The sequence below is a fragment of the Dreissena polymorpha genome, chromosome 9, assembly GCF_020536995.1.
Source record: "Dreissena polymorpha isolate Duluth1 chromosome 9, UMN_Dpol_1.0, whole genome shotgun sequence".
In the NCBI taxonomy this organism is placed as follows: Eukaryota; Metazoa; Mollusca; class Bivalvia; order Myida; family Dreissenidae; genus Dreissena; species Dreissena polymorpha.
In genome coordinates, this window is record NC_068363.1 from 54,663,335 (window position 1) to 54,735,423 (window position 72,089).

Consider the following 72,089-nt stretch of genomic DNA (forward strand, 5'->3'; position numbering starts at 1 on the left):
CAGTGTGTCATTGTGTGTCTAGTGTAAAGACTGTTTGTCCAGTATGTCATTGTATGTCTAGTGTGATGACTGTACGTTCAGTACGTCAGTGTATGTCTAGTGCGATGACCGTACGTCCAGTGTGTCATTGTATTTCTAGTGTGATGACTGTACGTCCAGTGTGTCATTTAATATACGCCGTGATTACTGTACGTCAAGTATGTAATTGTACAATTGCGTACAATTATTTTATTAGGAAAGATGGGGTACCTGTTAGTATACCGGGGTACCCAAAAGTATCATTTGAAAATCGGTGTACGGTGAAGTGCAGTGGAACCCCACTAAACCGGACACCCCCGGGACCGAGAGGAAATTCCGTTTTAGAGAGGATTCCACTATTTTATATGACACTAAATAAGCAATTGTAATAAACAATTCAAAATTAATTACCATTAAGCTTATTAAAATTTAGCACGGCTTCCTACATCAAAAACAAAACACACTAAAGAACCCTATGTTTGTTATCAGTACTTATAATCAGTATTATCTCTTCTATTGATCGATATGTACATCTCTCATCATATGTAAGTATCTTAAAATTGTTTTGCGATTTTTACAGTCTGCTAATTTTTTTACCACCTTTATTAATTTCACGCGTCTTTAATCCGCTTTTCACAAGTTTTCGACTCTAGGTCTGAGGTGCAATAAACTAGTTGTGACCGGTTTAAAGACGTACAACTACGTACGGAATGACGCAATTTTGATCCAGAGAATGGCCAGTATTCGGAATTCAGGGGTTTCCGGTCTTGAGGAGATATTTTACGCATGGTTTTATAGGGTACAAAATGGGACCCGACAATTTGTCCGGTTTAGAGAGGATTCCGGTATAGAGAGAATGCGGTTTAGAGGGTTTCCACTGTATATTTCAAAGTTCCTGGGGTACGGGGAAGTAGTACCTGTGGGGAACTTGACCCATTCAGCGTTAGTAAGTTGGTTTTGGTGATATGCTGGCGAGTTATAACTCTAGTACAAGTTAGAAATATATTGCAATATATTGCAATACGGGTTTTTGAACTGACAATATATTGCAATACGGTTTTTGGCGTATTGTTGCAGCACTAGTCATTATATGTTTAGTTTGATGACTGTACCTCCAGAGTGGCATTGTATGTCCTGTGTGATGACTTTATGTCCAGTGTCTAATTGTATGTCTTGTGTGATGATTGTACATCAAATGTATCAGTGTATGTCTAGTTTGATGACTGTACCTCCAAAGTGTCATTGTAAGCCTTGTGTGATGACTGTACGTCCATTGTGTCAGTGTATGTCAATTGTGGTGACTGTACGAACAGTGTGTCATATTATGTCTAGTGTGGTGACTTTACGTCCAGTATGTCATTGTATGTCTAGTGTGATGACTGCGCGTCATGCATGCAATTGTATATCCAGTATGTCATTGTATGTCCAGTGTGATGACTGTATGTCCAGTGTGTAATTATATGTCTTGTGTGATGACTGCACGTCAAGTGTGTCATTGTTTGTCTAGTGTGATGACTGTACGTCCAGTATGTCAGTGTATGTCTATTGTGATGACTGTACGTCCAGTGTGTCATTGTATGTCCAGTGTGATGACTGTACGTCCAGTATGTCATTGTATGTCTATTGTGATGACTCTACGTCCAGTGTGTCATTGTATGTCTTTTGTGATTACTGTACGTCCAGAGCGTCATAGCCTGTCTAGTGTGATGACTGTATGTCCAGTACGTCATTGTTCGTCCAGTGTGATGACTGTATGTCCAGTGTGTCATTGTATGTCCAGTGTGATGACTGTACGTACAGTATGTCATTGTATATCAATTGTGATGACTGTACATCCAGAGCGTCATAGCCTGTCTAGTATGATGACTGTACGTCCAGAGCGTCATAGCCTGTCTAGTGTGATGACTGTACGTCCAGTATGTCATTGTTTGTCTTATGTGATGACTGTATGTCCAGTGTGTCATTGTATGTCTTGTGTGATGACTGTTAGTCCAGTGTGTCATTATATGTCTAGTTTGATGACTCTACGTCAAGTGTGTAATTGTATGTCTAGTGTTACGAATATAATCCAGTGTGCCATTGTATCTCTTTTGTGATGACTGTACTTCCAGAGTGTAATTGTATTTCTTGTGTGATGAAAGTACGTGACATTGCATGTCAAGTGTAATGACTCGTCCAGTATGTCATTGTATATCCAGTGTAATGACTGTATGTTCATTCTGTAATTATATGTCTCTTGTGATGACTGCTCGTCAAGTGTGTCAGTGTTTGTCTAGTGTGATGAATGTACGTCCAGATTGTCATTGTAAGTCTAGTGTGATGACTGAACGTCCATAATGTCATTGTATGTATAGTGTGACGACTGTATGCCCAGTATATCATTGTATGTCCAGTATGATGACTGTATGTCCAGTATGTCATTTAATGTCTAGTGTGATGACTGTATATCCAGTGTGTCATTGTATGTCTTGTGTGATGACTGTATGTCCAGTATGTCATTTTATGTCTAGTGTGATGACTGTATATCCAGTGTGTCATTGTATTTCTAGTGTGATGACTGTAAGACCAGTATGACATAGTATGTCTAGTGTGATGACTGTATGTCCAGTATGTCATTGTTTTTCTAGTGTGATGACTGTACTTCCGGTGTATCATTGTATGTCTTGTGTGATGACTGTATGTCCAGTCTGTTATTGTATGAATAGTGTGATGAAAATGTGTCCAGTATGTAATTGCATGTTTAGTGTGATGGCTGTATGCCCAGTATGGCATTGTATTTCTAGTGCGATGACTGTATGTCCAGTGTGTCAGTGTATGTCTTGTGTGATGACTCTATGTCCAGTGTGTAACTGTATGACTTGTGGTTTGACTGTATGTCTTTTGTGTAATTGTATATCTTGTGTTATGACTGTATGTCCAGTATGTCATTAAATGCCCATTGTGAGGTCAGTATGTCCAGTTTTTCATTGTACGTCTTGTGTGATGACTGTATGTTCAGTATGTTATTGCGTGTCTAGTGTGATGTCAGTATGTCCAGTATGTCATTGTATGCCTTGTGTGATAACTGTATGACTATTGTGTTCTTACATATGTCTATTGTGTTGTCTGTATGTCTTGTATGCCATTGTATGTCCAGTGTGATGACTGTATGTCCAGTATGTCATTGTATGTCCAGTGTGATGACTGTATGTCCAATATGTCATGGAATGTCGTGTGTGATGACTTTAGGTCCAGTATATCATTGAATGTCCAGTGTGATGTCAGTATGTCCAGTGTGCCATTGAATGTCCAGTGAGATGTCAATATGCCCAGTATATCATTGAATTTCTAAGGTGATGAATGTATGTCCAGTGCTTCATTGAATGTCCTGTGTGATGTTAGTTCACTGTCAGCAATACACATTTGATGAGATTTAAATCAATAGCCATATCGGATAATTGCACCTACAATGTCATGAACACTTTATGAAATAATTGTGAACAAAGGGTTGAATGTATTTGTTGTATATCAAGTATAAATATTAAGTGAAAACTGCGGTTCACGCTCCACTATCAAAATCAATGATTTTTTAGTGTTCCAGTTTATGTGTACACAATTGTCAATGGACCTGAGCCTTTACTCTTAGAGGCTGTGCTCTCCTATTAAACAACAGTTTCTTGTTTTATTTGATGCACTTACATGTTTGATATTATATTGTTGTACTTACTAGATTTACTACTTCTACATTATTTTTTGTTGAGCATTGGTCTCAACTGTCATGTCTTATGACAATTATGTATTCTGTATACTTTATATCTCATATGTAGATACATTTAAACAGTTCAAAGTATTGTATTTTACGTTCAGTTCAACCTGACCTAGCTGTTACTTGAATTAAGCGGTCACCTGACAATAGTGGTCAATTTATATAACCCAATTGAAAATAAATATTTATTACACCTAATGATCCAGGTCTTTTCTGCTATTTATAAAAAGTCCGTAAAACGGACCCTATCCCAAAAGCAAAGAGAGTCAAATGATTATTATATCTCAATTTTATTTCATTAACATCTAACAAAAACAAATTATTTGCAAGTTGAATCTCTTTCACAAACATTCGTTCTATGAAATTCGATAAATACATTTCATGTATCCCAAACGTATTCTCCGTGACACACGCTTTCCATTAATACATCCTTATAAATGATTTCAGGCATTCATTCGATAGTTTTTTTTGTAATTTTCGCTGAACAGCGTTATTTCTTGTTTATTGTCTGCCATCTAAAAATCATGTTTGCCTGCAGAATGAGCGTTGGTGCTGAAATTTACTCTTTTAAAGTCATTGCCATTTTTTACAACGCGTACAAAATTTAAAGCAATAAATTAACATCGACAACAAATTCGTTCTAGACAGGCTGGATCTTTTGAACACTTTTACTTAAAATCATTTAAATTGGTATGCTGTTTATTTTGGAGAGAAGGAAGATACCTGTTGATTTCAGGGTCAGTATGTCGACTATTTAAAAAAACACCAATAAATTGAGACCAGGGGCAGAGCACAATAACCATAACTCTTCATGTACTGTTATTAGGGTTATTGCCCTTTGCTTGTTCTTTTGCTGAGCATAACTACAAACTGTAAAAAAAGTTCACTAAACAAATGTATGTTTACTTCCTGATGCTTCAGATAGCATTGTGCAAAAGGTGTCATGTTGGTCCAGGGATAGGCAGTTGTTGTTGTTTGCTAGTCCGTATTGAAATATTCAGATTGCATGTCTAGATCTCTATCATTTGAAGCATTGTAAAACACGCATAAAAACTTCCTGTTTTGGTGTTTGCTAAATCACAATAACAAAACACAACGTCCTTGTATTTGATGTATTATTTTTGAATAATAAATGAAAAATATGACTGGGCGTTTTCGAGATTGCTATCAGAGTAGCACATCACATAAACCATTGTGTGAGAAACTTAAGAATACAGAGCTGATTTCCTTGTCATTGTTTACAATGTCTGATATGAACGAAAGATAAAAATGATTACAGTATAACTTGTCCTTGTTTCGAAAAGGTAAAAGCGAGATTATATAATTTGGTCAACAATTTATTTATCAATTTATATGATATGTGTAAAAAACTTATTACACATATATTTCAATAAAAATTAAAGTAAAAGTTAAGAAGAACATTTTCCGAAAAATGAGAAGTAAGCAATATATTTAATTATGAAATCGAAAATGTCTGTACAGTCGAATTCGCCAGCATGTATATCATGCATGTATGATGTGAAGCTTAATTTAGTTTGAGTGCAGTTTCGTTCATACGACACAAAGAGGCACGTTTGTTTTACGGATCATTTTAATTTCCTGCAACGATATCTATGCATACGACACACGAACACTAAAACAAAGACGAATGCTTCTGTTATTGTAGGAAAATATGTACGAAATATCTTCGTCACAATCGGCTCGGGGCGCTAATTTGTCTTTGCTGCATTTTATGAAATACGTCTTCAATGTATATTTGTTCTTGCCTAATTTGTGTTTATGTATTACATTGTTATCAATATCACAATTTAACACATATAAATTCGTATAATCTCGCTTTAACAGTACACTTTTATAATAACAAACTATTGGTTCAAAGCCGGGACACAGTACGTGCAGACTTGTAGAATCATATCTAATAAATCTATTTTTAGAATAACTGGAAAGGAACAATTCGTTGTTGTTCTTCTTGTTTTTTCATGTTTTTTTATATTTTATTTCAACTTACTTTTACAAACGAAATGCAAAAAATAGGTTTCTATCATTGTTCGTTTTCGAGCTGTCGACCTTAACGTAATACCACTGTTTAGTGCAAAATGACTCATATTTTGCAATTATGCTTACAAAAAATTAAAATAAGACAAACACAAGTAGATGATCAATATATAACACTATTTTCCTAGTTTATTCCATAAGTGCATTTTATACTTAATTCGACATATACAAACATTGTATGTTAGTCCGCTGATACCATTTTTAAATATGGTTTCCATGTTAACAAAATTTGAAATTTGATTTTTGTTCAATACAATTATTTTTCTGTCGTTCTTTAATTTACCATAAAAAATGCATATGTCATTTGTAAACATTTTTTAATATTTATATTTCGGATGTACTTTCTGAAACTATGAGTAAATAATTGATACTAATACGACAGCATTTTTTGCGTTGACAGTAAATGCACAAACATACCATGCTCACTTAAGGTGTTAGACTTAACTTCAACAGATGCTTAATATGTTAACTATTATCATTGCAAATTGAGTTAAGCATGTCCCACATTTGTATACACACACAATAAACATTTAAGATAATTTCATCTGAATATCAAAACATGTATTGTAGGTTGCCATGGAAACTAATAAATTAAAAAAGAACATAAAACACACGTTTGGTGTTTGGCTGTTCAAGAATTATGTGATTGTCATTTATTTTACATATACAATACCTACATAAAAATGTTTATAATTATATTATGCATTTTCATGAAAATGCAATTCAGATCTTATTAATGTACAGTCTTTGTAGTTAAATTGACCAGTAAACATTGTAAAATAATTACAAAACAAACAATTTTCCAGAAATAAAAATATGTCATACTATCGTCCAAAATATTGTAGGAAATTAATTAATTGTATGCACATTCATGCATATTTGCACGACTAAACCTCTGTCAAAAATCTTAATTCATTCTAAGATCAAACAAAAGTCTGAGAGTAGATGTAATGATTATTCATCATAAATATTAAACATTGTTTGAACAATCATTTTTACAAATACATAACTGAGCCACAGTATAGTAACATAAGTGATCTGAAAGTTTTCAATTTACATAATATTACCAATGAAGAAAAAGCAAAATAAATCAAATTATAAGCTTGTGCTATTACCCCAACCTGAATATTTTGCTCTTTTATTCGCTTTACGAGGCCTTTCAACATCAGGCGATAGGCATGTACAATTTGTCAACACATGTAACCTGCAAACTTCCAGTATGTTTTCACATTCTGGTAAGTTCAACTGGGTAATCACGTGACAAACAAGATGGCGACGTCCAATCCGAGGCAGGTATTTTTCGTCGTTTTATACCCTGTATTACTTGTATTGTTATTTTTTATTCCACTCACTTTCCAGCCATATTAGGAAAAAAGTTACTGGCTTTTATTTCATAGTAATATTTGCTCTATATCTCGACTTTCCTCGGTGCGAAATTTCTTAGCGGGATGACCTAATTAGGGCTCCACTAAGAAAATTTGCGGGGAGTAAATCGTCATTTAAAAAATAAATAAGAGTAATAAAGGGTATAAAACGGCGAAAAATTACAGTCTCGGTATGGAAGTCGCCATCTTGACCATCACATGATTACCCCCTCTGAATATCCCGCTCCTGAAACTGTGACCGTCAGTGGTAACTAAGCTACCTCATTGATGCTGACTCCTTTTATCAATAAGTTAAACTTGGTTCCTCAAAATTGTCAAGTTCAATACAGGTAACAAATCCAGGATCTGCCGAATAGAACGCAACCTTATGGTGCTGAAAAAGTCCCTTCTATGGAACAAACAACCGCAAGTCAGAGAAATCAAACGTCTCATCACTATAGGTGGGCAGTTGTGACCGCTCATACGTATCTTTCCATGCAGCTTTCCAACTCCTGTAATAATTGCATAAAATATAAAAAAAATAATCATTTCCATGTGTATAACAACCCAGTATACAAATACCCTAAAGAACTGCAACAATCATTTGACCTCTTACAGTGAAAAATAGAACCAAACAGCCTTGCAATACATCAGGTATAGATATTTTCAACTGTGCCATTAAAGTATTGATATGCTTTGCTTTCAGTGAACAAGGATTTTAAAGATATTAATATAATAATGCATTTTATTTGTAACTTACAAATGTGTTTCTTTTAAATACGTGTTCATACTAAAATACGAGCCGATTGTACCCAATAATTGAGTAATAACTACCTGAAGAATTTCTACATCCATGATAGTAAACGTGTTCTTCCAAACGCCAAAGTGCTGATCTGGAGCAAATTGGGTGTGTCCAGCTATCATCATCCTGTCCTCAATGTTCATATGCAAGCCTGAAAAAAATATGAACATTGCAAAATATAATGGATTTTTCTGCATAATATCAATTGATTATATTACAAGTATTGTAGATTATATGTTTACTCATGGTAACTTTTACTTAACCGGTATATTATCAATTAATAATCATTCTTAGGCATATAACACAAATGTATAACTTTGTTTGATATAAGGGCAGCAATAAAACTTTCAATTGTCTGACTCTTACAAGTGGCATCCGGCAATATAAGGGTGCATTCCGGCAGGCTTATTGTTTAATTACATTTACCACATATTCCTTTTCATTAAATGGTATATTCAAAATTGTTATGTGGTAGTGTGCGTTTTTTTTAATGAAGAGTACATGTACAAGTCCTGCTTACAAGATGCAATACATTTTGGACAAGTCCTTAAAAAAAGAATATACTTGATAAGGTTGTAAACAATAACTAACAGTTAATCAAAACAGCACATATTTTAATTAATAGATTAAACGGTCCTCGTTCTGGGATAACCGGGCTTAATGCATGTGTGTCGTCCCAGATTAGCCTATGCAGCTCGCACTGACTAATCAGGGACGACACTTTCCGCTTTGTAATGTTACGTATAAGGAGGTCTTTTCAAAACGAAATCCCGTGTAGGCGAACAGTTATGTCCCTGCTTAGCCTGTGCTGACTAAACAGGTTAATTTCGGCCTATACTTTACGCACTTGCATAAAGCCCAGTTTTCCCAGAACGCGGCTCAAAAGATTGTCACGTTATTAATTTGGGTCATTTTTTAGTATCTCAGAGGGCCTGAAACAATGTTGTGTATGCCTTATCATGAAACGTATTTACACATTGGAAGCAGCAAACTCGATTCTGGTAAAAAATATTGTAGAGACTAACATAATCTATTACATGAATCCAATCATAAGGAACAATATGTATTCAGGCATAACACGCCGAACAGTTTTGTTGCGGAAAACAATAGTCATATTAAGAACAAAAAAAATTTTTTTTTAGCGACGATCTATTAAAAAATAAAAGCATGTCAAATGCATAGAATATTAAAGCGGCGTTTTATAAAATGTTAATGCAATATTCATTCGAACATAGCTGCATTACTACATATTCGCTTTTAGAGTGAAATTAAAGATGGGCTAGAATCGTTCACATAATGTCAATAAACAATCGGTTCTAACAGACAAACTTACTATAAAGATTTGGTTTGTGTTAAATTTATCAAACCATGAATGGTGTTTGCTAATGATCACATTCTGATATGTATTATATGAGCCTCGTACGGGGAAAGTATTAAGCCCAGTTTTCCCAGAACGAGGCTCTTATAAAAGTACTATGTGATCTTCATCTTCCCTTTCAGGTATGGCTTTGGCAGATGGCTTTGCAATTTTCATCAACTAGAATTTATTGTCAACCCGAGAGTGTTTCCTTGCTTGTCTCATATATATATATTTTATCTGTTCAAGCGTATTGAACAAAGTACCACTTAGATGTCAGCAATTATTGCATATTTCAGTGAAATTACCATTTCTCGTATTGATATTATTGATTTGTCTTGATAGCAGCATTGTAGCATTTTAAATTGCACGACGATGAACTGAATGTTAAACTCCATGATGCTATATCTCTCAAGCTTTTTTATCAAAGACGAGCTGTAATTGATATTCGTTTTGGTTTCAATTCATCGTCCCTAAGAAAGTTACCACAGGCACTCGACCTTAGTTACTAACCCCGCCCCCTCTGCTATTACTTTTTGTTTTGATATTTTGTATAACAAATGGACAATTTTTAGGGGGGGGGGGGGTAGCAGCTGGGGGGAGAGGGTAAGCAGAGGGAGAAGGGATATGCCGGATGCCTGTGAAAGTTACACTTCTGGTACTCAGGTAGTGGTAGTGTGCGTTTTTTTTAATGAAGAGTACATGTGGTAGTGTGCGTTTTTTTTAATGAAGAGTACATGTACAAGTCCTGCTTACAAGATGCAATACATTTTGGACAAGTCCTTAAAAAAAGAATATACTTGATAAGGTTGTAAACAATAACTAACAGTTAATCAAAACAGCACATATTTTAATTAATAGATTAAACGGTCCTCGTTCTGGGATAACCGGGCTTAATGCATGTGTGTCGTCCCAGATTAGCCTATGCAGCTCGCACTGACTAATCAGGGACGACACTTTCCGCTTTGTAATGTTACGTATAAGGAGGTCTTTTCAAAACGAAATCCCGTGTAGGCGAACAGTTATGTCCCTGCTTAGCCTGTGCTGACTAAACAGGTTAATTTCGGCCTATACTTTACGCACTTGCATAAAGCCCAGTTTTCCCAGAACGCGGCTCAAAAGATTGTCACGTTATTAATTTGGGTCATTTTTTAGTATCTCAGAGGGCCTGAAACAATGTTGTGTATGCCTTATCATGAAACGTATTTACACATTGGAAGCAGCAAACTCGATTCTGGTAAAAAATATTGTAGAGACTAACATAATCTATTACATGAATCCAATCATAAGGAACAATATGTATTCAGGCATAACACGCCGAACAGTTTTGTTGCGGAAAACAATAGCCATATTAAGAACAAAAAAAATTTTTTTTTAGCGACGATCTATTAAAAAATAAAAGCATGTCAAATGCATAGAATATTAAAGCGGCGTTTTATAAAATGTTAATGCAATATTCATTCGAACATAGCTGCATTACTACATATTCGCTTTTAGAGTGAAATTAAAGATGGGCTAGAATCGTTCACATAATGTCAATAAACAATCGGTTCTAACAGACAAACTTACTATAAAGATTTGGTTTGTGTTGAATTTATCAAACCATGAATGGTGTTTGCTAATGATCACATTCTGATATGTATTATATGAGCCTCGTACGGGGAAAGTATTAAGCCCAGTTTTCCCAGAACGAGGCTCTTATAAAAGTACTATGTGATCTTCATCTTCCCTTTCAGGTATGGCTTTGGCAGATGGCTTTGCAATTTTCATCAACTAGAATTTATTGTCAACCCGAGAGTGTTTCCTTGCTTGTCTCATATATATATATTTTATCTGTTCAAGCGTATTGAACAAAGTACCACTTAGATGTCAGCAATTATTGCATATTTCAGTGAAATTACCATTTCTCGTATTGATATTATTGATTTGTCTTGATAGCAGCATTGTAGCATTTTAAATTGCACGACGATGAACTGAATGTTAAACTCCATGATGCTATATCTCTCAAGCTTTTTTATCAAAGACGAGCTGTAATTGATATTCGTTTTGGTTTCAATTCATCGTCCCTAAGAAAGTTACCACAGGCACTCGACCTTAGTTACTAACCCCGCCCCCTCTGCTATTACTTTTTGTTTTGATATTTTGTATAACAAATGGACAATTTTTAGGGGGGGGGAGAGCAGCTGGGGGGAGAGGGTAAGCAGAGGGAGAAGGGATATGCCGGATGCCTGTGAAAGTTACACTTCTGGTACTCAGGTTTGTATTCAACTATTGAGTAGTGAATTGTAATAAAATTGAAATGTATTCTCTGTTATTGCTTTTTAATTTGAATTGTGGTGCTATGATAATCCTTTTTATCTACACTTCAATATTATGTGAATAAATCTTAATTAATTGAGTCTTTGTTTTCCTTCAAGCCGGTTCAAACTCCCCAGTGCTCGAGCATTGACCGTTCCTAGGCGATGGCCCGAGTTTTAATCATATTTGTGTGCTTGAAAAGTCTTGTCTAATACGATTGTGTTGTGCCTCACTGTTTGGCATTTGGTTCTTTGCAATCAATAAAGGAGCGCATTGTATAATACGGTTTCGTAAACAATTTTATATATCTGGTTTAACAACAAATTAAATTGAATCATCGTTTTAATCCCCATGGCAATACTGTGCGATCATACTCCATACACTATGTCTAGTCCCTGATAGTCGAGTCGCCGTTATAGTAATGAATACAAATTCTACGTTCGTTATGATTGTAGCAATATGTGTTCTATGCCAAATGCTGTTTAATTAAGGACTACCCGCAAATTGTACAATGACTAATTCAAGCGTCAGCTGCACCAGCCCAGAGATCAGAGACTTTCTTACAACCAAGTTTACTTACATTTTAGATATAGATTGCAAAGGGCGTGTGTCGTTGTAACTTAAAAATTGCGCACCATTGTTCTGGTAGGGGAAACATTATACATCACTTTGAAGATGAAAATGTTTGATTGATTTTGTTATTCTCTAAATACTTCCTTTGTAAATGCGCAAAATTGGCGTCATGAGCAGCGACGACATATTAAAGCCTTTGTCTAAATAAAACCAAAAGCACGGATAGCTTTCTCAGACCTGTGAATCGCCCCAGTCGGTCATGCATTCTGTAAATAATGTATACAACCCATGATAAAGTAATACAACATACGGTAAACAAACAAACAGTTATACAAATTACATCGTCACCGTAATTACGTTTTAGAACTTGTGTTTGTGTGTGATGGGTGCCTGCGTGTCTGCGTGCGTGCGTTTGTATTACCAATGTTACGAGGACTCACCTATTGACACACACCAACACTCAGAGGACTGTTTTCGTAGGGAGGACTTACCCTCGAGTCCTCGAAATGTTTTTTTCAGGAATATCATCTAGATGAGGACTTCGTTTGAAATTTGCAATTTCGTAATGGTCCCCATAAAGTCGACATGTTACGAGTTTGTGCATCTGGCCACACACCTTTTACAGTCCCTTCATAAGGTGTGCGTAGAGGTAACCAATCAAATGTCTACTAGTGAGCTGAAAGTGACCAATCAGATTTGTTTCTAAACCGGTCCTAGTATAAAAAAATCCAGTCCTCAAAATATCGGAGAACCTTAAGTTGAGTGCCAATGTCCTCATAATATCAGGAAATGAAGACACGGCGTATGTGCGTATGTTATTGACAGTAACAGACTTGAACAATATGTCGTTTGGTCTTTTTTGGCACAGTTGAAAATTTTAATTATCATTTATCTATAAATATATGGTGATATCTTTAGAAATACCATAATAAACTGTCTTGTGTCGTTGTTATAACGGTAATGAACACAACAGTGTGGCAACTGAGCTCAGACTTTAGTTTTTACGCAAACGTCGACAAAGTCAATCACATACAAAAACAAAATGACATTAAAATGATGACAGAAATTATCTGATCTCAAAAAAGTTAAACATTGTCTTTTTGAAAGGTGAACAGAAAACACAATAAGAACAGAACAGAATTCTTTATTTGAAAATAAAGGCCTCCGGTCCAAAATACATGTTTTAATACAGTTGTAACAGTTTGAGTTGTGTCAAATTTCAATGTTCATAAGGTATCAATAACATCAAGTGGTACACATAAAGAGAGACTTTCCTAACAATATCAGCATCTTGAGATGACATCAGTACATAGAAATCTTGAGGATCATGACATTAAAATGATGACAGAAATTATTTGATCTAAAAAAAGTTTTCAAAGGTGAACAGAAAACACAATAGAAACTCCGTCCTGCTAAAATATACAGAAATTGAACAATACCCAGAAAAGCCAGTTGAAATCGAAGCCCTGATTGCCTTTAAATACTATTGATTACAAACATATATTGTTTATGAAACTGATCTAATGTAAATGGAATTATATGCATACTATTTTACAAGTCAATCTGCAACAAGTTATGCAGAAAGCGCGTGGTTGTATGAAGCAATGAGTGTTACTTATTTGTACCCAACCTCATCAACTGCAGGTATTACGTAAATCTGAAAATGAAAAAAAATGAACTTTTTGGTAAATATATTCACAACCAGACTCGGTAACTAGAAATAACACTTTCACCGTGAGACATAAAAAGCAGATTAAGAGCCTTAAAATTATTGATATTAATTAAAAAAGAAAAGTTTAATTAGTAAGATACATGTTATTTCAATACTCTGTTTGGAAACTATAGAAAAGTGAGAAGAGTTATATTTTCGTGAACATACTTGAAAGCAGAAATCGTCGATCGAGTGGTCACGATCGCCCCTCTATATGTTAAGACCCAATACTATTTTGTTTAACGTATACACTGTAACGAAATACGCAATTAACAAGTCAACATAACATATATCTTACTGATGTAAATGGACATGACACGACTGCGTTTGTTTTACCAATGCTACGAGGACTAAACTATGAACACACACCAACACTGCGAGGACTGTTTTCGTTGAGAGAACTTACACTCGAGTAAGACAAATACAAAGGAGCGTTTTTTGATAAACAGGGCTAAATGCAACATAGTGTCGTTGACTAATAGAAAATCAGTGACGACGTTTTAAGCCAACACTGGATTTTCGTTTAAAACAAACCCCCCACAAACGACAAATTCTATGAAACCGGAAAATGTCGTCCATGATTAGCCTGTGCGGACAGCAATGACAATTTTCACATATGCAATTAGTCCTGTTTTCTCAAAACGTGGCTCATACGCGAGTTACGGTAAGATGAATATTATCATAGATAATATAACCTTATGGGAGTTAGCCATGGACACGAACGCGCCGAGCGTGAACATCCCCGTCAATGGTCCGCCAAACACGGCAGCAAGAGTTCCAGAGATCTGAAATATAGTGAATATGAGACACACTCTGCAAAAACGGAGCTTAATGCATATGCTTACGATGTCATCCGCACAGGCTAAACAGGGACGACACTCTCCGCCAAGATTTTTGCTTAAAAGATACTTCCTTTAAACGAAAAATACAAAAAATAAAATACAAACGGAAAGTGATGTCGCTAATAATACTGTGCGACATGAAGACGCTAATCTGGGTCGACACTTAACGCACATGCATTTAGTCCACTTTTCCCAGAGCGGCTAAAATAGGCTAAGGGTGCAGTAACTGCAACACGGCTTGATTTCAATCTTTAAGTAAGTTCATGCTAGTTGTCAAAGTTGTGTGTAATGTAACACGATTTATTGCACATGCACCAACATTTGAAAAGCAAGGAGATACAAATTAATTTAGTTGTCAAGCAATTTATCATGGCATTAAACACGTTTAACAAAGTAATATAAAACGTGTTTTTTACTTCTCATTTCAGTCGGATTAAATTAACAATACTTACCGTAACATTTATTATTTGCATGCATTATTCAAATAATTATTCACTCTGTACAGTAGCTGTGTGTACTACGTTCGGCTCAAACCCATTTATTTCAGCTCGATTGCATAGAATGCCTACCGCTTATTCGCAAAGCTCTCGAGTCCGTTTCCTGGGACTACAACCTAATACTTGCTGTCTCTGGTGGGTGGGGAGATCTAAAGAACGCTCCCACAGTGAGTATTGAACCCATCATCTACCGGTCGCTAGGCGGACACCATATCCACTACGCCACGGCGACCTACGTTTGTATTGACTACACTGGGAATCTCTCCTAAAAGGACATCAACCACAGTCGGCATGTAGGAATCTTGCACAATGATGTAGCCAACCGTTAGAGATGAAATGGATACTTTAGAGCACGGGTTTTTGGGAGGATACGGTTTCAAGGAACTTAATCACAGATGTTCGTATTTTTAACAAACATCATGAACACTGTTTACGTACTAATATATTATTTGTTTAATAGTTTTAACTTATTATAATAGAAATAACAAACATTTGGTTAAAACATATTGAAATACCGGTTTTCGAACATTTGTTGAAGCATAAGATAATGTGTTAATTCTCCACGCAGGATTTATTATTGAAAAGCGAAACAGTAACATACACACTAGCTGTGCAGGTCCTCAAAGTATTTTCGAAAGTATCGATGATTTCTCATTAATGAAGCAATATTTTAAAGATTAGTAAAAGTCCGGAGTGCTATTTCGCTTGTTTCAACATAATATACACATTCTTTCTTAAATAATTGACACTTTTCACGAAACTGTGGACAAGACCCTTCAATTTTGCATGCGCATATACAGGCTCAGTTCAGCGGTCAATTAGCACAGGCTAATCAGGAACGACACTTTCAGTCTAAACTGGATTTTAGCTAAGAAGAGACTTTCTTTAAACGCAAAATATCATAAAAGCGAAAAGAGTCGTCTGCATAGGCTAATCTGGGACGACACTTTACGCACATACATTAAACCTCGTTTTCACAGAGCACGGCCCATATGTTTGTGCGTACCTGTATAAGCGTTCCACCAAACATCGCAATCATGAAGACGACGAAAATTGCCACACCTCCGAGCACGACAACTGTAATGAGAAGGCATAACCTAACATCAACATTATAATGTTAGCATGTGCGTAAAGTGTCGTCCCAGCGTTTATGTATTGTGTAGTTCAAAGGAAGTCTCTTCTAAACGAAAATCCAGTTTTGGCGGAAAGTGTCGTCACAAATAAGACTGTGCGATACGACACTGCACGCAAATGCATTAAACACCGTTTTACTATAGCGAGATTCAAATAGATGTTTAGAGTTATTTTATTTGTAATTCGTTATAAATAAATCTAGGTCAGATATGAGATTGGTAGGCGCCGATACTCAGCCCCTAACATGTGTGCTTGTTGATCATTTACAGGCGTCGACACACCATACTAATAGATTTTTTCACGTTGTATGTGTCTTTTTGGATAGTGTTTGTTTTCTATGGTGTCATTTTAACAATTGATTTAGGAATTGAACAAAACTGACAGGGCTAAATGGGGGGGGGGGGCACGATGCCCATAAAATATTTTGAAACAACATGGTTGTTTCAAACAAAGACTTGCAATATGTGTTTTTGTTGGTAGTGCGCCATTTGTCATAGTTACGGTTACAGATTTACAGAGTCTGGTTCCGAATATATTTACCTAAAAGTTCATTTTCTTCATTTTAAGATTTTCTTCATTTAAAGATTTACGTAATACCTGCAGTTGATGAGGTTGGGTTTCGATTTCAAATGGCTTTTCTGGGTATTGTTCAAGTTTTGTATATTTAAGCAGGACGGAGTTTCTTTTGTGTTTTCTGTTCACCTTTCAAAAAAGACAATGTATCGGGTGTTGAACGTTTTTGAGATCAAATAATTTCTGTCATCATTTTAATGTCATTTTGTTTTTGTATGTGATTGACTTTGTCGACTTTTGCGTAAAAACTAAAGTCTAAGCATAGTTGCCATCAACCAGTTGAAAGAAAACGGTTAATTAAATGGCAATGATTATTCTCATTTTTAGAAAAAATACTAGCTTCTGAAGAATTATAATGTCAGTACAACATTAAATAAGCGATGGTCTTATCGAGCTTTGGTTGAGAATCGTGCTTGCAAATATATTTGGTTTAATCGCTGTTCAAACTCGTCAATGTTAGTCTAGTGTAACCTCTAAACTAGTGTAGTGTAAACTGGCGCAAATGTTCAAGAAACCGAAAAGAAATTTTCGTCAATGAGTCGCGACAATTGATTCTGACGCGGAAAAGAATCAGATTAGATTCTACCGGAGCCGAAAAGGCAAAAGAAACACAAAATACCCAAATCTTCCTTCGTGCTGACTGCTGAGTTTCGTCCACGAAGAAGGTAATACGTTTTCGCGACTTACATAACCGGTTTAGATATACATGTAGGTAGGTAAACAAATTAAGCGCTTGCTGGCGGGTGTGTAGAAATACCGAAATCCCCGTAATTACCGAAATCCCCAGAAATCCCCCGAAATCCCCAATAATATTTATTATTTACAGGGGTGGCGAAATCTAAAAAAACTATACTTGTCCACGGACAACAATTTAGGAACGTTAACTTGTCCGTTGCTGAACTACACTTGTCCGTTAAACTTAATGTTTATATAAATTATTAACGCATTTATTGTTATACCTACAAATGTACCATTCTAATCAGATAAAATAGTGGCCAGTTTCTAAGAAAACTGATGATGGCAACGGTGTAATCCTCGTGGAAATTGTGCATTTCATGCGTTATATTGCGGTGTGTAGAAATACCGAAATCCCCAGAAATCCCCCGAAATCCCCAATAATATTTATTATTTATCAAAATACTGCGGATATTAAGATAGAACATTGCAAAATACAATCATTTCACTGATGAAAAATTGTTATTATCCATGTTTGGAAGTGAAAAACTAAAATATATACATAATTATTGAGATTCCGAGCCAGAAATCCACAGAAATCCCCAGAAATCCCCAATAATCCCCAATACTATTTATTAATTATCAAAATACTGCGGATATTAAGATAGAATATTGCAAAATACAATCAATTCACTGATGAAAAATTGTTTTTATCCATGTTTGGTAGTGAAAAACTAAAATATATACATAATTATTGGGATTCCGAGCCCGAAATCCCCAGAAATCCCCAATAATATTTATTATTTATCAAAATACTGCGGATATTAAGATAGAATATTGCAAAATACAATCAATTCACTGATGAAAAATTGTTTTTATCCATTTTTGGTAGTGAAAAACTAAAATATATACATAATTATTGGGATTCCGAGTATGAATCCATAGTGCATGTTTTCACAAGCACGATCAGGAACAGAAATCCCCGCTGTAAAGCTCTTCAGGTGTCAAAAAATCATCTGGGTGGCTTTTTGATATTAGAAAGAAGAGGTACAGACAAAAACTTAACAACAATATCTCACTTCTTTTAAAAAATATGGACTTGTAGCGGGGATTTCGGTAATTCTACAATCGCCCACAGAGTACCGAAATCCCCCATATTTACATCTGAAAGTGTCAAAAATATCATTTGTATTCTTGGTTTTTGGCTTTGCTTGAATGTTTACGTGCAAAAAATAATATTAATGTTAATTATTAAGCACACTTGACAGCATAAGTGTCCGCTTAGGGGGGATTTCGGTAATTCTACATTTGCCCGCCGAGTACCGAAATCCCCCATATTCACGCCTTACAGGATCACTTTGTCATCGGTATGATTGTTTCTTGCCATCGCATAACTGTTGATGTACAAATAATGATATTAATATGAATTTTTAAGCACTCTTGACACCGTACGCTGCCTCTTAGCGGGGATTTCGGTAATTCTACACAAGAGCATAGACACGCGCCGGTACCGAAATCCCCGCTGTACAAACCTGCAAGAGTCAAACAAATCATTGTATTGCTTACTTAGTGTAGAAATCAGTCAGAAAGATAAAAAACTATCAACAATATCTCCTTTGGTGACCTAGGTTGAAAAATTATCACTTAGGCCAGGGATTTCGGTAATTCTACATTCGCCCGCCGAGTACCGAAATCCCTAATATTCACGCCTTATATGGTCAATATGTCATTGATATGATTGTTTCTTGGCATCGCATAACTGTTGATGTACAAATAATGATATTAATATTAATTTTTAAGCACTCTTGACACCATACGCTGCCTCGTAGCGGGGATTTCGGTAATTTTACATTTGCCCGCCGAGTACCGAAATCCCCCATATTCACGCCTTACAGGGTCAATATGTCATTGATATGATTGTTTCTTGGCATCGCATAACTGTTGATGTACAAATAATGATATTAATATGAATTTTTAAGCACTCTTGACACCGTACGCTGCCTCTTAGCGGGGATTTCGGTAATTCTACACAAGAGCATAGACACGTGCCGGTACCGAAATCCCCGCTGTACAAACCTGCAAGAGTCAAAAGAATCATTATATTGCTTACTTATTGTATTAATCAGTCAGAAAGACAAGAACACTATCAACAATATCCCCTTTGGTGACCTAGGTTGAAAAAGTTATCACTTAGGCCAGGGATTTCGGTAATTCTACATTCGCCCGCCGAGTACCGAAATCCCCCATATTCACGCCTTATATGGTCAATATGTCATTGGTATGATTGTTTCTTGGCATCGCATAACTGTACAAATAATGATATTTATATTAATTTTTGAGCACTCCATACGCTGCCTCTTAGCGGAGTAACGGTGATTTCGATTTACGAGCGAGCACATTTTTAACAGGTTGAATTATCGAAATCCGCGTTCTGACACGTCGTTGCTTGGATCGGGTATTGCACACGGTACACGTGTGTATTAGCACCCTACTGTAGTCCCGGCGGGGTGCTCGTTATCGACTGCATCAATACACCGGTAAGCAACAAGTTTAATGATATTAGTATTAATTACTAAGCATAAAGAAAGCATTATAGTACTTTCTTATAGTAGTGATAATAATGATATTAATGTTAATTATTAAGCAAGCATATTTTGCCTCTTAGCGGGGATTTCGGTAAATCCACACAAGAACTTAAACCGCTGTACAAACCGTCAGGTGTCAAGAAAATGATTTTATTTTGTAGAAATCAGTCATACAGCCTATCACCCCTGCACAGCACTAAATCACTGCAAAGCACTCAAGTTCTCTCTATATATAAACGAGATTGTTTGCCAACATAATGAATATGCTGCCCAGCTCTTGCCACGTGGAGGCCACCTATTGAAAGAGCCAAATTTTGAATTTCGTAACAAATAGGCCGAAATAGTCCCAAATATTTAAACGAGAAAATAAAAATAAACATAGGCCGAACTATATAAATAAGACGTTAAAATTTGCAGATGTTGTTTTGAAATAAAACTGCACAGCTTTAGACAAGCTTGTCTGTCAATGAATGTGTTATCCTCAATTCCAAATCAGAATATAGTAGAATGTAATAATATTTTTAAAAAAAATCCAGGACATACACAGGCATTTTGGCCGGAATGTGTATATACAAATATAATACATAATAAGTGGTACATATCACAAAACCATACAGTACAAATATTTAAAAAATATATATACAACTATGTTACATATACATATGCAAAAAAGGTAGTATAGTTAGAAAAAAAGATAGAAAGATAGAATAAAAAAAGAAGAAAAATATATATATACAACTATGTTACATATACATGTGCAAAGGAGGTAGTGTAGTTAGAATAAAAGATAGAAAGAATAAAAAAATAAAGAAATAAATATATACACAACTATGTTACATATGCAATGAAGGTAGTAAAATTAGAATAAAAGATAGAATACAGAATTTAAAACGAAAGAAAAATATATACAACTATGTTACATATACATGTGCAAAGAAGGTTGTAAAGTTAGAATAAGAAAAGAACAATGTAATGAAAAAATAGAAAAAATGTATATACAACAGTAACATATACATATGCTAAGAAGCTGTTACATAATTCAAGATCATGCTTGTAATAACAAAGGTGAACAATGATAAAAAAACCAGGTATGATTACCATTAAAATTTATAAAGAAATATAAAAGATGGGGCATTTAACTTGTGTTTCATTTAATTCATGATAGAAATATCAACGGAATACATAGGTAAACTATAAGCGGGGTTTTAATTAAATCACAACTTATTGAAGCTGTTAATCCTGCTATCTAATTAGCGGGGTGTTATTAAATTGCCTCCGATTGAAGGTGATAATCTGAATACCGCAGCGGGGAATCTGATTACCCGCTGCGCACATGCGTCAATATGATATAAATGCTTTTGCTACATGTAGCATACCTGGTTTTGTCAAGTGGATAAACATTGAAAACATTAAAAAAATAATACTTACACAAAATTATGAATAAATTAATCGCACATACATACAAATATATGAATGTGTTATCAATGAATCAATGTAACTTTTCTTATTTCTAAGTACAACTGCAAATGTTTAATTTAATATTTTTTTATTGTTTTCTTTTTGTACTTTTTTTGTAATTTCGAGATGAAAATATATTCAAATATTGAGCAAATATACAATTATATAAAAGCATTGTGTTTGTATGTTTATACTTGACGAGACTGGCACACAATAATCATGTTATTTATCCCCGAGTCCGACCTCTTAAAAGTACAATATACGATCTGATGAAACTCATTGCGTGCGTGCGTGCGTGCGTGCGTGAGTGCGTGCGTGCGTGCGTGCGTGCGTGACTGACTGACTGACTGACTGACTGACTGACTGACTGACTGACTGACTGACTGACTGACTGACTGACTGACTGACTGACTGACTGACTGACTGACTGACTGACTGACTGACTGACTGACTGACTGACTGACTGACTGACTGACTGACTGACTGACTGACTGACTGACTGACTGACTGACTGACTGACTGACTGACTGACTGACTGACTGACTGACTGACTGTTATATTGTCAAAACATTTTTTCATCACGTTAAGCGTTTTAACAAAGACTCGTTGAATTAATTACACACAACTGTACACGTTTTGTTTTATTCTCAAATGAGCATAAGTAAATGTGTAATCCGACAAACACTTCTGAATTTTAATGACAGTCATTTCCATATGCAACGTAACTATCCGGAAATGCTCGAATTTGTATGAAATAACATGAGAAAAAAATGATGCTAGAATTTAGCCAACATTTGGTATGGGAAGGTATAAAACCCGGAAATGTCCGGAAAACCCGGAATTCTTTTAGGTAAAACCCGGAAAAGGTAAAAATGGTTATAAATGCATTATTATTCGTCCGATATGAATTATAATGGTACCGTTGAAAAAAAAGAGCCTCCAAAGCTTCTAACGATGTAAACATATTGTATGGCAGGGTCGGGGTCGGTCTGTAAATCACGGTCAAAGTCGGTCTACTTTTAGGTTTTTTTTCGCACACAAAAAATGCTTAATGGAAAACTCGGAAAAGGTAAAAGTGGTTTAGAGAAAACAGTTTTATTAATTCGATATTAATTATAATGGTACCTTTGTAAAAAGGATCCTGATAAGTGCCTACGAATGATTTTGATTTATATATTATATTGAGGGTGAATAGTATATATGATGGCTTTTGTTGTCGTGTTAGCAATAAGGAAAAAACAGCGGGTGGTTTGACTATTTTCCCTCATGATCTTATTTCTGGAGTTAACTTATTATTTTATTAAAAACATGCGACATTGTTTTTTTTCCATTTCATTGTGCCTAAGAAAGTTACAGTTATGCTGCTCTGGTGAACATACAACCATTGAGTAGTTGAATAGTTTAATCAAATTAAGCGTATTCTCTTTTATTGTAGTTTGATTTAAATTGTCATGCAATTAGGTTAATTAGTGTTTTGCTTTTGAAGGTTTTTTTTTTCTTTTGGCAAAGTGTAATTTTCGGCGCCCTTAAACCGGGTCTTAACCTCAGGCTATGCGTTGCTTTGCATTGGCCATGTTAATGCGGTGACCACAGTGTGTGTCGTGTTTTTTGTCTTGTGTCTAATTTAATTGCAATTGGCCACATGCCTAAAATGACCGTTCTTGTTTTGACGATACAATAATTTCCTGCAGATGCAACTTGATATTAACGTTATTTATAATTGATATTGTACTCGAATCTGTTAGTGCACCCATAATACACAATTATTAAACAGCGTACATTCATCAGTATAATTCGCTAAACGTAATATGAAGCGATGTATCTTATTAGAATTTTCAAAACCCTATTGTGTGTGTTTCCAAAATAATCGTACATTATGATAGTATGACGATATTTTGTACAATCCTGACAGACGCGTTAACTAATTATATTTGCGTAAATTACTTGTTTTGCCCTCTTTTCGTTATTATTGATGAAAACATGGAGCTACATATCACGTTCCGTAATCTCTAGCGCCACCTCTGTTTGGAGTTGTATTATTTATTGAGTCAACTATACTTCCAAGATGGTACTTGTAACCGATAATAAAAATGAAGATAAGTAAGTTTATATGTCTTCGACGATATCACAAGTCCCTTAAATGTAACATGTGGAAAACAGCAATAAAGATTAAAGAAACCTCAGCTGATGTAATTTACGTCATGCACAACACGTGTAAAACATTGCCCAATTACCGGGGTCTTTGTGCCGATGTTGTTTGAACCGATAACGAACACAACAACCTGTAATGATAGTTTAATGTACAATGAACAGGATTTGATGTGAATAAAAGATAATATATCCCTTTTCCGTATATACAAGAGAAATTGAGAAAAATAAGTTTCAGTCTTGTGAAAATGTGCCATTTTATGTCGTGGGGACAAAGCAGGATCAAGATCCTTATCGCGCATGCATACCACCGCTTTAGTTTTACATGAAATTGGTGGGGTTATCACAGGGGAGGCGCGGTGGCGGGCACAAATCTTGACCAAAGCGTGACCAAACGATCGTTATTTGGGCATTCATAACGTTGAATATAAGTGACACGAGTGTGGTGCTTTATGAAAATTTCGGTTTGGGGGACTCAAAAAATGTATTTGAAAATCTTAACAAGTATTATCAAAGTACGGAATCCGGATAGTGCCATTAATAATCTCGTCCTCCTTTAATTACGGGCGATAGAACAAGTAATATCAAGAAACATGATGGTTATAATGACGTTTCTATGGTGTTTATTTTTTTTCAATAACAAATATGTGTCACTATGAATTGTGTATTGGCTGCAGCGAATCTACCGTGTATCTCATTTCTGGAGAAGATCCTATCAGCAGCTAGGCCAGTGTTGACCAATTCACAATGAATTAACTAATAAGGATCTTGTGTATTCATTTTTGATACAGTGTATTCATGGCTTAAATCTCATTATTGCTGGTATGACACACCGTACTTTGTACGACTATACAATGCAAATGAAAATAAATCCAGAAACAGAAACTTAAGTGAAATGGCGAGTTGATACGGATTAAACTGTATATAGTTCTATATAAGTATTTACAAATATACACAATCGATCTTGAACAAAAATAACATGTTTTTTTTTTTAATTCCGTAGTATTGTTCTGATATTCTAGATGTGTTTAGAAAATCATCATATTTGCCAAACATAAACAGGGATATTTTTATGATATAATAGAATAACATTATCACTTACAAGCGGGTTTTTAAATCGCCTCGATCAAAATTACATTCTCAACCTTATTCAACATATAAATTATTGTGTTCTTTATTAATTAGGAAACATACATGCATTCCTAAATGAAAACTTTATTTTTAATATACATTCTGTTTTTGACGGGAATAGCCGTTTTACTGAGACAGTGAATTGTTAGCATGAATTAGCTTTACACATAAGTATATAGCCTCTGTATGGGGGAATTAGGTACAGTCCGACAGATTCCTGTACAATTGAGGTTAATAGAGGCAAATATTACAATGGCCAGAACTTCCTAAATAATAGGCAATATATAACTTCCGGCATTAACGTACAACTGCATGTCGCCCTGAAGAATGTCCATGAGTATAAATGAAAATCCATTGAAATTATAAGAGGAGATGCGTTCACAAGAAATTATTCTTATACTAAGTATATTGAAAAAATAATCCAAGGGTCATTATTTCAGTTTAACGGTAAGCGATATTTAAATTTCCGAATAAAAGACGGGAGAGCTTATGTCCGCCCCTATGAAATTGACGGGAGGGTTTTTATCCGGATGCCTTATATCCCTATTATATGCATGTAAAGTGATAATGTCGAAAGAAAAGCGTGTTGCACGAAAATCGACTTTAAATACTCCAAACTAAATTTTAGGGTCGGCAAGATAAAAAACGTAGGGTCGGGTTACCGGAAACAATTTTACGCTTTAAAACTGTACATTTAAAACAGAAAATGTCATAATTTGGCAGGGAAATCAAACAACTTTTACCAACCTACAACGCACATCTGATATTGAAAAAATACTTTTGCACATTTTAGGAACGTCATAAATTTTCCTTCACAACGATATCATTTTAATTCAAGTCGGTAGAAAATATTGCTTTTATAATTACTTTTATCTTTTCCGAATTTTACGCAAAACATAATTAGGCATTCGAAATCATAAAACTTTACCAACTTTGGACGCTAACAAGAATGCTAATTTGATATTGTAAAACATTATTGTTGCATGTTTTACAAACCTTAGAGGGCCTCTCTACTAGGATACCATTATAATTAATATGGAAAAAATAATATAGCTTTTATAATCACTTAAACATAGGTTATCCTTAAATGTCGGTATCTCTGTTTTTTTTGTATTATATATTGTGAAATGCGCATTTTTCAGCTGATTCGTTTGAAATAATTATCATGACGCTATGTTAAAAAATTAAAATTTTATTAAGAAAACATGTACATCACATGCGCAATTTTCTGGATGGACGGACTTTTGTACGTTACGTCATAGCATATTTTGATAATAACATGAATATAATATTGACACATCATTTAAATGTTATTAACCTATACAATTACAACTATTAATGTAACACTTGATCAATATCAAATTTCGTATTTTGCATGGATTGTTTTTGAATACACGTTTTAAAACAACAAATAAAATAAGTTGTAAATAAAATAAGTTTAACACAAGACAAACACATACCATATCTCCAGGTTAATTTCAAAACTGTGTTGACTGCCATTACTACGAAAGTACAAGTTTTTAAATTAAATAACGAAATAAATCCTGAACTTCTTCCATTTAGCTTTTGTTTTGACATTGTTTTATCTTATATTTATTCAAACCAAGTTATACATGAACAGCACATTCGTCTTTAAATACTACTTGTATGTATACGCTGCCCTGTATCTTTTTGAGCAACATAATTTAAAAGTATTTTATTAAAATAATAGACTTGCAAAACCAGCATAGTTGTTTATAACCTGTCATCAGGCTAACGGAGTTCACATTTTGCAAATGCATTTTGTGTTTTGACCTTTTTGGTCAGTCATCCTGGTTATTCACAAAATCATGAGGCGTTTATGACACAAAGGTTGCATTACATCAAACCATTCAGAACAGTAGTATTATGTTATAACGTATTGGGTTGTTGGTTACATGGTTAACACGTACTACAGTATTTTTAAAATGGTATCAACGCCATTGATAAGAAATGAAGCATTAGGAAGACTAGCAAGCACTGATTAACAAAGTATAAAATGAAGTGTCTTGAAACATTACACGTGTTTATATTTGCGTACACAACCGGATTTAAAAGCGGGATAGTGTGAGTAAAACGCCGAAATATATTGCTGACATAATTATTTTGTTTACCAAATATCTCCGCTCAATATTTACGCCATTGCTTTCGGATTGACCAAACGCGTCCAATTGTGTCGTATCATATGATCAATTGTTCAAGTTATCTTCTTTGTGAGGGAAAACTATTTTTTTCCTGTTTCCGTGTTATTAGGTGTTTTATCTCAACATAATCTTCCGGTCTTTACATCCATGTCAGTTGGATTTGAATGAATTTTTTTCCTGTCCAATTATGTCGTATCATATGATCAATTGTTCAAGTTTTCTTCTTTGTCAGGGAAAACTATTTTTTCCTGTTTACGTGTTATTTGGTGTTTTATCTCAACATAATATTCCGGTCTTTACATCCATGTCAGTTGAATTTGAATGAATTTTCTTCCTGTCTTTTTTAGTTTCGGGTTTGAATTATAAAATTGGAAAACCAATCAAGCACACGCGAGTAAGCTGTACTTCAGGAAGTAGTTTGATTTTGCTTTAAATGTATAATATTGCTTCATAAGCTCACCTGAAAATACGTCATGATGTTATAAGTCAGTCGTAATTGTATGTAGTGAGTTCTACCATTCAACTCGGTTAAAACCACAGCGGTGTTTTAAAACAGTATTCCAATATATAATTTTCATTTTTGCAGATGAAATAAGCCAGGAAATGTAATGTTCAAATTATATATTATATATATGTTTTTTATACATAATGACTATTTTACCGTCTTTGTTCAACTTAAATATAAATTGTAGTTGATTCAAACGGAACACTTCACCCAATCAACGGAACTGTACGTAATCCAACTCGGCTTTCGGCTTTTCACGTCCCAACGTCCCGACGTTTGTGAGTCTAGGAATTTAGTTAGGTAGGAGCGATGTGACACACTCTGGGTTTTCCGGACATTTCCGGGTTTTATACCTCCCCTTTGGTATTAATAATGCATTTTAAAATTTAAGACTAACGTTCAACATTTAGGTACGGAATGAACGAGCAAACCTGTCTGTACACTGCCTATTAAACAGACGGGCCGAATGTTGAAAATGCGGCATGCTAGCCTCCTGTTCTCTTATCATGCTTATAGAATAAGCGAGACCACTGTGCAGGAAAGTGCCCATATTTTAGCTTGATTGCTCCGCAAATAGCACTGACAATGTTATCGGGTGTCAACATCCGGTTTTGTAAAACTTAATAACGGCTTTAATACAATCTATTTTTTTGTATTTCTCAACCCGACTGGTTGTCCACGGACAACGTAATTGAAAAAAATCAGTTGCCCGGACAAGCAAATGTACGACTCGGGCAACTCGGACATTTGATTTCGCCACCCCTGATTTATCAAAATAATGCGGATATTAAAGTAGAATATTGCAAAATACAATCAATTCACTGATGAAAAATTGTTATTATCCATGTTTGGTACTGAAAATCTAAAATATATATATAATTATTGGGATTCCGAGCCCGAAATCCCCAGAAATCCCCAATACTATTTATTAATTATCAAAATACTGCGGATATTAAGATAGAATATTGCAAAATACAATCAATTCACTGATGAAAAATTGTTTTTATCCATTTTTGGTAGTGAAAGACTAAAATATATACATAATTATTGGGATTCCGAGCCCGAAATCCCCCGAAATCCCCAGAAATCCCCAATAATATTTATTATTTTTCAAAATACTGCGGATATTAAGATAGAATATTGCAAAAAACAATCAATTCACTGATGAAAAATTGTTATTATTCATTTTTGGTAGTAAAAAACTAAAATATATACATAATTATTGGGATTCCGAGTATGAATCCATAGTGCATGTTTTCACAAGCACGATCAGGAACAGAAATCCCCGCTGTAAAGCTCTTCAAGTGTCAAAAAATCATCTGGGTGGCTTTTTGATATTAGAAAGAAGAGGTACAGACAAAAACTTAACAACAATATCTCACTTCTTTTGAAAAATATGGACTTGTAGCGGGGATTTCTGTAATTCTACAATCGCCCACAGAGTACCGATATCCCCCATATTTACATCTGAAAGTGTCAAAAATATCATTGTGCAGACTGATTTACCCCACCCGCTAATGTTGAACTTGTAGTTGTTCTACTTCTAAATGTTATGATTGAACAATACTTTACCTCGAAATTGTTGATTATAACATCGTGATCATGAAAATGAATATGACATCATGATATTGTTTGTGTTTGCTATTTTTAAACAAGTTTATTGTATTGGTGAGTTAAGTAGATGCTGAGTAATGGTACCTTATGTATTTAATAATTGTAGAAAAATCACCTTAATTGTTTCTATATTGTTCTCATTTGATTACAATGTTGTTCGATTGGTCATTGCCAGCTCGGATACTACTTACCTGTACCCCGGGTACTCTTTAAATATACTTACATGTAGAGCTAACCCTGTTACAGTTAATATACTTTAACATATCCGAAAATTTAATGCTAACTGGGTTGTTGTAGGCTTAATTTTTTTTAATTATGTTCACATTAATGTCATTTTTTTCTCTCAAATAGTCTTTTATCATCGAAATTTATACTCAAAAAGCATATTGATGCAGTTTTTTCAAAAGGTAAGTTTAATTTAGATAAACAATATGGCTTTACATTTATCTGTAGTGCACTGTACCACATCGAATTTTTGGCAGGAATACAACTCGGGTACAGCCTAATAAGGACCGGGTACGTTTAAGTATATTAACCATACCCGAGGTACATGCAAGTATGCTTAATGATACCAGGGGTATATGTAAGTAGTACCCAAGCTGTGAATAACCAATTGAGCGTGAGTAAAGTAGATTGTACCTTATGTCTTTAATAATTGCAGAACAATTACCTTAATTATTTCTATATTGTTTTCATTTGATTACAATTTATTTGTTTGTCAAATTCTATTCTGCAGTGCTATAAATATGCACCCCCCATCCAAAAATTTTTTTCGTGCATATTGATGGGGCTTTTTTTATTTATTTACTCCTTTTCTGCGTTCCTCCCTTTTGTGTTGGTAATGTGAACATGAAATGATGAGCACTTTCATGTTAATGAATAACTTTTTTTTTTATAGATTTTGGCATATTGCATATTGCCAAGGGAGATGTTTACTGAGGATTCCATGCCATTAATGTGCAGGCTGTTGCTGACGCCAGCATGAGGTAAATGTAAATACAGTATTATGATTCATTACCTTATCATTAAATTTGGTATAAAAGCAGATAAATACCATAAAAGGTTGAAATAAGCGTAATGCTTATCATCTTTGACATCTAATAATAATTAGTTACGTACATGCGCAAAAATCATTAACTACCACAATAAGCACCATTAGCACTGTGTGATCAAGCTTTTGTTCTTTTATGTGTTAGCCAATGCAGCTATCAGTATTATCTTTAAATATTGTCTTAAGTTACATTATTTCATCTAGGTAACTAAAATATAGTGATTTGATAATACTTAAGCTAGTTTTGTGAAACTTATTGAGATGCTTTCCTACCTTAATCTAACAATATTAACTGTGGACTGCTGTTTTATCAAAGACAAAGCAACTGCCCAATAAAATATTTCAATTTACAGCAATATCTGAGCACCAATGATGAGGGTCATTTGCTGGGAGATAGTGGGTATCCGTTAAGGACTAACCTGATGACCCCTTAACCTCATCCCTCCCATGCTGCGGAACAGGCCTACAATGACCATCTATGTAGAGGGTGGGTAGTAGAAAGGGCATTTGGAGTGTTGAAATCACGAGATTGGTAACATATTATATAGGTTGTGAAATATAAGTCTTATTAGTGCGAGATCAACTTACCACACAGTATTTAAATGAAGTATTAGTGCCAATCTCTTTCTTGTGCCTCACAGTGTCTTAAATCAAACGTAACTTTTAAAGCTTGATAACGTACAAGTTTAATTATCAAATTTTAGAATTTATATGTAAATTAACTTTTATAATAACTGAGGGTTGTTTGCATGTGTGAATATGATGTTTCATAAAAAAATGTCCGTTTAAATAAACTGATGATTTATTCATTTTATTTTAAATCTTAATTCATTTTGCTTATCCTCAGACTCTATGTATGAAATATTGTTTACTAGTGCATTAAAATGATATTGTGCATTAATAGTGAATACAGGCACAAATAAAGTGTTTTGTAGGCTATATATTATACATAATTTATATTAAAATTAAATTAATGTCAATGGTATCAGGACAATTTAGTCACTTAGACAAATGTCTATGTTAAAGAAATACTTTTGATATTTGTTTAGATATCTGCATGCCACTGGTGGATGTTGGCCTTTCAAGTCCAATAAGTGCTGTGAAATATCAACTGTGTACATGCCCCTGCATAACCTGTGTCTGGATTCAAACGTTACACTGATAGAGGAATTGGTTGGAAACGTGATGGAACCGGAAGTTATGAGCAACACACCAGTACATCGAGCAGCATGTGATAAGAGGCAGCAGCTGATCAAACTGTTTCATAAAATATGTTAAAAATTTATAGTTATAAATGTTATAAAGTGATAGATGGCTTGAGTCTTCTCTGAATAGGCAGAGCTACACTACTCAGCCAAATGGCGTAAAGTAGTGTCATTGCTGATTTGGAAGGATTGGTATTCCTGGTCGTCTAGACACAATAGTTACAACAGCTGATGTTTGCATGTTTTATAATTGTGTATGCATAATTTGTCTAATATTTACTTATAATTATTACTATTTAAGGTTATAGGTTTGTGAAAGAAAAAAATGCCAATGTTCTGAGGACCAATAAAAAAAGTTATGTGTTAGGTAGTACCAAGTGCTTGATTTAATATTTATTTTAAAGGGAACTTTTCCTAAATTTTGGCAGATATTTAAGTTTTTCATTAAACGCTTTTATATTGATACATGTAAACACTGGATCTAAAAAGCTCCAGTAAAAAAAGAATACAATTAAAGAAAGATAAAAAGTAACTCCTACAGGGCTCAAACCACTGACCCCTGAAGTAAAAACCTCACACTAAGACCACTTGTCCGTCCATGTTGATACAATGATTGATGTGGTTTACACTTTATATAAGCAATCCTCATCGTGTCACAAAATATAACGACAACAACAGAACTCTACAAATTATTCAATCGTCGAGTGTTGCAGCAGATAGTTGCAACGCTTTAAAATTTTCAAGTTTTTAAATCGTCAAAAGATGCATATAATGGATATTTTAGAGCATGGTAAATGTTCAGTATTACTGTTTCCTCACAAATATCAGAACTACAACAAAAGTTTGCGAATCTTAAACTTATTTTTTTTAATTTAGTCAATTTACCAAAACTGGAAAAGGTCCCTTGAATATTGAACAGTTATATGAGCTCCAGAAAAGATCATATACTCAAGGTACTTTTCCCCATTAACAATTATTCAAGTGATATTTTACCCACTGACTTTTGCTCTAAAAGGTGTTCTCTGTAATGAACATTCTCAAAGCCACATTAAAACAAGGGCTGTTAGTAAAACATGCATGCCCCCCTTTTGGGCTGTCAGTTGTAGTGGCAGTCATTGTGTGAATACGTTTTTTGTCACTGTGAACTTGACCTTTGACCTAGTGACCTGAAAAGCAATAGGAGTCATCTGCCAGACATGATCAATGTACCTATGAAGTTTCATAATCCTAGCTGTTAGCATTTTTGAGTTACCATCCGGAAACCATTTTACTATTTTGAGTCACCGTGACCTTGACATTTGACCTAGTGACCTGAAAATCAATAGGGGTCATCTGCAAGTCATGATCAATGTACCTATGAAGTTTCATGATCCTAGGCGTAAGCATTCTTAATTCATCATCTGGAAATCATTTTACTGTTTCGACTCACTGTGACCTTGACCTTTGACCTAGTGACCTGACAATCTATAGGGGTCATCTGCCAGTCATGATTAATCTACCTATGAAGTTTCATAATCCTAGGTTTAAGCTTTCTTGAGTTATCTATCATCCGGAAACCATCTGGTGGACAGACTGACCAAGCAAAACAATATACCCCCTCTTCTTTGAAGGGGGGCATAAAAAGTGGGCTTGTATATGTATCGGTACTTTAATAAGTGTGCTGTCTATAAATATGGATATTATTGTCATAAAAAAATAGAAGTTTTCCAGTATATTAGATTGTTTCCGAATGTTTTTACTAAACTTTACCCCTTTATGATTCTCTGTTCAATTATTTAGTCATCTACCGTTAAAAAATGTTGTTTACCTTTGCAATTTTTTGTATTTTTAATGAAATGTTTATGATAATAATGTTTAAAATATTTGATAACAGTTGCTATAACACTAGTTTTCAATGAATAAAACACAAAGAACATTCACAAATATTTATTATTAATCAGGAAGTACAATATATTAACTGGGCATGGTATTATAATTCATATGACAATTTATATCTTACATGATAGTATGTGTAATAATAAGTTTCATAGACTCACTGAACACCATCACATGTAAAATCAATTAAAAGTTCCAGAAACAATTGAGCAATTTAGAATTTATTTTTTTTAAAGAGAAACCCGTTCCTCATGATTATTGCTTATGTCCCTCTGAATGGCATATCTTTCCCTTGACGCCATCAACATCTCCTCCCGAGTTTTATTACGCTGTTGCTTCATTCTTCACATGTTGCTGCCAGCAGATAAGTTTACTAGTTTATACATTTAACAGAACTAAATATTAAATACACAACATGCCTACATGACCTGGTTTTGTTTCTGAAAGTTGGTTTTTGTATTGCAAAATTAACCTAGCTTTCTGAACTTAAACTCAACATTTGTGTGTGACACTAATGCTCTACATTCCAATTTCTTTTTTAAGTACATTGATGTCGAAAGAATTAAATAAAAAATACCTTTACACACAAGTTCATACTCTGGTAAATAGGTTACCGGTAATAAAGTTAAATGAAAAAATGCAGCAATACTTCATCCCCATAAAACAGAGTACAATGAAAAACAAAAGCACCGCATAACAGGTGTGAACGCTCGGCTACGGGTGCATTTTTTAACGAATAAAAGCTTGTCAGAATTATTTTAAGGTCACAGGGACCTTCACCTTTGACCTAGTGACCCAAATATGGGTGAGGCGTGTAGAACTCGTCAAGGTGGAGCTGCATATGAAGTTTCAAAGTTATAGGTGGAAGCACTTTGATTTTATGGCTAAAGTTCAATACATTGACAAAATGTTAAGGTTTGAGCATGACGCGGACGACACGACACGCTGGCTATGACAATACCTTGGGTTTTCTCCGAAAACAGCCCAGCTTTAAATTGAAAACATTAATTGTTACATTTTCATTGTAGGAAATAATTAGCAGTCAGCTTAACTATATTCTATAGAAGAAAAAAAACAAACTATTTGTTGCTTCTGCCTTCAGTTTTATGTTTTAATGTAGCTGAGTGACACAACTTCTGTTTGAGTTTTGACAACCGTCTTCTCTGTCCATTCAATTTTGGTCCTTCAGCCAGTAATAACATTTTGTTTTCTGGAAAAACAAAGAAATGAAAACTGCATTTGTGATCTTTACATGTAACACAGTTTTGCAGAGAAAGCAATATAAATCAATGTTGATTATTTACATCTTGTTAATCAACACTATAATAAATTATTGTGGACAATGATATTTATTTTATGCTTTCCAGTGGTTTATAGACAAATATCGGTGGATTAAAACGGATAATTTCACTGTTTCAAACAATGAAAATTATCAGTGAGAATTATCGATAATTTTCATTGTTTACTGTGAAATGACGTCATTTATTTGACAAAATGACAACATAATCCCAACGACATTCTTAAGTAAAACTCTTTAACAATGTATATAAACTGCGAAAAAAGCATAAAATAAAAAGAATTTTTTTTGGATTCGGTGGAATATTGATTTTTATTCACTCGTGATCATAGAAAATATATCTTTTCACTCGTGGCTGCGCCACTTGTGAAAATATCATTGTCTATGATCACTCGTGAATTAAAAACGATAATCCACTGAATCCAACAAATATCCTCTATATAATAGACAAACAAATAGCATTCTCAATGATATGACATTTGTAATTACTAAACATGTTGTGTCACGTGAATCTAATACCTTATTGAAATAAAATATTTGATAATTGAACACAAAAATGCTGACATGACAAACTTTCAATCCATGATGTCTTGTTATTGTCAGCCTGAATTCCGATTGGTCTCTATTAAATTATATTATTAAACTGTAAATTGATCTACACCACAGTCACATTTCTGCACAGAAAGAACAAAACAATTTATCTTACCAATACACATTTTTATTCATGGATAAAAAAAATAAGCAAAAAAATAATCTTCATTCTTGTCAATATCAATTGCCGCCTTAATCTTTTGATGATTTTTGCTTTGGCAGACACTTGGCTGAAATAATTTGCGTTCAGATTTATCCTGAACGCGAATTATTTCAGCTGTCTTCATTCATGACCAACAAGTTCGCAACTCACATTTCAAACGTCTCCATCCAAAATAACTTCTTTTTGCGTTTAGTAACGGAAGGGGAGTGTCGGCCAAATCGATTTACAACTAGCATTGTTTTTGTTAGTCCAAATAATTAGACGTAAATCGACCTCATATTTATAGGAGTATGTTTTTTGTGCGATGTTTGCCTTAGCTGACAAAACGCGCGAAAATTACGTCATGCAATTTTTCAGACTGTGTCACTATTTTTTTCGGTTACAAAATACGTATATTTAAGTAGTCGTATTTTATGTATGTTGCATTTACGATTTCGTTGATGAAACGGAGTTTATGTAAAATCGTTAACGACTACATTAATCTCGATACATAATTTACGGCCCCAAGAATATTATAACGTGCACAATGTACATCGCTCGTACAACATAACATTCAAAGCATGATTACGAAGATTCATTTACCGTTAATCATATAATTAATGTACCTACGGTATACATATTTAGTACATACTGTATACCTAGGGGTTATATTATTTTTATGGACTTATATAAATATCATATTCTCTGAAACCGCAGGGTAAGGAGTTAATACTTGTTGTGCGCATCGTATGGTGGCCTCTTTAACGTTTGTTTAAATCATGAATATAGGGTAAAAATGTTCAACAGCCTATGGTACTTCGTTTAAAATATGTATAAAGTGAACATTTTAATTTGTTCTTAAACTTTTTCTGCCCATATCAAATATGTACCATGCAGAAGAAAACCTATATGAAAGCCGCAATTATTATGCAAACATCACGAAATATGCACGTATCAGTTTGTTCTAACATGTCTCAAGTTTCTTTATTTACTTTAGGCCTTTTTGGTAGTTCCTATAATCATTTTGTCAAACAGCTGTTATATGTTGTAACTGAATCCCAAAACTTTGATTTTATTCCAGCTTGCTGGGAAAAACCCTCAAAATGAGAGTTTTCTGTCTAAATAAGCACGCGTCTTTTTTATACAAACCCAATCAATCAGCGTGAAAGAAAAATCTTAAAGCCAATTATTTGATTAAATGAATCGGTAATAATTATAGATTTACTGTACTAGTAAATTATAGTAATATTGTGTTAGTATCGTACGACTTAGTAAGACTTATTAAAGTTGGACCTTTATAATAGATAAAGTATAGCAGATATAGTAGATATATGCAACCAATAATAGTAAATACCCTTCTTTGAGTAAAATGTGATGACATAAATGACATAACAATATGTGTGCTATTTAAATCACGTGGCCTTCTTTTCGATACAAATATTGTTGATAGTATATGCCTTTGTATCATATAATAACAAGTTTGTGATATAAAATATTTGTACATTTAATCTCGTACTTGTTTTTGGACAATTTTATTTTTTTCAGATTTTTCTTACAATTGATGAGTAAATATTCTTGATGAAAATAACCGTTTTATTTAGGTTTTTGCTGATAAAATATACGGAGGTATCTGTTGGAAACGTTTGCGATGTCTCGTTAATAGCGATCGAGAAACTAATACTTTGATTAGCTTTCGTATATGTATAACACAAACATTAATTGTAATGGCCTTGTTTTTTTTCAAGAGATTTCCTGTAATTGTTACATTTTGATATTAACATGTATATTGACTAGAAACCCAGAGCCACCACGAACATACATGTACTCCTATTAACTCAAGCGCAAAAAAAAGTAAGCAATTTTTATCATAAACTTCTTTTTTTTAATAACCAGAAATATTAGCCTTAAAAACAAAATCATTCTCGTGTTAAGTATTATTGGTGTATACAAGAATTGTGTACTTGTATAATGGTATATATGATACTTTCTTGACCGCTTGAGTGCACTATCCGTATATCACTTAAACTGCAAGGTATCAGGGTTTATAGGGTACGGGATTTAACTACTGCAGTACTTACAATATGTGGTTAACCATTCTTCTTCCGTCAGTTACTAACATTTACGTGTATTTGGTCACACAAATGTACACTGAATAGATTGTAATAACTTCCTGATGTTTAATTCAATAGTATCATGAAAGATGTAAATTCGATGCCGGATTTGTGTCAACCAAATTTTAAAGGAAAATACAATATTCACGCAATTAATTGTTAGGATTGCGTGGTATGATCTCTATCTTCTAAAGTTTAGCCAATACACACATCGAAACTTAAACTGACTGGGTATTTGTTTTTACCATTTGCAAGGTACATGTACATAGTTTCCTTTTTTGTTTCATTTCTGTTCAGCGCAAAATATCTTCCCTGTATTTTGGTTTCTTCGTTGTTAACCATTGTGAAAAAAGATCCGCCTTTGTCACTATGCAGCTGATTTGCGGGTTATTCCAAAGAAAGCCCGTGAATCACAATTTTGTGATGTCATGTCGGTTAATTAAGTTCCTTGCAGGGTAACGAGAACAGTTTTAAGAGACTGTGCGAGTATGTGTAATTACTTCTGCTTGGAGTTTATTGTGTGATTACACGGGCAGTAAGTTTATTTGTAATCAGTAATCCGTCGCAGTCTTGTTAATTTAATTAGATTACAATGATTGTTTCCCATTACAGAATAATTAAAAATGTATATAGCAATAATAGTTTCTCTAAAACATACATATTTATTGAAAATTATTAAATGTACATTTTTAATCGAAAGCTGATAACACTGTTTTTAAACGTTTACTTAAATAAGTACAACTGTAACTTTCAAATATGTACTCAAATGTGCGTATATTTTTTTGTCAGTTATGTTTGAATTGTTGATTTTGTAAAACTAGATTAAGATCCAAATCATGAAACAAAACTTGCATTTGCATTAATATTGAAGTTTTCACACATCTTAAATTAAAACTTTTAAATGACTGGGAAATTCCATATTTATAGTTTTGTACACTTGATGAATTACAAACTCTATAACAACCATATCGAATGATTCGCAAACGTTTGGATCCTATAAGAGATCATCAGACTAACATACCCTCTTTTTGTATTAGGGTTCGGGTTAATCTCTTAATAAGAATTTAAGTCTTCGGCTGACATTGAAGCTAATTTCACTCATCATAAAATGTTTTATAAATTTATATGCACGCAGCCTTCTGAAAATGGCAGAAGGAGGAAGTGATCAACTTATGTCAGAAACTGAAAGCAGCCTGTGCAGTCGTCACTCTCAGGTAAGTCAGAGATTGAAAGCGTTCCCGGACGCAACAGTATGTACAGTCGTCACTCTCGGGTAAGTCAAAGCCTGAAAGCGTTCCCGGACGCAACAGTCTGTACAGTCGTCACTCTCAGGTAAGTCAGAGATTGAAAGCGTTCCCGGACGCAACAGTATGTACAGTCGTCACTCTCGGGTAAGTCAAAGCCTGAAAGCGTTCCCGGACGCAACAGTCTGTACAGTCGTCACTCTCAGGTAAGTCAGAGATTGAAAGCGTTCCCGGACGCAACAGTATGTACAGTCGTCACTCTCGGGTAAGTCAAAGCCTGAAAGCGTTCCCGGACGCAACAGTCTGTACAGTCGTCACTCAGGTAAGTCAGAGACTGAAAGAGTTCCCAGACAAAGCAGCATGCACGGTCGTAACGCTCGGGTATATCAGAAAATTAAGCGTTACCCGACAAAGAAGCCATTACAATCGGTCAAGTAAGACAGAGGCAGGAAATGTTTCCTTGCAAAGCAACTTGTACACGAATCAGCCTTGGGTAATGCAGAAACTGACCTGAATTCCAACACAACGCAACCTGTTGAGGCCTCACTCTCGGGTCACGCAGAGTTCGTAGGTTCTGTACAGTCATATCTCATGGGTATTTCAAAGTCTGAAAGATTTCCTAGATACAGCAGCCATAAAGTACGCTTAAAGGGAGATTTAAGCTATTTTAAGTGTTAAATTGTAATATATTGATAAAAATATGTTACAATAACACAAAATAGGCAAGAAAAATTATACATTGAGGACGAATTTCAAAAAATGCAGCAAAGACAAATTAGCGCCCCGAGCCAATTGTGACGAAGATATTTCGTACATATTTTCCCACAATAACCGAAGCATTCGTCTTTTTATTAAGATCGGAGTAAATGTTCGTGTGTCGTATGAATATATATCGTTGCAGGAAATTAAAATGATCCGTAAACTAAATTTAGATTGACATCGTATATGCATGATATACTTGCTGGCGAATTCGACTGTACAGACATTTTCGATTTCAGAACTAAATATCTGGCTTTTTTCGCATTGTTCGACACATGTTCTTAACTTTTATTTTAATTTATATTGAAATAAATGTATAATAAGTGTTTTGCACATTTTATAAACATTCATAAATATTTGACAAAATCGTATAATCTCCCTTTAAGTCCCTGAATGACTTGTTAGTTTCGGCGATACAAGTTGCTGTGTTTAAAGCGGGACTGCACGATTTTTATATGTGTTAAATGTAATATATTGATAACAATATGTTATAATAACACAAATTAGGCAAGAAAAATTATACATTGAAGACGAATTTCATAAAATGCAGCAAAGACAAATTAGTTCCCCGAGCCGATTGTGACGAAGATATTTCGTACATATTTTCCTACAATAACCGAAGCATTCGTCTTTTTATTAGGATCGGAGTAAGTGTTCGTGTGTCGTATGAATAGATATCGTTGCAGGAAACTTAATTTAGATTCACATCGTACATGCATGATATTCATGCTGGCGAATTCGACTGTACAGACATTTTCGATTTCAGAATTAAATATATGGCTTATTTCGCATTTTTCGACAAATGCTCTTCTTAACTTTTATTTTAATTTATATTGAAATATATGTATAATAAGTTTGTTTACACATTTGATACAAATTCATAAATATTTGACAAAATCGTGAAGTCCCGCTTTAAAAACTATTTAAATCAATGATTTACGAATATGCGACGCCTGCACAGAGAGCTGTGTTAAGGAACGCTTTTACCCGAGAGTGATGAATGTATTGGCTGCTGTGTCTGTGAAAACTTACTAATTTTCAACACAGAGTCAATAACAAACGATGATTCTAAAATTTAGTAACACGCCCAAATATTGACAAAATAAGTAAAATCATGAATCGCTAAAACAAGGATGGATACACATATTTGCTGACGTTAAATATATAAGACCTATCGCCACATATTTGTCAACAATTGAATAGCGTATCGACTGTCAGGTTTTATTATCCCCTAAATGCGTACGTCGGCCGTTCTTTGACAATTAAGATATTGTTCGAGCTTTCATTCGTCAAGAACCTATGTAACGTTCACGCGCGAAACAGGGGTCTGTTCGCCAATCTGTCCACCACATCTGGATGACATTTCTTATGAATTTGTTAAGTTAAGTATGCAGGGAATGTTAGTTTCCATAGTAACATGTCTGTAGTTCTCGTACGAAACTCTTATATTGCCAAAACCATCAATTAATTGCTTTATATCTCTTTTAATGAATTAGTTATGTTAATGTCAAGAATAATTGTTCTTGCACAGACGTAATGAGTTCAATTACATACAATGTGCGGACTTACTGGAAACACTGTTAAAGTTACCTTAATCCATTTTCCGGAACAGAACCGAAAACATATGATTTTAATCACTTTTATATAATTATTATACTATTGGATTTGTATCGATGTAATATTTTGTAAAATATATTGTATTTCGGTACGTTTAAATTGAATCTGAGCACAACTTTAAAATGTGTATTTACCGAATTTCACCTAAATAGTATGAACATATTGACTTTCATAGTTGGAACGAATGGAACTGTAACTAATTTCCCTACAATACGGACACTTCGAGAAAGGCTTTGGTTATGTTTATGGCGCCCACGTACCATATATAAGTTGATTTATACTGTAGACATTTCGTTTTCAGAATTATGTCGAAAGTGTGTCCGTGGAGATCAGTACTATAATGAATCGGCTTGGGTACGGCGAGGAGATCAGACGTTGGCGGGCTAAGAACTACAGGGAGAATGATAGGCTGTCGAATGCACGGTTTACTAATGTCATAAGAATCACAGCTGGCAGCAAGGCAGAGGGGCTAACCTGCCGATTCGAAAGCGACTGGGATGTTTTAAATGTACTTAACAATGTCCTCTGTGTGGAAACTGGTATAAATCTTCACACCATACCTGACGACATGGAAGTGTACAGGATGGATACTAGTGTATATCCAGGACACTGCAGACTGTTTCTAATGAGACAAGCACATAGGTATTACACAGTCATTCACAATGCTCTGTGTGATAATGGTAAGGGAGATGTTCTCTTAAGTAGTGGTTTAGTTTTAGACGAAATTTCAACAATTTTACGTAAATATCCACAATATCCACAAGTCGGAAATGTGCAACATGAACGCGCGGGGCCGTCAATTCCGTTGTCATTCCTAGGTGTACTTCATATTGACAGGGTTACCTCACTTCGCTGTCACTGTCCCAGCATTCTCCAAAGATGGGCTTCCAGACACCGTCATTGGCCGTCACCTGGTGTAGTTCTGAAAGTCGTATCATTAGGAGCCTATTTAACCCCGGTAGGATATAAGGGAAGTGAGTACAAGCACATGGAATGGAGGCTTTGCTTCAACACCGGTGAGACAGAACTAGTGAACAACCTTAATGACACCCAAGCGAAAGTGTATGTTTTGCTCAAAATGATCCTCAAGAATGTTTTGAAGCCTCGTAAAAAAGAAATAACGTCTTATGTGATGAAAAATATAGTATTATGGCAAGCCGAGAGTAACCCACAGAACAAGTTTGATGCGGAGAGTTTGTTTCACTGGCTGCATGACGGAATTAGAGAACTAGGGACTGCTATTGCCACACAAAAACTTTCATATTACATGGTTCCGGAGAGAAATTTAATGGCAGCTAGTGGTTTGCAGGACAAGCAGCAAATGGGTAGCAGATATCGAGGACATGATGGCGGAAGGTCCGAGAGTATTATTGAGATTGCCAAAGATACGACAGGCCATCGTCGCGTCCCCTGAGCCAATGTTGTGGTTCATCAAGAAAAAGATGGAGCTGGAAATACTGGCGCTGGAGATGAGGAAGAAAATCTGGAAAATTCGCGATGAGAACGGAGTGGTGGTTGAGCCTGGTGCCATGATGCAGGAGATATTGACACGACATGAAATGATACTGATGGAGGTGGGGCTACGGATGCTGGTGGAAGGCAACGCTGTTGATGATCTGTTGTATATTCACCGTAGAATGGCAATGGATTAATACATTAAAACGAAAGTAAGCATGGAAGTGCAGGAGACTATCAGAGACATGTAATATAAAGATGAGAAATGAGTGGTGGCTTGACTTGAATATCATCCTGCATTAGATAATGGGACGGTTTATCGAGGTAGTGAGGGGCGTCCTTCAACAAATGTTTACGAAGTGCATCGTTGTTATTTATATATTTAATACCTATATATGAATGGAAGTAATATATATTCCCTATTCGTTCATGCAACAATTGATTGTCAGTATGTATGTTGTATCAAGCAACTTTATATTTATCTGATTGATGAAATTAAGAAATAAGATCAAGAAACTATACCCCATTGTTCTTTAAAACTTTGTAATGCAAAGCAAATAAAAACACATGTTCCATTTGTGATTTTGGAATTTTCTAAAAATCGGTATAATGAACATAATTTGAACTTATTTTCCTCTTGTAAATGATGATATGATTCGTTTTATTATGCGTTTTACAATGAAAATATATAACACAATTTGTAGGTTTAACTAAATGACATGTGTCCCAAACATTTTCAAAGCAAACTGATTATTTAAGGAACTTTTAGAATATCCTCATATTTAAATATTCACCGCAGGAAAGAAAACACTTCAGGCAAAAATAGAAGACCGCGGAGATACAAATGTAATTCAACGTGAACAAATTGATGCATGATCACGAATTTCTAAGTACATAGACAATGAAAAAACATAAATGTTTAATGTTGGCGATAGTAAAACATGTTACTTGTAATTCCTTATCATGTAGTGTGCATTTGTACAACATGTAATTTTAGTCGAAGTTCCGTTAAACCCTTTTCTTTTTTATAAGCAAACCGTTTTATGTTAAATACCAATCGCTTATTTACTAACGTTTTATAATTCTTAAATTCAAATGCAATAAAACAGATGGAATTGACGAGTCAGACGTTATTTACGAAACTAATGTTGATATTTCAGCTATGGGTCATTGATTTAAAGATTGCCATATATCAGAAAGTGATTTTATTTAAATATTTTTTATGTGTGTGATTGTGATTATTCGTGGTAGTTTTTGCTTTACATTAAGAATTCAAGTATATAGACTTTTTGCATGCACTATTTTGTTTCATAGGCCTTACACTTTGATTCTATGAAATTCATAGACCGTACCAAATTTTACAAAATATGCCGCCGTTATACTTCTATTTAATGAATACATTGTATGAATACGCACGCAATACTGTGGGCATTAACATGACACACTTTGTGATAAACACAACTGATTTGAATAAATCACGGCGTCGATGCGCTGAGATTAAATATCTTAAATAAATCCATGATACAACATATGTTTGTCTGGGGCGGCAGTATCTGTCTATTTTAAGGTAGTACAACTGTAATGGGCAAAATTCAAAAACCCATTAAAAGTATTATTTTCATAAACTTCATACCATATATGGTCTTATTACAAATTTGTAGGGTGGCTTTCCATGCAAACATTTTGTTCGTGATTTTTTCTGTATTATGACCCATAATTTGAATTTTCTACTAAATTAAACTACTTCTGGGGATAAATAAATTCAATAAACTCATATTTTTAGCATTTTTTGTTAACAATGTTTGTATATTTAGTACAGGATATGATTGTAGATGATAAAATAATATAATACAAGACAATTGAGTGATAAAAATAATGAAAAAAATCTTGTTTATTATGTAAGGTCCTTCAGAACTACAAGCTCAACTCGTGTATGCAAAAATCACGCATACATATTTTTCGCTTTTTTTATAAGTTGTATGTTATTTCTTTGGAATTTGAGCATTTATAATTTAGCAGAGACATGTGATAAGCTTAAATCAAATTACAAAAAGCAATTTGCCCGTGTATATTTTGAACAATTCACTAAAATCTAATAGGACTATAAGAAATATTTTTTAAGAAATTCAAAACCACATAATGGCAAATTGTCAAAATATGCAAAATAAACAGAGTCATTTACCAATTCAGTTAACACCTTCAATGCTCTTACTCTCTTTATACATATATTTAATACATTATGCAGTTATGCTAAATCTGCCAATGAAGGGATGGCGTTTGTGAGGTGGGGGTGGGGGGAGGGGGCATAAGTAGGTATGAAAAGTGAAAAAAACAATACAAAGTTGTATACTAAGTATTTGTCTCTGTTATTAACCAAGATCTATAACATTGTTAGATTTAAATTCAAATGCCCACCTACCTAACAAGCTTGTATTCATTTAATAACAATGTACAAACAGAAATATTAAATGCAAAATTTCATAACGAAACTAAATATTAAAGTGTATACTTATAAGTTCCTTTGACATGGGCAGGGCTTTCTACACTATATCCTGCAGTTAGTTACAAATACTCAAGCAAATTTGGTGACACTTGGCATGCATATAAAAGGCAATGTAGAGATTAGGTGCAACCCTTCATTTTTCACTTTATGTGATTGATCAGGTCACTGTTACTAAAAATGGAAACAAAAAATCACACAAAATGGATCCTACGATAATTACTAAGGGTGCTTTGATGAAATTTTGTGCACTTATAAAGAGCATTATGGAGATTATGCAGTACCATATTTCTAACCTTAGTTGAAATCACTGTAACTTAAAAGTAAATAAAGAAATGCACACAATTTTACCACTGTAATGACTGAAAAACTACTGAAGGTACTGAAATAAAACATGTAATTGAAATTTTCTTTCAAATCATTCGTTTACGTACTTACATATTTTAAGAACAAGTTCATGTAATACTTTTTAGAATAAGTGACACTAGGCAAGCCTTCAGCATTTTTTAAAATGAAAACATCACGTATTGCATATTCTCCACCCCTGTTATTAAGCATTGTCAAATACACAAGTTTTAGCCCTGACCCAGCAATATTTTCAGCGGCGTAGGCCTTTTCATTACACTTCATAAAATGAGTGGGCTCAAAGTTGGACAGTTCTGGGCTTTAGCACTGTTGAAAGCAATTTTTTGACACAGCTAATGGCGAAAAGCCGTGGGTCATTAGATCTTTTAAAGACAAATTCACAAATTGGAGCAACTTTCTAAGTGCTGCACACCTGCCATAGTATCATGTGCATTGTATGTTTCACCAAGCGATTGTAAAACTAAATCAACTTGCTTCAAGGACTGCTTTGGATATAATTTTCTGAATATTGATAGAGAATCGATAAAAGCGCAGTTGTACAAAATATAAATTGCACTTACATTTACCAAGATTGAAACAAAAATTGTTAAATCAGAACGACGACCATTATGAATAACTTAGCACACATTTTAAAACTTTTCAAGCCAATGTATAATTCTTTCGACAGCCACTCATATTGACACTGGCTGCACAGCTTATCTAATGAATGTACTTGTCCCGACACTGGCTGCATAACGTATCCAATGAATGTCATTGTCCCATCAGTCATTAAAATGCCTGTAACTTGTAAAGTCTCTTGACTTATTGGAACAGTTGGCGTGACGCATGTTGCGAACTGACTACCAGACTGGACTTCCACCGATGCATATGAGTAACCTGCGGGAGTTCCCTTCCTTCAACTGCAAACGTAGTTGACATTGCAATCTAGTAAAATATTGACATGCAATATCACATTTAGAATGCAACTTAACATAATATATTGGAATTTTAATAGGTTAAAAATCATACTGCTGATCTACAAGCCATAAAATGTGTGAACTGCTGATCTACCAGCCATGAAATTTGTTTTAATATAGAAGAACAAAACCATGATGTTTTAAGAAGATTATTGTTGTTTTTGACATATTATTTTGGCTATTATTCTAGGATTGGGACACATTTCAGCTAATTGGGGGAAAATACTTGTATTTTGAATTGGGAATGGGTCAGACATTCTGACCCGCACGATTTATATAAAAAGGCCTGCCAAACGTTGCCTAACTTACACTTGTTAGATTGGCGGTCAACATAGATAATTGGTTTAACAACACATTTTTATAGTTTGATGTTTTCCATGTAATGATGCAAAAATTTATTGTTACCGTTTATAATCCAAATAATACAATCTTACGTCATTTGATTTAAGATAGCATCGCTAGCTGCAATCCTAGCTGATTCAGTCGCAACTTGCTCTATCACCTCACCATCTGGCTGTTCCATTATTTTTAAGTTGGTGTCCGATATTGTTTTGAGGTTTAATGTGGACAGGCTCACAGCATGTTGTTTACACGGGATGGTCCACCCATGCTGTCCACGATTGCTTAATGCAGAAACAAATATAACTATAGCAAAGATAAAAGTAAGTACAAGATCTAAAAAAAAATACACATTTACTTCTGGTTACTGTATCTCGATGTTTACTGTAAATATAGCATAGACAAAGTTAGACTATACTATATTGATAATAATGCCCGTAATTTACATTTTTGAACTAAATGTCTATATAAATGATTACCTTATGTGTATTTTATATAAACGCTCTGATCATATATCTGTGACCTTACCTGTTGCAAGTTTTGTGTTGACAACAAAGCAGGTATTCCACTTTTCCAGGTCCATTTTTCCCATTGTCTTTGACTGTGCGAGGTTTACCATACGCTGCAGTGTTTACCAACTGGCAGTCAATGTAACTGCACTCTACGTACAGATCTTTTTCTTTTTTGCTACTTCTTTTGTACTCGTTAACCGTCTTCTTGGTTACGATTCACGATTGTTGATTTTTATGTTGTCGCGAAAAAATATTACTTTCGGTTCTTTTTTTTACACAATTTTTAAAGAAAAATCTATTTTGACGTAATATATTGTACTATGCATATCATCGATACAATCTACCGGTATTATTGAATTATATAAAACATGTTTTATTAAAGCTTTATACTTTGTAAATAATAAACCGAACAAAACGGACATGTCACGACTTCAGGTACGATATTTACCGACGTCAACCGATCTTACAAAAAAACGCGGGAAATAATTACAGTTGCACTACCTTAATAGCATCAGAAGTCCCAATATCTGCTTGTCTATGGCAACTTGTGTTTGCTATCTAAAAGTATCGTAGTATGTTATTGAGATGGTACTTGGTACAGTGGTAACACTCAGGCGCAAGTTCTAAGGAGTATCCGCGTAAAACCATATACTACTAACTCGTCTTGTGCTAGTCATTAAGACATTATAATTGAGGTAAAGTGCACAAGATGCTTCTCGCCGGGCACTAAAAAGAACCAGGATCGTATCTTCACTGGAAAGGGACGTTTCCTTTTCAGTCACTACAACCTTAATCACTCTAAAACGTTTTCTAAGGGGATAGACGATATTGAAGAATTCCTGCGCTTTCAAAATAAATCTTCTACACTCACGTCTGTACTGTGGCACAAATGACAAGATATTGTTTCTTTTAATGTCTTTCCCCAACTTAGTTACTCGTTGCCACGACTCATCAAGTCATGCGGACGAGTAAATAAACCTAGGGAATTAATACGTTAGTCATGGGAAGGACTAAGTAAAATTTGAGCGCGAAATTTGAAAAGCATTTAAAAGTACAAATCTGTTCGCTTTATTTCGTCTAAAAATAATGTTGGCTGCCTTGTATCAGCCATTTTAAAACATTCGTTAAATATTTAGTATTTTATCTGATTGCGTGTTATAATTACGGGTTATTTATCTGGTTCTAACAAATAACTAAGTTTTTTCCACAAAATACCTTTAGATTTGACGTTCCCACCAGTTAATAACTGGATCTAATGACTGACGAAATCGTTGTTACGACTGACATACGTTCCGACGATTTTTTAAGTCAGGAGAACGAGTTAATAATCCATTTGTACGAATTACTAAGTCGTGGAAATGAGTCAGTAAGTCGTTGGAACAAGTCACTAAGTCGTGGTGACGACATTTTTGGACAAGTTTAATTGTACCTAACAATAAATGAATCAATTGTGTAGATGAAAATTGCCGTTTTATGTAAAATATTTTCGCTGATAAAACATACGACGGTATCACAGTATAGATATTAGTTATGATTGAGCATATCTTCAATAACTTGTGGTAAATAATGTCTAAAACGTTTGAAAACTCTAGTTAAAACCCATGGATAAACCAATGTTCTTTTTTAACCGTCGTATATGTATGACATCCGTATTAATTGTAATGTCCTCCATCGTTTTAAATACATTTATTGTTTTTGTTACATGTTGTCATTACAAAAATGAATGTTTAGCAAACCTGATGCCACATGGAACATTCACTCCTTAAACTCAAGCGCAAGAAAACAAGAGCTTTTGTAATCATTAACATATATTTGCAAATAAACATATATATTGGCCTTTAAAACAAATTATTAATCGTGTTAATAATTTTTTTGTATACAAGAATATTGCGTACTATATTAAATATCTTTTCCGATGAAATGTTATATGAGTATATGGCAGGGTTTCTTTGGTGCGGGACTGTTGTAGTACTTTAACGTCTTTATGTGATTTGTCCATGCATCTCCCGTCCGTTACTGTTTGTTTGATCAGACAAGATAGATTAACAGCCAGAAGCTTCAGATTGTATTGAAACCTGTTAATTTGACGCAAGGTTAGACATGTTTTTAAAACAATGAATAGCGGGAAATACCAGATACACGTAATGAAATTTTAGGAATGCGCATTGTGATCTTTTTCTTGGAACGTTTTGCCAATATAGAAATCGAAACTTTACTGACTGGGTATTTGTATGATAATTGAAAAGAAAAAATAACTTCCTTGTTTTTGTTTCATTTCTACTGAGCAAAAAATTTTCTTTATTGTTATCAGGGTAGCACATCACATTAATCATGGTGTGAGCGTCAAATCCATACCAAAATTTCTTTCTTAATATCTTATATTAATCGAAGGTAAAACTAACTATTTTGATAAGCTTAATTAAGTAAACACTGCGTTTGCAAATAAGAAAACAATAATAAAAAAATATCCACAGATATCGCTTTGTGTAATAATTGTACAAAATCTTTATGAGAAGATTTGACGTATTATGATAAGTGATCTGACGAAAGTTATCAGAAACTGATCTGAATGGACTAAAGTGCATACCCAATTTTATCAAAATGTAAACGTCCATAAAATTGTATACTGGTACAGTAATACACAACAATACATACACTTTTGTGACATAAATGATGTTGTTTGCATTTATATGAACGCGTACTCTATCTTGTATTATTTAATAACTTTATATACAATAAAATCAGAAAGAATTATTATAATAAAAAACATTATATGAAACTTTTTATCAACCATATTCCGAAAAGAGTATTTTGAAATGTTTACAATTTAAATACAATCAAATCCGCATCTCTAACTGACATTAAGATTGTATTTTTTCTGTTTATTCAGTATAATGTTGAAAGTCTGCACGTGGAGATCTGCAATAAATTGACCCGCCTGGTGTTTGCGGGGAAATCAGACGTTGGCGGGTTGAGAAGTAAAGGGAGTTTGATAGGCTGGTAAATGCGCATCGTATCATATTACCATGGATAGGGTTGAAATATCCTGGGTACATAAATCTTGCGCAAATCCTCTTAATACAGTACACTAAGACATTTCGATTAATTTCGGTCTGTTTATAACATTGTTCATTGAATGTATAAGACGTAATATTTCCCAAGTAACTACGCTCGTATTGTATTCCAATCTAAAAAGCACTGGGTATTATGGGCAACACGTGGTCGGCTTGAGCATCGTACGTACCTTACGTACAGCGTTTGAGATTTTATGAATGGGACCTGTAATCTGGAATGCTCTCTAGCTCTCAGAAAAAGATGCATTGACTACCTCGACATAAATGTTATGTTAAAATCAGTAAAACATTTCTAACGTTTTATATGTTGCGTTTTTATTTTTCAATCTTAATCGGATGCACGAAATAACTCATACCTGTAAAAGAGACAAGAAAATAAAACGTGTATTCAGCACAATACGATGTGGGGGTGAATAGCAGTATGTTTAATAAATACATGTATTCAATTTGTTATTTCCAAAATACCTATGTAAAAGCCTTGCTCCCGGTATTAGAACTACCCACGGCCCATGGGGTAACATGACTGTTATAGACTTGACAAATCTTATTCTCTGAAACCGCAATGGTAATGAATCGTATGGTGGAGCCCTTCTTAGTTTATTTTCAGATCATGCATAAAGGGTCAAAATTGGCCTTAGCCTAGGGGTTACTTTGAACATTTTACTTTGTTCGTAGACTTTTTCAGACCATACTAAAGCTGTTTCATGCAGAGAAAACTAAACGTGGAATAAAACCAATTATTACACAAACATCATACAATCTGCACTTATCAGTTTTGTTCTTACATATATCAAGTGAGAAACCTACGAACTTTTGGTCTTTGATAGTTCCTATTATCATTGTGTCAGAATGGTGTTGCATGCTGGAACTTACATCCCAACCCTTGATTTAATACCTGCTGGATTGAAAAACAAACAACACACATAGATTTTTCTTCTTAAAATAGCACGAGGCTATGTTTATACAAACGCAGTCAATCAGCGTAAGGAGTATCTTTAAGCCAACAATTTAATAAAGTGAAATGATTTACTGGCTTTATTAATTTATAGTAAAATTGTGGTCTTATTGGACGACTTAGAAGGACTAATATATATTGTACCTTAATAATAACTTATCTTTTAGATGTTATGCAAGCAATTTTAGTCAATACCTTTTGTGAATAAATGTGTGAAGACGTAAGTGATACTAGTACATTAAAATCTATTTAATAATGACTATGCCAGGTAATGCACTTGGCTTTAATACACTGTTTTTACACAAATAATGTCTATAGTATATTTTTTTACATCATTAACTATAATATCGCTTTTGCGATATATTTTTTTTACATTTAATCTCGTTATTGTTTCGGACAATTTTAATTTGTCCGACTTGCCTAACAATAAATGAATCAATTATGTAGACGAAACTTAACGTTTCATGTAGGTCATTTTCGCTGATAAAACATAAGGCGGTATCAGAATGCATTAATCACAGTATAGATATTAGTTATGATTGAGCTTATCTTCAATGAATTATTGTAAATGATGTCTAAAACGTTTGAGAACTCTAGTTACTAAAACCGATGGATAAACCAATGTTTTTTTAGCCGTCGTTTATGTTTGACATCCGTATTAATTGTAATGTCCCTCATCTTTTGAAAGACATTTTGTGTGTGTTATATTTTGTCATTAGAGAATGTATGTATAGCGAACCTGATGCCACAGGGAACAGTCACTCCTATCTCAAGCGCAAGAAAAAAGGAGCTATTGTAATCATTAACATGTGTTTGTGAATGAACATTAATCTAGGCCTTAAAAACAAAATATTACTCGTGTTAATTATTATTTTTGTATAAAAGAATATTGCGTACTTGTAAACTATGTTAACTTTCTTTTCCGATGAAATGTTATATGCGTATATGGCAGGGTTTCTTTGGTGCGGGACTGTTGTAGTACTTTAACGTCTTTATGTGATTTGTCCATGCATCTCCTTTTCGTTACTGTTTGTTTGATCAGACAAGATAGTTATAACTTCCAGAGGCTTCAGATTGCATTGAAAGCTGTAAAGTTAACGCCGGGTTAGACATGTTTTTCAAACAATGTATAAGCGGGAAATACTAGATACACGTTATAAAATTTCAGGAATTCGTGTTGTGATCTTTCCCTTGTGACGTTTTGCCAAAACAGAAATCGAATCTTACTGACTGGGTATTTGTTTGATAATTGTTAAGAAAAATAGCTTCATTGTTTTGTTTCATTTCTATCCATCAAAAAAATAACTTCCCTGTATGTTGTATTTATCATTGTTATCAGTGTAGCACATCACATTAACCATGACGTGAGAGTGTTACCAATACCACAATTTCTTTGTTAATGTATAATATTAATCAAAGGTAAAACTAACTTATTTGATTCGCTTGGTTAAGTTAACACTGCGTCTGCAAATAGGAAAACAGTTTTAAAAAATATTCACATATATCGCTTTGTGTAGTAATTGTACACAGTTTTTATGAGAAGAACATATAATGATAAGAGATCTGATGAAAATAAGAACAAACTGATCAAAATTCACAAAGTTTTATACCCATGCTCATCAAAATGTAAACGTCCATGTAATTTTATACAGTTTAAGTAATACACAAAAATACAAATTATTTTGTGATATAAATGATGTTTACATTTATATGTACGCGAACTCTATCTTGTATTATTTAATAATTTATTTTATATACAATTTAATCTTATATTAGAAAGCAATTCTTATAATAAAAAATATATGAAACTTGTTATCAACAATCTTCCGAAAAGTGTATTTTGATATGTTTATAGGTCAAATACAATCAAATCCGCATCTAACTGACATTAAGATTGTGTTTTTGTGTGTATTCAGAAATATGTCGAAAGTCTTCCCGTGGAGATCTGCAGTAAATTGATCCGCCTGGTATATGCGGGGAAATCAGACCTTGGCGGGTTGAGAAGTAAAGTGAGTTTGATAGGCTGGTGAATTCACGACGTCCGGATGTAACTCTGATCACAGCTGGCAGCAAGGCAGAGAAACTGACCTGCCGGTTAGGAAGCGACTGGAATGTTTACACGTGCTGAACAAAGTCCTATGTTTAGAAGCTGGTATCAAAATGTAAGCGGCATCTGTTGCTGAACTTGGCTCGAGATGCCTTCTTAGCCTGGCGCTCTGTTCTGGTTTGCCCACTTGCATTTTAATGCTGGTTTTCGAAGCGTAGTGGTGGTACTTCGGAAACTGGGCCTGTGGGAATATTGGACGTTAAACCATTGTGAATGTAGTATCACCAATGTGGAGTTTATTTTTAACCAATAATGAATGTTTTCCTTCTTATTTAGCCTGTACCAGATTTTGTATGAGAATGTTTCGTTGCCCCTGCATCGTACGTGGCCATTGATTTTTTATCACTGATTTTGAACAACTTATTACCTTAAGACTCACCACCATTTCCACAAAATTGTATATATCCTGTAGTTTCCAGTCAATTGCCTTTTCGCTTATATAATGAGAAACCATCGTTAGGGAATGCCCTTATCTGCGACCATTTACGATGAATGTGTCATAAATGATGATATGGCCGCTTCGCGATTTCTTCGTCTATATTTGTTAAAAACGGTTGAAAAGAAAGAGTTTGCAGTCAATCAGTGAAACCAACAAGAGTATTTTACATATATAGATGTCTAGACTTATTATGCTGTGACGTCTTTCGGTGACTTGCCCTTATTTGCAGACTTATGTATCGATAATTTTTGCCCATTACTTTCAGATGTTCATTTCAGTTATGTCTTTAGGCTGTGTTTTAAGTAAGTCAAAATAACGCATGAAATCTTGTTGAAATGAAAACGTTCGTAAATGTGATCAAGATCAATGGGCAAATTTTGTTATAAACGTTGAAATAACTGCCATTGATGAAGCGCTGCTCAATTATACGGATGAAACTGTTTAGACAACCAGAAAAGTATCAAAGCAGTAGTGAATTCAGTTGAGAATGCCTTGATTCTGCAAACATAACTTTTCGAATTATTCGTAACGCATCTAGTACTAGAAAGGCAGGTAAAGTTATTACAAACAATAAGTGCTTGAATGAAAATGTCAAACTGCTAGAAATAAATGCTATTTTAGTAAACGCAAACACAACTGGGTTAGAAATAACGATATAAAGTCGGACATGCTATCGGCCACAAATCTTTAAAATGTACTTTTATACTAAATCTCCTTTGGTATTTAGGACTGATAATAAAATATTAATAAACACAAAATTAAACAGACGTAATCGTGTCACTATTTTATGAGTTTTTCAAGGAATGAAACATAAGTTACGATAACAGAAACGAAAACGAGGAAATAAATGTTTCTTTCCCAAACTTCAATATTGATTGTGATCTAAATGAAAATATATCCGCTGAGGAAATTATGAATGCAGTTAAATATTTGAAATCTGGAAAAGCTACTGGTATTGACAATGTCTGTAATATATATATAAAGTACTTTGTGATAAACTTATGCATTTTTACCAAATATTATTCAATTCGGTATTAGTTCGCGGATTTATTCCTGGATGATGGCTTATTTGTTGTGCAGTGCATATTTATTAACTCAAATGAAGTTCTGAAGGTAGCCGAAACTGCAGACCCTTCACGCTACTGAGTTTCTGAGGTAAAGTACTTACATCTGTGTTAATTAATATACGTAGAAAAAACTTAGAAAACAATTATTTGTTGAACAAAAATTAGGCTGGTATAAGAAAAAGCCATTCAACGGTAGACCATATTTGTATGTTGCATTCTTTAGCTAAAATTGGAAAACGTTATCATGATAAGTTGTTTGCTAAGCTATTTATTTTTAGAAGTCAGTTGATCCAGTCTGGGGTTTGGCCTGTGGAGAAGAATAATAAGTTATGATATTGACTTAAGTTGTATTTGTAATATTCTTAAAAAATATGTATGATACAATAAACTCATGCATTTTTTAACAATACATATTCAGAGTATTTTCCATATGCAAGAGTTGTACGCCGAGGTAAAAATTTTTTTTACCTGCCATATGTTATTTTTCTTGAAGTAAATTACTTCTTTTCAAATAACAATGTAAGTCTTGATATATCTGATACAAAATTAAGCTATGTATCTTAAATTAGCCGTGATTATCAATGCCGATAATTCTGTAGCATTTGCCAACGAAGAAGACTAATTAAATTCAGTGCTTAACACATTTTATCAATATTATTTCACATGAAAACTTGATATAAATTTTGAAAAGCAAAGATTATGATTTTTGGTGATAAATATAAAAGAAAAAGAACGTTCTCAGCAAATTGAAAGCAAAAAGATATTGCTGACTCTTTTAAATATTTAGAAATAATGTTTTCCGAAAATATAAAGTTTGCTTCTACTAAGAACACCTTTGTGAGCAAGCCAAAAAGACACTGTTTAGTTCTTAAAGGAAAATAGGAAATATTGATTGACAAATTAAATTGTTTTAATAACTTATTATACCGATATTGATATATAATACCCAGAATGAATAAAAGAGCGTCAGTACGCATTTTTTACATTAGCCGCCATTTTAGTCTTTATGGCGTGTTCTCGTATTAACGACTGTAAAATGTGCATACACACTAGATAGATATGGCAGAAATCATCATCTTCATTATAATTTGTAAATACGCTTTTTGAGTAGTATGGTAACATATATTAAAGTCTATTTATTCTTTTAATTCACATGGCACGAACAAACTGTTTTCGATACAAAAAATGTGTATAGTATATAATGTTACATCATCAGATATAATAACAGTTTAGTGATTTAAAATATTTTTCATTTACTCTCGTTATTGTTTTCGGACAAGTTTCATGTGTCAGATTTTCCTAACAATTAATGAATAAATATGTTGATGAAAATTACCGTTTTATTTCGGTTATTTTAGCTAATAAAATATCATAAGTTCTCTAAATGCATTAATCACAGTATAAATTTTAATAATAATTGAGCTAATCTCAAATCAATTGAGAAAAACGATGTTAAAAAGGTTTGATAAGTCTTGTCAATAGCGATCACCAAACTATCAATACTCTTTGTTTAACTATCGTTCCCGTAGGACAAAAGTATGAATTTCTATGACCTTGTCTTTTTTTATTGTTACATGTTGACAGAACACATGTATGAAAACTATAAACCCAGATAGCCATTGCGAACATTCACTAATAGTAACTAGCGCAAAAATCATGGAGCTTTTATTGCAATAAACTTTTTCTTCTGAATAAACAGAAACATTAGCATTGGAAACAATATGTTTATGTTAAAAATATTTGTGTATACAAGAAATGTGTACATGTATAATATTATAACTTAATTTTTCGATTTAGTGCAGTAATTGAATAACACACAAAACGGTTATGGATCATGGCCTATTGGGTACAATATTAAACTACTGAAGTTCTTAAAATATGTAAGCTTTCATGCTTCCAACGTCAGCTACTAAACTTAATGTAGTTTGAATACAAAAATACCATCTTAAAAGATTGTAATAACTTCCTGATGTTTCATTACAGCATTGTATTATTGTTTTAACGTAGACGCCGGGTTAAAAATGTTTTTCAAACATTTTTTTGCGGGAAATACCAGATACACGTAATGTATTGTAATGATAGCGTGTTGTAGTATTTACCTTGTAGACTTTTGCAATATACAAATCGAAACTTTACGGACTCGGTTTTTGGTAGATCACTATAAAGAAACATAGCTTCCTTATTTTTGTTTCATCGCTATTGGTGCAAAAATCTTCCCTAAATGTTGTATTTGTAATTGTTTTCAAGGCAGAAAATCACATTAACCATTGTGTAAGATGGTTACCTATGCCAATATTGTTTTAAATATCTGATATGAATACAAGATAAAACAAACTCACTTGAGTAGCTTTGTTAAGTAAAAATTGCGTTTGCAAATAGGAAAGATTTAAACAGTAAGTTACAGATTCCGCTATTAGCACTACGTGTACACATTATGTTGGAGAAGGATCAGACATTCGCTATCAATATATGTCAAGAGATATGTCAAAATAAGCAGAAAAAGATCTAAATGGACTTCGTTTCAAACTCAAGCTCATCAACGTGTTCACAGCGATTTTATTCGGCTTAAATTAGAATTAATTCGCAGTATTATTTCGCTGCATTTAAAAAGACATATGATATCATAAGAAATATGTACTACTATTAAGAAAACTGATCTATTTTGAATTGTTATAGCGAGAGACGGCAATCGCTTGTGTGTATGTTTGTACGTATACAACACCCATACATTGTTTTCTCGGCGCAAAATAATAGGGTCCCTTTAGTTATGTTATGCAATTAAGACCTTAAGCGCATGTGAGTGTTAATTGATCGCAGATTAATTATGGTCCATTAATTGGGGTTAAAAACCCAAATTTAAACTTTTAAGCAAGACATGTTTTATATGATACTATGATTCGAAGAAGTGTGATAGGGTTCCATAAGTACTATAGTACAACTATACTATAAAGGTAGTATACCCCCTTGGAAGATGAGAAGGGGTACTTATTCACTTAATGTTGAACCGTTTATGACTGCATGAAGACTGATTTGTTGGTGTAGATTAACAGCGCCGTAACTTACGTAACGAATTAACGACCTTCAACTCTCCTTTGCTTTATAACATACATTACCCAATGGAAATCGAGCTTTAAATAACACACTGTACTGTTTAATACGCAATACACTTCACCCTGTCAAACTGAAGCCAAAATCCATTAACCTGTACTCATCTTCATAGTATTCTTACCTACCGAATATGGTAACTTTATACATATAACATTCACCCGATTACATTTGATGTCTTACATGACATCCATGATATACATCTATGTTACGGAACATTATATGATTGTTTAAAACATAGATTTATATGCAATTATCTTACGGTACATAAAATGCATCTATCATAAGGAGAATTTAATGTGTGTGAATCCATCTTAGGGAGCATTATATGCATTTATCTTTCTGAGTATTATATGCATCTATCTTACAGAGCATTTAATGTGTATGGATCCATTTTACGGAGGATTATATGCATCCATCTTTCTGAGTATTATATGCATCTATCTTACAGAGGATTAAATGTGTGTGAATCCATCTTACGGAACATTATATGCATGTATCTTAGTGGGTATTATATGCATCTATCTTACAGAGCATTTAATGTGTGTGAATCCATCTTACGGAGCATTATATGCATCCATCTTATTTAGTATCATATGCATCTATCTTACAGAGTATTTAATGTGTATGAATCCATCTTACGGAGCATTATATGCATGTATCTTACTGAGTATTATATGCATCTATCTTACGGAGCATATATTGCATCTATCTTACGTAGCATTTAATTCGCAAATGAACGTGTTGTTTGCCATATATGTTTCATTTGCTGATTGTGTAAATCTCGACTTTTAAATTACAATTATACATGCGTAAATATATTCAAATAAGGACACATTTGAATAAACTTAATGAATCTGGAAGATCATATATTTAGTGCGGTATCATTGTGTAAAGTACATGAAATGAAAGACCATATCGACTGAATAGCGAACCTATTACAGATTACCAGAATTACACAGAAAATATGTTAATCGAATCAGAAAGGGATCTGATAAAATCTCTAACGTATTAGAATCTTCGGGCGGACACCTGGCATCCCTTATAATTATTTTTTATGTTTCAAATACAATCATACACAGGCAGCCGACTGAACAAGGCAGAAGGAACTACCGATCGTGCCATGTCAGAATCTGAGAGCAGCTTATATAGTCGTCACTCTCAGGTAAGACAAGGCTGAGAGCATTTCCAGACAAAGCAGCTTAAACATTTAGCACTTTCGGGTATTTCAGACACTGACAGAGTTATCATGCACAGTTATTTGTTCAGTCACCGCACACTGGCGAGTCTGAGCACAATTTGTAAATGTTCAGTTCTTGAATTTCACCCAAATAGTACCTTCATATTGCTTTTTGTATTTAAAATTGACGCAATTTGAATTAATTTCCCTACAGAATGAAATCTTCAAAAATGACTTTTGTAGTTGTTTGTATATGATGTTTCATTTATAAAACATATTTAAATAGATTTATACTGTATAACATTTTTTTCAAATCACCCGGAATTACGTTTCAAATTCAGTGTCCGCCGCTACATAAATAGTAGTTTAATTAATTTGAGTTTCATTCGATGACACCATTAATTTGAGTCTAATTTGATTACACCACTTTAATAAAGAATAACGTTCTTGTATACATTTCGCCCACATTTCACGTTTTTACACGCGTTATTCTCCTCTCTCATAATAAAGGAGAATAACGTAATCTTTATTTGTCATAATAAAAATACACACACTTGGTGAAAAGTCTTTACACATTGTGTTTTACTTTAATATGTTTATAGTAACCATTAAGACGATTACACTTAAATTAATACAAAGACATACATGTTAACGTATCATACGTCGTTACATGTATTAGTAGTATTCCTACTACAAGTACAGTTAAAGTAATATAAAGTGAAACACAAACAAATAATAAAAATATTGAGAATACTAGATCGGTGCCGAATAAAGCGAAGTTTACTTTGCGAGGCTTAGAAAATCTGTACCACGAGCCTTGGCTTTCGATTTATCCTATCAATTTTTCTAAGCCGTAAATTATTTCCTTAAAATAGAACAACACGTACAATCCCAAAGTTATTTTTAGCAAACATGTGTTTATTATTTTATTCGTGTCGAGCCTAAAATATTACAAAAAGATCAGGAAATAACCTGTTTTTCTCTACACATAACTTTACGTCCCTAATTTTAAAGAAATAATGAAAAAAGTGCTAAAAAACTGCAGCTTAAGCGGGAAAGTATTTTGTCGTTTGACTTGTTAATAATGATGTCATGAGTACGCGCACTTAATATTTGTAAATAATGATTTTTTGCTTTTCGTGTTGAATTGTGTTTAGAATATATTACATCTTGGTATCAAATTGTTTCTTTTGTTGAATCTGATTCGATTTTACTAAAAATGATTACTTTACAGTTGATTCCGAGTAATATGACCATCCTCCGCCGCGCGTGACAGCTATATTTCAGCATTGCCGAAATATAGGAAAATATATGCCACAGTGGTTTATTTCGACAATGCACGCGTGATGATGGGATAAAATGCATTTATTTGTACTCAAACTTTATCTGGCTTTATTTAATAATTTCACATTAGGTTAAATCTTAGAGAAGAAGACATTTTCTCCATTTATTGTACTAAAATACAAAACATTATATTAAACTATATTTTAAACAACTTCCGAATAGTGTATTTTGTTGTAATTTTAGTTCATTTAAAATCGATTCCACACCCTAAATGGACATTGAGATTTTGTTATTTTGTATTCAGAATTATGCAGAAAGTGTGTCCGTGGAAATCTGCAGTATATTGACACGTCTGGGGTATGGCGAGGAGATCAGACGTTGGCGGATAAAGAAGTATAGGGAGTTTGATAGGCTGGTGAATGCACGACGTCCTGATTTAACTATGATCACAGCTGGTAGCAAGGCAGAGGGACTGACTTGTCGGTTAGAAAGCGACTGGGATATTTTACAGGTGCTTAATAAAGTCCTTTGTGTGGAAGCTGGAACCAATCTTCGCACCATACCATGCGACATGGAAGTGTACAGGATGGATACATGTGCATATCCAGGACACTGTAAACTGTTTTTAGAGAGACAAGCTCTTGGGTATTACAATGAACTCCACAGGGCTCTTTACGATAACGGCAATGGTGATGTTCTATTAAGTAGTGACTTTTTTGTGGAAGGAATTTCAATACTTTCAATACTCCCACTTGCATGTAAACAAGCCGGAATGGTGCAAAATTCACGCGCGGGGCCGTCGATACCGTTGACAATCCATAAAATACTTCATATGGACAATGTAGTATCACTACCTTGTCATTGTCCCAGCATCCTCAAAAGATGGGCTGCCAGACATCGCCATTGGCCGCCACCAATCGTAGTTGAAAAAGTCGTTTCTTTAGGAGCTTATTTAACCCCGGTCGGATATAAGGGAAGTGAATCCAAGCACGTGGAATGGAGAGTTTGTTTCAACACCGGTGAGGCAGAACTAGTCGACAATCTTAATGACACACAAGCGAAGGTGTATGTGATGCTTAAAATGATCCTAAAAAACGTTCTAAGGCCTTCTAAGAAAGAAATAACATCGTACGTAATGAAAAATATAGTATTATGGCAAGCTGAGAACAACCAACAGAACAGGTTTTATGCGGGGAGTTTGTTTTACTGGCTGCATGACGGACTGAAAAAACTTAGGACTGCTATTGTCACACAACAACTGTCATATAACATGATTCCGGAAAGGAATTTAATGGCAGCCAGTGGTTTGCAGGACAAGCAGCAACGTAAATGGGTAGCAGATATCACGGACATGATAGCGGAAGGTCCAAATGTAATACTTAGATTGCCGAAGATACGAAAGGCCATCGTCGCGTCCCCAGAGCCTATGCTGTGGTTCAGCAAGAGGAGGATGGAGCTGGAGATGCTGTGGATGGAGTATTTTGAAAGAGCCATGCATTGTCACGACGAGAACGGAGAGCCGGATGAGTGTGACTATATCATATATAAAATAAAGAGACGTCAGGCTAAGGTTCTGTTGGAGGTGTGGGGATGGATGGTCTTAGACGGCTGTATTGTTAATGATCTGATGATTATTTACGATAGAATATTAATGTAATGATGCATTAAAGTGCAAGAAAAGAATGGCCCTGGGGGAGATAATCAGAGACATGCAATAGACAGCGTTGTGGTGGTTTATAACTGCGATTATTCTTTCAAAGGATATTTATGACAGGCAACGTTATTAATAATATTTCTAATATCTATATAAGAATGTTGATGCAATAATGAATTTAGGTAATATATGTGATACAGTCGTGCATGGTAAAACGGACTGTACGTATGTATGTTGTATGAAGCCACTACATTTTTTTGCAGAGTACTAAATTTAGAAATTAATTGTAATTATTTTCCCAATTTCTCTTTCAAATTCGTCTTTCAGTAATCACAAAAACATTATCAAGTTACACAGTTGATACCGTTAAAAGAGGCGGTGATAACTGAATTTTAAACAATATAGTTTTGTAATTGTTTGAAACTCCGGGTTGAACAAATTTTATCACATAACCACAAAAGTCAACGCCGGTTGAAGAAACATTCTGGTATCTTGCACATTAAATAAGTTGTGTTGTTTTTTCATATGATCGAAATTTCAGTTTAACAAAAGCGATAGCCTTTGACACAGTTTAATAAATAATCTTTTTTATCCCATCATCAGACGTGCATTGTCGAAATAAACCACTGTGGAATAAATTTTCCTCTATTTCAGCAGTGCTGAAATAAAGCTGTCACGCGCGGCGAAGAATGTTCATATTACTCGGAATCAACTAAAAAGTAATCATTTTTAGTAAAATCGAATCAGATTCAACAAAACAAACAATTTGATACCAAGATGTAAATATTTTTAACACAAAGTGCAACTCAAAAAGCAAATAAACATTATTTACAAATATTAAGTGCGCGTAATCGTGACGTCATTATTAACACGTCATACGACACAATGCAAGTTGTTTCACGCTAAAGATGCAGTTGTTTAGTGTCTTTTTTTCAATATTTCTTAAAAATCGGGGACGTAGAGGTATGATAAACAGAAAAACAGGTTAGTTACTGATCTTTTTGTAATGTATGAGGCTCGGCACGATATTAATTATGAAACAATGTTTGCTTAAAATATCTTTGGGATTTTCCGTCTAGTTCGATTTTCCTATTCTATTTTTAAAGAAATAATTTACGATTAAGAAAATTGATGGGATAAATCGAATACTAGGTCGGTGCCGAATAAAGCAAAGTTTATCTTGCTCGGCACGAAAATCTGAACCACTCGCCAAGGCTCGTGGTTCAGATTGTCTAAGCCTCGCAAAATAAACTTTGCTTTATTCGGCACCGACCTAGTATTCTCTATATCCGATATGATTAGATTGTATTTACTGTTTACTGAAAACACTTCGACACAAAATTCTGAAATGCAATGCAAATGCTGTTTGTTTATGTGGTTTTGATCATTTTCTAAAAAAAATTGTCTTAACGACTGTATAAGTATAAATGTACTCTCCATTTCAATATATATAACAACTTTCATGACAAACATAGCGGTGCAATTTGAAAAATATGCTATTATTTTATTTTGCTTTGTTTTGCAAACGTATATTGGTATTTTTTTAGCAATAGGAAATGGCAAACGCAGGTTTCGAGAATATTCAAGAATGATGTAACGCACACAGTACACATGTTTGGAAGTTTTCAAAATGATGTTAATATTATTAATAAGACAAAAATTAACTAAACAAAACAATATGTGACTACGGAACTTCAATTGACGACATTTGATTAGAGACAGAATATTCTAGTCAACACATTTATAAGACGCATGAGTTCAACATAATTACAAAACATTCCTCTTTTTTTTAAGTTTTCTTGTCACCAAAGAAGTCTTGTAGGCGACATATCTAAACAGCAACAACTGAACGATTTTTCTCATTTGAGACCTCATTATAATGTTATACGTAGTCTTAAAGTAGCAATAGTTTGTACTCGTTGCTGCCTGTATAAGCTCTGCACAACAAGGCGTAATTTCTGTTGACTTTATACACAAAAATCCATATATATTAAACTAGTCTGTAATCGACATTTTTAAGATTTATCATATGTATTTATTGTGTTTTTATTTGTGATAAAAATTTGATTTTTGTCCGTCAAAATACGAATGGAGTTTGCGTTTAACCACTTGGATGTTTAATGTCTTCACAGAATAATCATTTCTTCACAGAATAATCATACTTATCTCCGTGAAGTGTACTTTGTAATGGATATAGTATGCCTTTAGCTTTATTTTTAGTACAATCTCTAAAAGTCATATTGTAAGAATGTCTGGTTTCTCACTTTACAAACTTAAAACATTAAATTTTATTATTCTAAGGGTCAATAATTACAACAGTTTCTGATCAATAGATAATGGTTTACACCTTAAATTAAAACACTATGTCTTGCAGAATTAGAGGAAGTCTATTGTTTTATTTGCTCATCTAAAAAAAATATACTTTGTTGAAAATGTTTCAAGATACAAGATGCAATGCGTGATTTTAGAAACTGCAATTTTAAACCTTGAAACACATAGTGCAAACATAATAAAGTTAGATTCAATAGGCCTGTCATTGTTTCAAATCCCCCAAAACGCTTGAATATTCCGGTAGGCCTCAATAATGAAAGCATCACACAGCGTGAATATAGTCAGCATTATACTGTCACTATATAGGCAGTTTCTCAATGCATAAACCGAGATAGAGCAACAAAGAATCAAATTCAGAAGCATTACACGGAATCAATATAGGTAACTTCATAGTGCATCAAATAGGAAACAACAAAAATCAATATAATTAGCATATCACGGAATCAATATAAGTTGAAGCCTGTATCAGATTGATGACAAGGTTTGCAACTGGAAATACAAATAGCCTAAAATAAATAAAAATATACGGATACACTGACTTATTAAACACTAAAATAATAACTTTGCCTTTTTGTAAGATATGAGCTGGATTCAAAAGTAGTGCCACAAATTGTAACCCAGCAGACACACAACGTTGAATCAACGTTGAAACAACGTTGAATGTTAGTCGTGCCGTCGATTTACCTTATTTCAACCAATTTACAACTACATGGATGTCTGCATTTGCTTGGTTGATACTTGATGTATCAACGTTGATATTTGGTTAGGTCGAAATTATTTTTTCATCTGATAGATTAATAAATTCATATTTTCAAACACTTTAATTGTGTGTATAGTGATATTAAGCAGTCTGTCAACATTGAATATACATTAGCGTGTTAATTACCATTTAAATGTTGTGTAAATGCATCTGATCAAATTTGACAATTTATGCTATGCTATGCAATGTTATGTTATGGTTTGGTATGGTATGAGTGTTATGTTATGTTATGTTGTTTTGATTGCTTATTGATGTTCATCCTTTTTTGGCTTGAGTGTCGCGAACTGCGATTAATTATACCTTGGGTGTGGATGCTGGATCTGATATCTGATATTGTTCGAGAGAGAAAGAGAGTTTGTTTGTTTAAGATTAAATGTGCTCTGTTGCAAGAGAGATTACATTTTCGGCTGTGCTTATCAGCTTTTTATGTTGTGAATGTTGATAAGTGAGAGTGGACACATTTGTAGCTTAATAACGTGTCTGGAAAGAGTTTAGTTACTAGTTAGAATTTAGGCTTTAAATTAGTAACATCGAAACATCTTTAATTGTGGATTATAGTTGTATTAACTCAGCAATTAGTGGACAATAGCTGCTTTTTGACCAGCAATATTGAAAATAACTAAATATTAACTGTAAAAGTAAAAACTGCTAATTTTGGAATATTATGAAACTTGTGTTAAAATAAAAATAAAATACAATCTCAAATATTAATTAAGTGATGTGTTATTAATGAACTCAATGTAGTGATTAAATTGTATACAGTCCTAACAGTTATTCTAATAGAACAATTGGAAAACCTCGTTACATTGAATGGAAATTAATGTAAATTCAACCAAATATTGACGTTAAGTCAACGTTGTTTCAACGTTGAATCAACGTTATTTTCGACGTTAAAACAACATTGAATCAACGTTGATATCGACGTTGAATTTGGGTTGATGCCTCAACGTTGTCTCAACTTTCAAAATCGTATATAAATCCAACCAATTTTCAACGTTGAATCTGACGTTGATTGAACGTTGAATCAACGTTACTGTGTTTGCTGGGAATTGTTTGTTTAGCTGACGTTATAAATCAAAATCGCTTTTAAACCCGAAATATTACATTATCATTTGTTTTACGTAATGTCAAAGCTGCCACCTGTCTTTTAAAGAACTACAAACTGTCGTATGATATTATTTTTAAAATTTAACGGGTCAATGGTAATTCCCATTTTTGATGTTAGAAACATTCTGCTGTCTTTCGTCTTGCCCTCCCCCATCGGTCAACCACCTTTCCTTTCTGGAGAACGTTTCTGCTTGTTGACATGGTTACAAATTTATGTTTAGGATTTGTTCGTTTTGGCATGTCGTATTCGTGGTCAGTGAAACAGGATATTTGTTATTTATTTATTATTTAACTATTTATATGCAACATTTACCATCACAGTTACTTAAAGTGAGTTTTTCAGCTCGACATTAACCGAAGCAAGGACATTAATTAAATCACATTTATGTCGAATAATATATTATTAACAGAACTGCGTTTCTTTATACCTGTAATCATGTGTGAAACTGCACCTTTTGGTGCTCTTATTTGTCAAAAAAATCATTATTGAATTTTGCGCGTTGTCATTTAGTATTTATGAGAGTTATGTCAATGACAATGGCAATAGGTTTATTTGTACTGACAGGCCTCCGGCCAAAAATACAAACTTACATGCAGTAATCATAAGTAGTGACATGGGATATAATATTAACAACAATAATGGTGAGACGTGTTAAGCAAATACAAAAAAGAATAATGCTTATAGACAAATAGTCAAGCATGTAAGCGTTAGTTAAGTTTATTTCAAATAATATCTAAAACAGGAGTTATCAAATTATTTAGTAGCACATTGACGAATAGAACAGTATCGCACAAAATATACACTATACGCGAGTTGGCCTTCAGTGACAGTAAACTCTCTCGTAACTTTTATGCAAAGTCAAGATATCTGACATGTGTCAGACATAATTAGCACAAACAAATGTTCTGATATAGTACAGTCTAACCAGTTATTCATGAAATATTGGTCTCTTATATGATTGTAAACAGGGCAGACTAATAAAAAGTGAAAATCATTTTCGATACTATACACATTTCTATGTATACACAATGGACAGAATCTATATTCCCTGTAAATACCGACATGACGACCCTTTTTTATCATAAGTTGGTGGCCAGAACAACGAAAATTCGACAGTGTTTTAAACGATATGACAATGGTCTAGATAAGTAGAGCTCTGGCTCAATTAAGCTTTTAAACAGTTCATAGTGTAAGCCTTTTGCACTAGAATTTATATCCTCTAAAAGGGTTTGCTTCGCACAGTCAACTAGTCTGATATGGAATATGTTTAAGAAGGTAAATCTGTTTCCAAGTTCAGTACTAATTCATGCGTGGCAAATCCCAAAAATAAAAGTAAATGTTTTATATGCGTTGCCCACGTTACTCGACCAACGTCGTTAATTGTTAATCGAAAAGGTGCGGGTTTTGGCGGTAGGAATTCTGAGGTTTTATGTAACCCTGTCTGTCGTTTAATCCGCCCGATGTGAGGCGTTTTGTGTTATTCTGAAAAGAAAACTGATATCATAAAAATGAGTACAACGTTCAAAATCGAAACAAAACGGCATTCAATATTCAATCAATCGGCATATGCCACTATTTGAATCAACCTGCGTTTGTCATAATCCAGCTTCAGTAAACTCTTTTCTCAACCAACCCGCGTTTGTTTATATTTTAAATACCAAGAACTGACCAAATTAAATGTTAAAGCGACAATTTTTATCTCAAATACAATAAAAAAAAAATATGCATGTTTCTAGCGATATAATTTATTCGTGAATCAGAAGTAAAAAATATATAATTAAATTGCGTTTACATTTAAAACAAAACTTCGAGTTGTTCTTAAAAACTGCACTAGTTTCGAAACAATTGAAATGCGTCTTAAAAATCGTAAAGGTATGAAGCATTTCATATGATTTTTATTGTCCAGAAAATTGTTTCATAGTGCTATAAAAACATGAAAATTACCTAAAGGAGCGGGATTCCGTATGCAATACAATAACCTGCGTTGACTTTTGTGTTCACGTGACAAAAGTTGATTATCCCAAGTGAATCAGTCAATAATCGACACGAAGCGCGAGTTTGTTGTTGTTTTGTCCTCTATCAATTGGCTTCTTCTACACGAACTAAACTCATTTGTCGTTAATTGTCAAGAAGTAAGAATCCAAGCGACACGAAATTACAATAACTTTACTTAATATGCTCACTTGTTTTTCTTTTTTAATTTTTTGAGAGATTCACATTATAGGTGACCAATGGATTATTCCGTTTTTTAAGTTTTAAGTTTTTATCAAGCAGGCAACATGTTTATTCTGTGCGATTCAACGTAGTAATATACGTCAGTTAGCCCGACACAAGCCATGTGCTTTTTATGAAGAACATTTTATAATATAGAGGTTGAGCTATCTAGATTCGGATGTCGCTGGGATTTTTGCCATTCGTATCATAATATATAAGTAAAACTTAATAATCTAAGCGCTTTATGATAAGTAACTATCGTTTTATCCGTGAATTCTAAGTTTTAAATGCACATACAATATGTTTAATGAGGTTTGCTTACGAAACTAACAGTAATTTATTACCTCTTACTGAAACTGGGTCAGTGATTCGGTTTCGTCTGTAATTAATCTATCTGTGGTTCATGTTGTCAGATATCATGAAGTAGATTTATTTGAATGATCTTAATGTGTGTGCGTTTGGTTCTCTGCATAAGCTTTAGTTATATGAATTCAGGAATTGGGACTCTTTTGCATATACTATTTAGTTACTACGGCAATTTACTTCGATTCTATGCAAACAATTGTCCCTACAAAAATGAATGTAACAATGTCGTCGTTTGACATTGACTGAGAGCAATAATAATAGTTAGTTACCTTAAAATTAGAAGGCAAACAATTATGTGGACATTAAGATGATAATTAATAACAACTCCGTATTGGATATGTATATAGTTTCTTGAAGCTAAAATATTGCGACTTATTACCCAGATGTCTGCGCTAAGTTTTGTAAGATTAAGATTGTCTGCACACCGTTTGTAAATCCAGACTCAAAGATATGCCCAAAAAAACATTCCACGAAATAAACGTTATTGTTTTTGTTATATTTACTTTGATTTAGAAGTCGAATACTATTTGATATATATATGCCACTCTTGCACTGATTTAAGAAAATTAGCCGTATATTTTATAAATTTCCCTAATTGTAAATTCCACAAGTTATTAGGACCATGTGAAAAATCTAAAATTCATAATGTACGTAAATACATCGAAGGAGATTGTGTTATAAGAAATAGGATTCTTAATAATACTGTAAAATAAATTGCATTACCGCATGAATAAAACTTGCGTGTTCTTGTCACCGATTGTGTGTATGAATTCTAAGATGACTATTGTTTGTAATATATTGTTTTTTTGTTAAAACTATGTACGTGCCAGAAAATAATGTGAAGAATTAGTATAAAGGCGATGTACGTATAAGTATTAGTCTGAATAAAAAGTATGTCTGCCTGATAAATTTGTTAAAAAAATATATTCGAAAAAAACACGGCGTCGATACGCTGTCGTTCGCTTTTAAAATAGCATTACACACCGTCTTGTCGTCGAGGGCAGCAGAATTGAAATAAAGAACCAGAAGTCCCCATATCTTGTTGTCTGCGATCACCGTTGTTTGCTTTTAAAAAGCACTATAGTTTAGTCGGGAGCTGGTTCATGGTCCTGCCCTTGTCATTAAGATATTAAATCGAGGTGTAGTACACACGGTGCTTCACGCCAGGCAATACATACAGGGACTTCTCATCTTGCATTAACCAATTAACTCAACTATGAGGTTTTGTGATCGAGATGGTCGTTTGGGATAATCCCAGCGCTTTCGATAAGATCTTCAACATACATATGTACTCTTTCCTGCGATTAAGTAACTTGTTCCCACAACTAAGCCCACGACTGATCAAGTTGTGCAAACAAATTAACCAACCTAGGGAACGAGTAAGTAAGTCACGGGAACGACTATATTAGTTTTGTAAACAACATTGAAACAACATAAATAAATTGTTTTCAATAATGATACGTACTGAATGCATTGTTTATATTTAATCAATGCATTTACATAAATCAATAAAAGTGATATTATGGGCATTTTGCACTGTTGAATTGAGCTGAAAAGAATTAACTGGTCAAAAGAGTTAGTTAAAATGTGGTTACTGATCAATTATCTGCAACTCATCTTGCTACCAGTTGTATATAAAAATATATTTTATATTCGATATTCTTACACGATCCACCCAGTTTTGTAAGCCGAAATGATCCGTACAACGAAAGTGTGTCTTTGTGTCATATGAACGAATCAACACTAACACTAAACTTAGGTTCAAATCGTACATGCATGATAAGTTGTCAAACGAAAGCACGGTTGTTTTTCAAATGCATTATTTTTCTTTTTCCGGTACATTGTTTTAGTATTTTGATGCTGCATTAACACATACAAATGTATATGAAGTGAAAACACCAAAAATAAACAACGGTTGCGATAGACTCCTATAAACTATTAGATGCCCATAATATCACTTTAACGTGATAAATTTCGTTCTACAAAAACTGACTTAAAATAACGGCGTCAATGCTCTGAAGTTATTTTTAATATCTTTAAGTAACTTTAAAGATACAACGGCTGTCTAGGGAGGCAGACTGACTCGTTAATATCACCAGAAGTCCCCATATCTGGTCGCCTACGAACACCGTTGTTTGTTATTTAAAACCACTATAGTCTGGTCAGGAGCTGGTTCTACCCTTTTAACCCAACTAAAAGGTTTTCACAGGGGATGGTCATGTGCAAAAGTTTGGATGTGAATAGAATGTGAGCCTGTGCATGTATTAATATCTGGTAATTGAGAGTTCGAAATTGTTCACAGCAGCCTGCGCAGTCGCAAGTCCCGTGTAAAACAGACACTTAACAATTAATATACGCACCTCTCTATAAAGCTCCATAATACATTAAATCATTTACTGAAAGAGCTTTGAGACACATGATAGCCGTCACTCACAGGAAGGCGTTTCTTGACACAGCAGCCTTTACAATCGTCACTCACGGTTATTTCAGAGACTGAAAGCGTGAACAGTCGTCACTTACGGGAAAGTTAGAGAGTGAACGCGTACCCTTATACAGCAGCCTTTAAAGTTGTCACGCGCGAATAAGTCAGGAACTGTTCGCAAACATAGCATCCTATACAAATATGTAACTACTGTTGCCATCGTTGATCAGGCGTAGAGAACTACGGTAATTTGTATAACTGCATATATATGCGACCCGATTTGAAAAACTATACCCATAACCATTGTTGTGTAATTTAGTGGTCAGAGCTTATGTATTCTAAGCTCTGATGTTAACTATGGCCTGAACGGCTCGTATAGGGTCATCCCGTATATGACAAAATTGCACTGGCTTTACAATAAGCCATTTAAGTTACAAATCTATGCATATAATATGTCGAAGTATTCATTTTAAATTAATTTACATTCATCCAATTGTTAATTGTAAGTGCGCATTGCTCTCTAGACTAGTTCTTGAATATCATTTGACTCTGAATTCGCTGATGTTGGTCGAAAACGTTTGTTTGCTGTATGACCATCAGCGAAGCCGTAGACTGTGATTGTAGGTGGGATGACATCAAATATCGTCCCGGTATATGTCAGGTACTGCCAAGGACTGAGGCAGCTACCTTGGGGAACACTACATTCCATTGGACGTGCTGATGACAATTCTGATGACAATGTTGAGTCGGCAGTGT

The 72,089-nt window shown here is 34.0% G+C and overlaps 2 protein-coding genes and 2 long non-coding RNA genes across 4 annotated transcripts; 3 read left to right on the forward strand and 1 right to left on the reverse strand.

Annotated features, from left to right (window-relative positions):
- Positions 1-30,011: 30,011 nt before the first annotated feature.
- LOC127846692 (uncharacterized) lies at positions 30,012-31,606 on the forward strand. Its single transcript, XR_008033615.1, has 3 exons — positions 30,012-30,233; positions 30,652-30,785; positions 31,348-31,606. It is a non-coding gene; the product is annotated as an uncharacterized LOC127846692 (long non-coding RNA).
- Positions 31,607-33,414: 1,808 nt separating this feature from the next.
- On the reverse strand, positions 33,415-34,703 carry LOC127846791 (uncharacterized). The gene is made up of 2 exons (XR_008033675.1): positions 34,459-34,703; positions 33,415-33,732 (listed from the first exon to the last, which is right to left on the reverse strand). It is a non-coding gene; the product is annotated as an uncharacterized LOC127846791 (long non-coding RNA).
- A 3,219-nt stretch (positions 34,704-37,922) lies between these two features.
- LOC127846736 (uncharacterized) lies at positions 37,923-44,507 on the forward strand. Its single transcript, XM_052378232.1, has 3 exons — positions 37,923-38,054; positions 38,655-38,733; positions 41,441-44,507. Exons 2-3 carry the CDS (start codon positions 38,665-38,667, stop codon positions 42,551-42,553), a joined length of 1,182 nt encoding a protein of 393 aa, XP_052234192.1. The 5' UTR covers positions 37,923-38,054; positions 38,655-38,664; the 3' UTR covers positions 42,554-44,507.
- Positions 44,508-54,804: 10,297 nt separating this feature from the next.
- LOC127846055 (uncharacterized) lies at positions 54,805-61,401 on the forward strand. Its single transcript, XM_052377232.1, has 4 exons — positions 54,805-54,997; positions 59,097-59,179; positions 60,783-61,167; positions 61,349-61,401. Exons 2-4 carry the CDS (start codon positions 59,138-59,140, stop codon positions 61,399-61,401), a joined length of 480 nt encoding a protein of 159 aa, XP_052233192.1. The 5' UTR covers positions 54,805-54,997; positions 59,097-59,137.
- The last annotated feature ends 10,688 nt before the right edge of the window (positions 61,402-72,089 follow it).

Coding starts and splice junctions, on each gene's coding strand:
- LOC127846736 (XM_052378232.1), top strand. CDS start 38,665: ATGGCAGAAGGAGGAAGTGATCAACTTATGTCAGAAACTGAAAGCAGC. Junction 38,734..41,440: donor TGTGCAGTCGTCACTCTCAG/GTAAGTCAGAGA, acceptor TTTCGTTTTCAG/AATTATGTCGAAAGTGTGTC.
- LOC127846055 (XM_052377232.1), top strand. CDS start 59,138: ATGTCAGAATCTGAGAGCAGCTTATATAGTCGTCACTCTCAG. Junction 59,180..60,782: donor TATATAGTCGTCACTCTCAG/GTAAGACAAGGC, acceptor TTTTGTATTCAG/AATTATGCAGAAAGTGTGTC. Junction 61,168..61,348: donor TCTTTACGATAACGGCAATG/GTGATGTTCTAT, acceptor TCATTGTCCCAG/CATCCTCAAAAGATGGGCTG.